Source organism: Carcharodon carcharias, chromosome 27, assembly GCF_017639515.1.
Source record: "Carcharodon carcharias isolate sCarCar2 chromosome 27, sCarCar2.pri, whole genome shotgun sequence".
Classification (NCBI taxonomy): domain Eukaryota; kingdom Metazoa; phylum Chordata; class Chondrichthyes; order Lamniformes; family Lamnidae; genus Carcharodon; species Carcharodon carcharias.
This window is the reverse complement of record NC_054493.1, coordinates 12,749,254-12,821,342: the sequence shown is the minus strand read 5'-3', so window position 1 is coordinate 12,821,342 and position 72,089 is coordinate 12,749,254. Positions and strand designations below refer to the sequence as shown.

The following is a 72,089-nucleotide window of genomic DNA, read 5'->3' as shown; positions in this document are numbered from 1 at the left end:
GACTCTGTATCAGTCATCACCGCACAAGATACTACCTCAGTTTATATTGATCTAGCCCATGTATCAGTAATCACTGCACCATACCCTAAATCAGTATATATTGATCCAGACCCTGTATCAGTAATCACTGTAATGGACACTGTCACTGCACAATGCCCTGCCTCAGCTTTTATCAATCTAGATCCTGTATCATTAATCACTGCACTAGGCCCTGTCTCAGTTTATATTAATCTTGACCCTGTGTCAGTCATCACTGCACTTTGCCCTTCCTGAGTTTACATCAACTTCGCCCATGTATCAGTAATCAAAACAGTTGGCCCTGTCTCAGTTCATATTAATCCAGACCCTTTCTTGGTAATCATTGCACTAGACACTGTCTCAGTTTATATTAGTCCAGGCCTTGTATCAGTAATGGTAGCGCTAGAGAATGCCTCAGTTAATATTAGTCCAGATCCAGTATCAGTTATCAATGCACTAGACCCTCTCTCAGTTTTTATTAATCTAGAGCCTGTATCAATGCTCTATGCTTTGTCTCAGTTTATATCAATCTAGGCCCTATTTTAGGAATCACTGCACTTGGCCCTCCTTTCGTTTATGTTAATCTAGACCCTGTATCAGTAATCACTGCACTAGGCCCCCTCTCAATTTATATTAAAATAGACCCTGTGCCAGTCAACACTGCACTCAGCCCTGTATCAGTAATCACTGCACTAGACCCAGTCCTAGCTTAAACGAAAACAGAAATACCTGGAAAAACTCAGCAGGTCTGGCAGCATTGGCAGAGAAGAGCAAAGTTGACATCTTGAGTCCTCATGACCCTTCAACAGAACTAAGTAGAAATAAGAAAGGGGTGAAATATAAGCTGGTTTAAGGCCGGGGGTTGGAGGTGGGGGTGGGGGTGGGGGGGTGGGGGGGGGGGTGGGGGGGGGGGGGGGGGTGGGGGGGGGTGCGGGAGAAGTGGGGCAGGGGGGGTGGAGTTGTTGGGACAAATAAGCAGTGATAGGAGATAGCCAAAAGATGTCACAGACAAAGGAACAAAGAGGTGTCGAAAGTGGTGATATTAATCCAGACCATTAATCAGCAATCACTACCCTAGATCCTATCTCAGTTCATATTGATATACACCCTGTATCATTAATCACTGCCCTATTACTTGTGATGGTGTATATTCATCTCGGCCCTGTATCGGTAATCACTGCACTATGCCCTGCCTCAGTTTATATCAATCTAGACCCTGTATGAGTAATCACTGCGCTAGCCCCTGTCTTCGTTTATATTAATCTAAACCCTGTGTCAATAAGCTCTGCACTAGGCCCAGTTTCAGTTTATGATAATCTAGGCCCTGCATCAGTAAGCACTGCACCAGACATTTTCTTAATTTATACCAATCTGGATAAAAGCAAAATATTGCATATGCTGGAAGCCTGAAAGCAAAGCATAAAATGATGGGAAATCTCAGCAGGTCTGACAGCACCTGTGGATACAGAAGCAGAGTTAATATTTCAAGACAATATGGCTCTTCTTCAGTGTTAAAGAACAGTCGACACGTCATGACCTTTATACTGTTTAAGCGTGGTGGAGCCGGTGAGTCTGGATAGAAGGCAAGCGATAGGTGGGGGTAGGGTGACAATGACAAACATCATAGGCGAAAAGACAAAGAGAGTGTTAATGGTACTGGTAAGGCTAAAAAAGGTGCTGATAGTGGCATAAATGTAAGAAAGCAGAATGTGTTAATAGGAGAACCAGAATAAGCACACTGCGAAGGAACAACATGGAACAATTAACAGATAGCCCTTATGGGGAAGTGGTTCATGGTGGTTGGGGTAAAACGGTATAAAAAGGAATAAAAAAAGGATAAAAAGGGGGATAAAATAATGAATAAATGAATAAGACTGTGAAGTGCCTAACTGGGAGATAAGGTGCTGTTGCTCCCATTTGTGTTGTACTTCACTGGAACATTGCAACAGGCCAAGGACAGGCATGTGGGCATGCGAGCAGGAAGTTGTGTTGAAATGGCTAGCGACAGGGAGGCCTGGGTCATGCTTGCAGACAGGCCGAAGATGTTCCACAAAGCAGTCACCCAGTCTGTGTTCGGTCTCCCCAGTCTACAGGAGATGGCATTGGGAGAAGTGAATGCAGTAGAGCAAATTGGAAGAGGTGCAATGAAGCGGTGCTTCACCTGAAAGGTGTGTTTGAGCCCTTGGACGGTGAGGAGGCAAGGTGTGGCATCTTCTTGATTGCATGGGAAGGTGCCATGGGAAGGGGCTAAGGTGTTGGGGGTGATGGAGAAGTGGGCCACGGTGTCCTGGAGGGAATAGTGTCTACGGAATGCTGACAGTAGTGGAGGGGGTGGGGTGGTGAGGGAAAGATGCATTTGGTGGTGGCATCATGCTGGAGTTAGCGGAAATGGCCGAGGATGATCCTTTGACTCCAGAGGCTGGTGGGGTGAAATCTGTGGGCAAGGGAGGCCCTATCATCATTCCGGGAGGAAGGAGAAAGTGTGAGCAGAGGCTCGGGAGATGGGTCGGACACAATTGAAGGCCCTGTCAACCACAGTGCTGGGGAAACTTCAGTTAAGGAAGAAGGAAGACATGTCAGAAGTGCTGCTTTGGAAAGTGGCATAATCAGAACAGATGTGAAGGAGGTAAAGCAACTGAGAGAATGGGATAGTGTTTTTCTGCTTTTATATTAATCTAGACCCTGTATCAGTAATCACTGCATTAGACCCTATCTCAGTTTCTAATAATCAAGACCCTGCGCCAGTAATCACTGCACTGGACCCTGTCTCAGTTGATAATAACCTAGGCCCTGCATCAGTTATAACTGCACTAAACCTTGCCTCAGTTTATGTCAATCAAGGCCCTGTCTTAGTAATTCCTAAACATCCCTGGTTCAATTTATTTCGTATCCTCATCTGCGGCTGTCAATGCTAGACTACACACTGCTTTAGTTATTGTTCTATTAGAGAACATCATTGTTAATAGTACAATGGGCCCTATCTTATTTATTAACACAGTCATCCATTTCTCTATTTTTGTTGCAATTGGTCCTTTCTCAATTATCACTTAACCTGACCTTGCCACAGTTTGTATTATTAGATCTTGTGTCAGTTATTACCACACTATGCCATGCTTCTGTGGACACTCCAGTTGAGCTTTTTTCTGTTCGTACCATAGCACTCCCATGTCTGAATTTATATTTCACTACACCTTGTGTTTCATTATTTTACACTGTACTATGCTTCAGTTATCACTGCCCTTGGCCTGATGACCTTGTCTCAGTTATGACAGTACTGGACCATACGAACATATGAACAGGGAGCAGGAGTAGGCCATTCGGACCCCCGAGGCTACTTCGCCATTTAATAAGATCATGGCTGATCTGATAGTAACCTGAAATCAGGATCCCACCTATCCCCGATAATCTATCACCCCCTTGCTTAACAAGAAACCATCCACCTCTGCCTTAAAAATATTCAAAGGCTCTGTTTCCACTGCTATTTTAGGAAGAGAGTCCCAAAGATTCACGATCCTGAGTGAAAAAAGTTCGCCTCATCTCCGTTTTACATGGGCGATCCCTTAATTTTAAAAAGTGACCCCAGTTCTAGATTCTCCCACAAGAGGAAACATCCTCTCCACATCCACCCTGTCAAGGCTCCTCAGGATCATATATGTTTCAGCCAAGTCGCCTCTTACTCTTCTAAACTCCAGCAGATAGAAGCCGAGCCTGTCCAACCTCATTAGGCAACCCACCCATTCCAGGTATTCGTCGAGTAAACCGTCTCTGAACTGCTCCTCACACATTTACACCCTTCCTTAAATAAGGTGACCAATAATGTGCACAGTTCTCCAAACGTGGTCTCACTTGTGCCTGGTATAACTGAAGCAGAACTTCCCTACTCTTGTATTCAATTCCCCTCACAAGAAATGTTATTAGCTTTCCCAATTCCTTACCATTTCCCCTTCTATCATTCTCTCGGCACTGTATCTGTGTATATAAGACTATCTGCAGTTTAATTTATTAATGCACTGGACCATGCCTCTATATACACTACAATTGACCTTTTCTCAGTTATTACTGCACTAGACTCTGTCTTTGTCTATATTGCATTATATGATGCTTCATTTATTAATGCACATAGCTGTGCCTCTATTTCCACTGCAACAATTTCTGACCTGCTGTTGCATTGAACAAAGTCTCTGTATTATATGAGGATTCATCTCACAACCAACTTGTGAGAAAAATTATTGCTCATGGAATAAAAGAGACAGTAGCAATGTGTTTACAAAATTGGCTGAAAAATAGGAAGCAGAGAGTAATGGTCAATGGATGTTTTTCGGGCTGGAGGAAGGTTTGCAGTGGAGTTTCCCAGGGGTTGGTATTGGGACCCTTGCTTTTCCTGATATATATTAATGATCTAGATCTTGGTGTGCAGGGGACAATTTCAAAGTTGGTGGATGATACGAAGCTTGGGGGTATTGTGAACTGCGAGGAGGACGGTGTGGAACTTCAAGAGGACACAGACAAGTTGGTGGAGTGGGTAGATAAGTGGCAGGTGAAGTTCAATGTGGAGAAGTGTGACGTGATGCATTTTGGTAGGAAGAATATGAACAGACAATACAAAATAAGGGGTGGAATTTTGAAGGTCTGCCGGAACAGAAAGACTTGGGTGTATAGGTGCATAGATCATTGAAGGTGGCAGGACAGATGGAGAGTGCAGTTACTAAAACATATAATATCTTGTGCTCTATTAATAGGAAATAGAGTACAGGAGCATGGAGGCTATGCTGAGTTTATATGAGACCCTCGTTAGACCTCAGCTGGAATATTGTGTACCCTCCTGGGTACCATATTATAGGAAGGATGTGAAGACATTGGAGAGAGTGGAGAAGAGGTTTACAAGAATGCTCCCAGAGATGAGAAACTTCAGCTATGAGGTTAGATTGGAGAAGTCGGGACTGTTCTCCTTGGAGAGAAGAAGGCTAAGAGGAGATTTGATAGAAGTTTTCAAAATCATGAGTGGGTTGGACAGAGCAGATAGGGAGAAACTGTTCCCACTCGTAAAAAGATCAAGAATGAGCGGGCACGGGTTTAAAGTGATTTGCTAATGAAACAACTGTGACATGAGAAAAAAAAACTTATTCACACAACGAGTGGTTTGAGTCTGGAATGCACTGCCTGGAAGTGTGGTGGAGGCAGGCTCAATCGAATCATTCAAGAGGGCATTAGATGATTATTTGAATAGAAACAAAGTGCAAGGATTTTGGGAAAAGGCAGGGCAATGGCACTAGGTCATAATGCTCATTTGGAGAGCCGGTGCCAGCTTAATGGGCCAAATGGCCTCCATCTGTGCCTTTAAGATTCTGTGATTCTGTGATATTACTGTATTAGGCTGCTTCATTCATTACTGTACTCTCCTATGTCTCACCTTATATTATAGAGGTCCAATCCCATGTATTGATACACTAGACCCAGTCTCAGTTATTACTGCACTATAAAAGGTCTCTGTTAACTAGAGATAGAGAGAGAGAGCCAGATGGATAGGTGGGTATTAATTTTTAAAACGTTATGGTATCCTGTATGTAAAAAGGGGTTGGAAGAATACGTTTAGTCTCGTTAATGACTATTAGGCGTTGGGTGCAATTTCTAACTGCTTTCGTGTTACTTGTGTAATGTTTTTATTGAAAGGTTGGGGCAAATTTTATTACATTCTCTTAGTCAATGAGATTGAGGAATAGAAATAAAGGTGAACCACGTTGCACTGCACATTGCACAACTTAGTCACAAGCTGCATTATGTTAGAGATGACTAACTCATACTTGAGTTGACCTGTGGCAATTGCTCACAGTTTTCTTTAATTTTAAGATTTTTTCCCCCACTTTACCAATCCAGCTTTCTGTTTGCTTTTGGCGTTGTCACTGATTGTGAGAGACAGAGTCTGAAACCGCATCCTCAGGTGAATGGGCGTCCGCGGGGTCCTGATGACACATTGTGTGTATGTGTCGGTGTGTGCGTCTGTGTGTAGCTGTAATGTGGTTGTGGAGGCGGGTATGTCTGGAACACGTCATTTTTCAATGCTTGCAAAAGAGGTTACAATTATTTTTCAGCACGTTGTAATAGCTTATTGAGGATATTATTACAAATCCTATGCTACTGTTAATATTTATTGGTAATGCAATGTCTTGCGTGCTCTTGAAAGTAATGTCAAGCTGGCAATTCTGTTGTCAAGGCAAATACATCTTTCAAATGACTCACTGACCTTCTTCCCTCTCCTCCTCTGTCTCATACTACACCTAAATCAGTTAACCTCTCTTCTATCTCTCAGACTTCACTTAACTCACTTACGGACTCACAAGGGCCGGACCTGGCAGCTACGAGGAACCAATGTTTAAATCTTCTGCTTAAGGAACATTATCACTGAAAAGATTAAGCATCAAAACCTCATCAGAGGAAAATTCAGTGCCAGAAAGACACCAGCTCACTCACTTAACCTCTCTCCTCTCTTTCTCTCAGACAGCACCAAACTCTCTTAACACTTTATATCTTAGAATTACCCTCTGTGAGGGAAATTATTGTTTTAATTTCCCCTTTTCTCTCAGTGATAACCTTCAGTCCATCATGCCTTCAGTTAATATGTTATAACCAAAATAATCTCATTTATTCAATTCTTTAAACTGGGAATAGAGGTGAATGTAATGCTGAGACCTGCAGCAATCTGTGTGGTTGTTCTTGATGCTGTCAGAGTGAGTTCACCCTCACAGGCAGGAAGACTGTTCACGATGATAACATGAAACTGAAGCCTGCTGTTTCATTCTCAGGTAACACAACTTCCTGTTCCTCTGTTGCCGATTCCAAACCGCACATCACACTTCTGAGCAGGAAATAAATCCAGGGGCCACAATCTGATGAGAGCATCTGTCAAGGCAGCCTATATCTGGCCACAGGATCAGGGCAGACTCACACAGATCACATTGTGGCGACATTTACAAATGAGACTGTTGTGATCTGTTTAGAGCTTCAATTGCAGGACATAACTGGATGGTCAGTGGATCAGTCACTGAGCTCCCTCGAGTCCCTGAAGTGGGGTAATGAAGCTTTTGTTACCTTTCATTTTTCTTATCATTCTCTCCACCCAACCTCCCCACCTCCCCACTCCGCCACCCCCCGACATGATCTGTTCCCAGTTCCCATTACATTAGTACCAAGGTGACATACTGCAGATGCTAGAAATCTAAAATAAAAACAGAAGGTGCTGGAAATATTCCACAGGCTTTCAGAATGTGGAGAGTCTGTTTTTTACCTTCGTGCTCTTGCAGAAAGGCGCAGAGAGGTGGAAGAATTTTAGAGGCGAATTAACAATCTGCACTGAGTTGCACGAATTCTCCTTCAATAGCCAACAAACCCTGGAGAGGAGCTTGGACCCAGGTCTTTCAGCACAGAAGCAGGAATGTTACCAAATGTCCCACTCGGGAATGTAGCAGCTTTAAAGAGAAACACAGTTAGTTTCAAATCGATGAACCTGGTTCCGATGTACAATCATCAACATAAAACATTAACCCTGTTTGGCTCCTCAGAATCTGCTTGACCTTCAGAGCAATTTCAGCATGCTCTGCTTTTATCTGCAATTACACGAGACCGTTTCAGTGTCATTACATTAACTCCATCTCATTCATACTGCAATGGTGTTTGACTCTGTTATTAGACATTAGACAAAACATTTGCCCTTATATCAATAGGCACTGACACACACAAACACACACACACACACACACACACACACATACAAACACACACACACACACACACACACACACACACAAACACACTTATCTCAGACCCAACTTGGATTTAGGTGCACTAGGTACTGACTGTGTCATCATCACAGTGGATACAGTGACTTTTTCAGTAATACACTGCAGACTGGATCTGTTATTCTTGCATCAAACATTATATTCGTCACATTTAACTTTGCTGTTCTTAATCTATTCCCTGTGTCCACTTTAATTGCCTTAGTCACTGCATCTGTAATGGTTGCACTAAGAGCCTACCCGTTATTCAAATTCTAGTGCAAACATCTATTATTATTATTATTATTGCTGAAAACCTTGTCCCTATCAGTTTCCATTAGAAATCTGTTTCTGGTATTGATATGTTAACCCTGTTACTGTTAGTGTTCCAGTGTGGCTTCTTTCACTTATTATTGTGTAAAGTATTTTTTCTATTATTATTAAACAAAGGCTTGCTTATTCAAATGTTATATCATGCCTGTCTTATTCCTGGACTAGCCCATATCTCTGTTTATCTTACTCTCAGGCCCTGTTTGTGTAATATTGCATTAGCCCATGTCTCTGACTATATTAGACTAGGCCCTGTCTCTAACTACTGAGCTGGTCAATATCTCCCTTTGTAACACCGGGTTCTTTTACTGTTATTACGTACTAGCCTATATTTCGCTTTATATTACACCAAGTCGCCTCCCTACTATTACATCACTAGCCCATACCTCTATTTAAATTACATGAATCCCTGTCTCTGTTATTACTGAACTAACCTATACCTGTGTTTATACCACACCAGGTAATGTCTCTGTTATTAATACACTAACTGATATCTCTAGTTATATTACAATAGAGTTTGCCTCTGTTATTACATCACTAGCTCATATTTCGGTTTATGTTATAACAAGTCCGGTCCCCGTTTGTGTTACACCAGGCTCTGTCTCATTATAAATAAGATAACATTGAATATGCAGCTGAGAGACAGATAAATTAGTCCAAAAAATTAGAGTGGTTGGGGTGGAATTTGTGAAGATGACAGTTAAAAACTGCAGAAACAGAGATAGTGAAAGCTCCCTGGAGAGCAGCAGATGCTTCAATCCTTTCCATCAATAGGAATAATAAGTTGGAGATTTACAAGTCTATTGTTCTCAGATCAGGTATTTGTACAGTTTAGTTTTTTCCATCACTTGCTTAAATCATCACACAATCGAGATATATGTTAGGAGCTTCTGTGAAATACTGTAGTGATAATTTGCCAATAAACTGCTCGTTATTCTGGATGTGGTTCAATCCATTTCCAACCGATCACCGGAGACAAATAAATTTAACTTGGAAATGAAATAGTCAGTCTGACACCACGTTGTCAACAAGAGCACACAACAGAATGGTTATTAACAAATTATTACAGTATTAAACAATCTACAATTGAGAGAAATGAAGGATAAATGTAAAACAAAAATTCTAAAGAGATTAATTAGAAAATAAGACCTATTTTAACATAAACAAAGAAAGGGTCCGGTGCAGTAGTACCGCGACAGGGTCAAGTGCGCTTATTAGTTATACAGAACCTATAGTAAAATAAGTGGAGGCCGGGCCCAGTTCAGTAATTGCTGAAATAGGATCTAGCAGATTAATGACAGACGTGGTCTAATGTAATATAAACAGAAACATAGTGTACGCAGTAATAACAAAGACAAGCTCTGTTTTCATATGTACAGAATCAAGGTTCAGTGTAATATGAACGGATATAGGGTCTAGTGTAATATAAACTGAGATAAGGCCTCGCAGAATATAAGCAGCGACGTGATCGAATGTAATATAACGAAACATGTGATCGAATGGAATATAAAGTGAGGCAGTGCCGAGTGCATTATTATTTGAGACAGAGTCTTGTATCATGTGAACAGGGACACGGTCTAATGCCTTAGTAAAGTAGACAGGATCAGGTGTAAGGAAACTGTCACAGGGTCTAGTGCAGTTTTAACTGATAAAGGAAGCTGTATTATAAACTCAGACAGAGACTAGTGCAGTGATTCTAAACAAAGGCCTTGGATTAATATAAACAGAGATATGGACAAGTGCAGCAAATAAGAGACATATTACAGTTCAACAATAGCAGAGACAGGGAATCGTGTGATATAAACAGAGGCATGGGCTGGTGCAGCATCAGTTAAGGCATCCTCTAGTTTGGCATAAGCTCGTCAGGGATACTGGTTTCAATAACTGATACAGAGCCTCATTAAATTTAAACAAGAATATGTTCAAATTTAGTACAAATAGAGACAAATTCTAGTGCAGTCACAATCGAGGCATGAAGTATTGTCATATTAGCTGCAACATGGTTTAATGCAGCCATAACTGAGAGAATGCCAAAGGTAATATGGTGCGGGCTTAGTATATCAACAACTGAGATTGAGCCCATTACAGAAACAACTGAGACACAACCTGCTGATACAATAAGGGACTTGACCTAGCGTAATATAAAAGGCATAAACAGAGGAAGGTTACAGCGCAGTAATGATTGAGACAGGGCATGCTTCAGCAATCACGATTTCACTGCCATCTACTGGACAAACGTGGATATTGCAAGTGTTGTGAATGCCGAAGTCAGTCACTGTTTTAGATATTAATCACAGAATCATAGAATGATTACTGCACAAAAGGAAGCCAGTCGGCCCTTCCTGTCTGTGCCGATCCTATTAAGAAGTAAGTCACCTAGTACAAGTCATTCCCCCTAGTGCAGCATGATTTTGTCTTTTTGGGATAATAATCTATTTCCTTTTTGAAGGCATCCTGCCTCCATTACACTCTCAGGCAGTTAATTCCAGATCCGAATAACTCACAGTGTGAACACCTGAGCCCCCTGATTCTCGATGTCTCCACCAATGGGAACAATCTCTCCCTGCCTAGCTTGTCAAGACCCATCTTGATTTTGATACCTCCATCAAACCTCCTTTTAACCTTCTGTTCTTGAGGGAGGTTCGTACCAAATTCTCCAATCTTTCTACGTAACTAAAGTTCCTCATCTCAGCAAGCGTTCCATGAATCGATTCTTCACCCTCTCTTAATGTCTTTCAATTCTTCCTGAAGTGTTGTTCCTGGGATTGAACGCTATTCCAGCAACTACAGACTAATCAGTTTAAATTCTATGGTAGGGAAACTTCCAGAAACAATAATTCAGGACAAAATTCATAGGTACAGGGACAACTGAGTTTAATTAAGGAAAGCCAGCATGGATCTGTTAAGGGAAAATAATGTTTAAGTAACTTGGTGAAGTTTATTGAAGAGGTAACAGGGAGGGTTGGTGAGGGCAATGCTGTTGATGTGTACATGGATCTCTAAAAGGTGTTTGATAAAATGCCGCACAACAGACCTATGAGCAAAGTTATAGTTAATGGAATAAAAGGAACAGTAGCAACATGGATAAGGGATTGGCTGATCGACAGGAAACAGAATAATGATTAATGGATGATTTCGTGCTGGAGGAGGGTTTGAAGTCGAGTTCCCAGGCATCAGTATCGGAACCCATGATTTTCCTGACATTTATTTTAATGGGTATATATTAATGACGAAGACCTTGGTGTACAGGGCCCTGAATCAAACTTCGCAGATGAAATAAAACTTGGAAACGTTTTGAACTGTGGAGAGGATAGTGTAGGCCTTCAAAGGAACATAGACATGTTGGGGGAATGGGCGGACAGGTAGGAGCTTAATATTACCACAGTAAAGTGTGAGGTGATTCAGTTTGGTCAGAAAAACATGGAGAGACAATATAACATGAAAAAGTAAAGCGGTGGTCAACTCTAAAGGTGGTGGAGGAGCAGACGGACCTGTGTGTATATGTACATAAATCATTGAAGATAGCAGGACAGATATTAAGAACAGTTAATAAAGCATATAGTAATTCTGGATTTTATTAATCGGGGAATTGAGTGCAAGAGCAGGGAGATGATGCTGAACTTATATAGGTCACTAGTTCAGCCTCAAGTGGAGTATTCCGCCAAGTTCAGGGCACCGTTCTTAGAAAGGGTGTTTATTTTTAATATTCATGCAGAGAATTTGGGCATCCCTGGTTAGGCCAGATGGTGTTCCCATCTATCTGCTGCCCTGGTCCTTCTAGATGGTAGTGGTCATGGGTTTGAAAGGTGCTGTCTAATGAGCCTTGGTGAGTTCCTGCAGTGCAGTTGTGGGTGGAACAAGCTACTGCCAGTTTGCGTCAGTGGTGGGGAGAATGAATGTTTGTTGATGTAGTGATAATTAAGCGGGCTGCTTTGTTGTGGATGGTGTCATCTTCTTTAGTGTTGTAGGAGCTGAACTCTTCCAGGCAAGTGGGGAGTATTCCATCACACCCCTGACTTGTGGTGGACAGGCTTTGGGGAGACAGGAGATGAGTTACTCGTTGCAGGACTCCTAGCCTCTGACCTGCTCTTATAGCCACAGTATTTATATGGCTAGTCCAGTTCAGTTTCTGGTCAATATTAAGCCCCAGGATGTTGATAGTGGGGGATTCAGCGATGGTAATGCCATTGACCATCAAGGGGCGATGGTTGGATTATCCTGTGCTGGAGGTGGTCTTTGCCTGGCACTTGTGTGGCGTGAATGTTACTTGCAACTTGTCAGCCCAAGATTGGATATTGTCCAGCACTTACTGCATTTGAACATTGACTGCTTGAGTATCTGAGGAGTCGCAAATGATGCTGAACATTGTGCAATCATCAGCGAACATCCCACTTCTGACCTTATGATGGAAGGGAGGTCATTGATGAAGTAGCTGAAGATGGTTGGGCCGAGGACACGACCCCGAGGAACTCCTGCAATGATGTCCTGGAGCTGAGGAGATTGACCTCCAACAACTACAACCATCTTCCTTTGTGATATGTATGACTCCAACCAGCGGAGACTTTTCCCCTGATTCCCATTGACTCCAGTTTTGCAAGGGCACCTCAATGCCACACTCGGTCAAATGCTGCTTTGATGTCAAGGGCAGTCACTCTCACCCCACCTCGGGACTCCATCTCTTTTTTCCATGTTTGGACCAAGGCTTCGCAGCATCCACTGCCTTCAATCATTTCTTGATATCACGTGGAGTAAATTGAATTGGCTGAAGACTGGCATCTGTGAGGCTGGGGACCTCTGGAGGAGGCCGAGATGGATCATCCACCCAGCACTTTTGACTGAAGATTGTACAAATGCTTCAGCTTTATCTTTTACACTGATGTGCTGGGCTCCCCCATCATTGAAGATTGGGATAGTTGTGGAGCCTCCTCCTCCAATGAACTGTTTAATTGTCCACCACCATTCACGGCTAGATGTGGCAAGACTGCAGGTCTTAGATCTAACCCGCTGGTTGCGGGGTCACTTAGTTCTGTCTATCAACTGCTGCTTATGTTGATTGGCACCCACGTAGTCCTGTTTTATAGCTTCACCAGGTTGACACCTTGTTTTCAGGTATGCCCGGTGCTGCCCCTGGCATGCTCTCCTATATTCTTCTTTGAATCAGGCTTGACCCCCTGGATTGATGGTGATGGTGGAGTTGGGGAAATGCCAAGCCATGCGGCTACAGGTTGTGGTGGAGTACCATTCTGCTGTTGCTGATGGCCCACAACGTCCCATGTCTGCTAAGCCTTGAGTTGCTAGATCTGTTCGAAATCTATCCCATTTATCACGGTGGCAGTGTCACACAACATGATGGAGGGTATCCTCAATGTGAAGGCGGGACTTCTCTCCACAACGACTGTGCAGTGGTCACACCTACTGATACCGTAATAGACAGGTGCATCTGTGGCAAGTGGGCTGGTGAGGATGGGGTCAAGTATGCTTTTCGCTCTTGTTGGTTCCCTCACCACCTGCCACAGACCGAATCTAGCAGCCATATCATTTAGGACTCGGCCAGCTTGGTCGATAGTGGTGCTACCGAGCTGCTTCTGGTGATGGACACAGTCCTTCACCCGGAGAACATCCTGTGCCCATGCCACCTTCAGTGCTTCCTCCAAGTGGTGTTCAACATGGAGGAGCACTGATTCATCAGCTGTGGGGGATGGCACGTGGTAATCAGCAGGAGATTTTCTAGCCCATGTTTGACCTGATGTCATGAGACTTCATGGGGTCCAGAGTCAATTTTGACTGCTTCCAGGGCAATTCCACCCCAACAATATAGCACGGTACCGCCATCTCTGCTGGGTCTGTCCTGCCGGTGGGACAGGACATACCCTGGGATGGTGATAGTGGTGTCTGGGATGTTACCTGTAAGATATGATTTCGTGAGGATGACTATGTGAGGCTGTTGCTTGACTAGCCTGTGAGGCAGCTCTACTAATTTTGGCCCTAGCCCCCAGATATTCATAAGGAGGACTTTGCAGGGTTGACAGGGCTGCGTTTCCTGCTGGCATTTACAGTGTCTTGGTCAATGCGGGGTGGTCCATCTGGTTCCATCCCTCTTAGACTTTTTAGTGGTTTGATACAACTTAGTGGCTTGCTGGGCCATTTGAGAGGGCAGTCAAGAGTCAACCACATTGCTGTTTGTCTGGAGTCACATGTAGGCCAGACAAGGTAAGGGTGACAAATTTCCTTCCCTAAAGGACATCAGTGAACCAGATGGGTTTTCCTGACAATCGACAATGATGCCATTGTCATCGTTAGACTTTTAATTTCAGATTTTTGAATTCCAATTCCACTATTTTGGACCCGGGTCCCCAGAGCCTTGCCCTGGGTCTCTGGATTACTAGACCAGAGACAATACGACTACGCCACCGCCCTGGCAGTCTTTGTTGGTGAGTGTACAGGGTATTTTACCCTGTAGCTATTCCCTGCTGTATCTGCCTTGGATTTGTTTTATGGGACCGTTGAGGAAGGTTTATTCAGCACTAAAACAAGCTCCCTTTCCTCCATGTTCTTGTTGAGGAACATGCCAATGGATTATTTGCTACTGCCTACCACAAGCCCAACTTCACTGGGAGGATAATGGCTACCCCGATCTGATCGTTGCTCGCTATTAATGCTGCATACTAACAAACAGAGCTAAGTCTGCCAATTCCGGACCTGAAAAGTCCCCTGTCTTACCTTGGATTACCCTGGAATGGTAAAGTGTTTCAAAAATTTGGAGAATGGCTGAAGTTAGCTGTTTCACGCTGCTACTATGCAATAACAACAGAGGTCACATTGTCCACCAACATAATGCTGCCATCAAGCCAAAACGACTCTCTGCCTACCACACAAATACGTAACGTGCTATATGAATATCAGTGTCAGTTGATTCCAGGTATGTAGGCAATATGCTCCAATGACTGGCGGACTGTATCAAATAACACATCCCTTTGATTTTTCACAGCAAGCAAAGCACTGACTGCACTCAGCTGCCTGTGCTTGAAAAACTCGGAGTGTCCAACATTCGAGGTGATTGTGTGATTCGACAACACTTACTGAACTATCCTGTTTGTGCTAAGAATTACACTAACAACTAATTTAAGTTTATCAGTCACGCTCACTGTGTGGTTCACATACATGTGCTAGGAGCCAAAAATATTCATATACGGAGCCCTGTCGTTTGCAAATAGAAAGAACATGTCCACACACTGTGCCCTGTTCAACTGAATAACAGTTTAGGGGAGCAGCCATTCTCAGGTTCATTCCTCATGGAAAGCCTTGGCCAGTCAGAGTCTACTGATCTGATCTGAATGTAGACAAAGGCTTCACAGCTAACTGTCTGTATTCTCCATGGCAATTGCTCTACCAATCAGCGTCCACTTAACAACGAATAATCACCCTTCTCTCCTGCAGCAAAAGTTATTGCTACCTCATTCAGCATTTTTCCTCATGAGAGCAAGATGAAAAGCTTCAACAGCTTCCTCCTCTTCTCTCTCATATATATAATATATATATACATATACATATATATAGTGTACATAATGTAAAATGTGTAAGCTTATATTGCATTATATACGTTTGCATTTCGAGTATATAGTGTACACGTGTGTACAAAGCACAAAATTAATCATTATTAATGTTTGCAAATTCATCTCTCTGGTTATTTTACACTAGACCGTGAATCAATTAATATTGTGAAAGGTCATGCCTCTGTATAAATTGCGCAAAATCCATTTTGAATTATTCTGGCACTTGAGTGTGTCCCTGCTTACATATTGCCACATTTTTTCATGATATTAGATCCTGTTGTGTAATTATGTCATTTTGTCTGTTTTCATATTAAGCTAGAAAAAGATTCTGTTTCTATCATACTAGACCATCCCATTTTGTTCCTTATATTGCACTAGTCCATGTCTTTATTATTCTGCATTTCAAAGCTCACATACCCATCTGCACTGCGCCAAACTATGAGCAGATGGTTACAATATAAATACATGTATTGCATTATATATGTTTGCACAGGTAGCATGTAGAGTATTTGTGTGTACAAAACACATCATTCTTAATGTTTCTGTGACTGGTTATATGAAACACGCTCTGCCTTATTTAATATTGTGCAAGGCCATGTCTTTGTTTAAATTGCACAAAGCCCAGTTTCAATTATTATTGTACTTGAGTGTGCCTCCGTTTACATAACACGAGCCTCTACCTCAATTTTCAATGAAGTAGAATATATTCACGTTGGCATTTGATTAGTTCCTGTCTCTGGAATTAATTTACGAGACCTTCTCTCTATTACATTAAACCAGGTCTCATTTCATGAGATTTGGTCCTTTTTTCTGTGATTACGTCATGACACATTTTGGCTCTGTTCATGTTACAGTAGACAATTGTTTTGTTTCCATCACACTAGGACCATTCAATGCCGCTATTTAGATTATGCCAGACCATGTCATTGTTATTCTGTGTTTCAAACCTCCCATCCACACTTTCTAACCAAACAATGAGCAGACAGATTTTCTTCAATGACTCAAATGAGACTAGGGATCTTACACTGTACACATTAGCTGCATCATTTCTCAACGAAAGACACAGAACACAGAAAGTAGAAGCAGGAGGAGGTAATTCAATACGATCATGGCTGATCCTCCATCGCAACGCCATATTCCCGTTCTCCCCTCATATCCCTTGACGCCTTTAGAGTTCATAAATCTATTCCCTTCATAAATGTATTTAGTGACATGGCCTCCACAGCCCTCTGTGATAGAGAATTCAACAGGGTCACTGCCCTCTGAGTGAGGAGGTTTCTCTTCATCTCAGTCTTAAATGGCCTCCCTGTACCCTGCGGATTGTGACCTCATGTTAAGGCCGCCAACCAGAGGAAACATTATCCTTGCATCCAGTCTGCACAACCCTGTTAGAATTTTAGACGTTTCAATGGGATCTCCTCACATTCTTCCAAACTCTAGTGAATGTAGGCCTATTCGGCTAAATCTCTCATTACACGACAATCCCGCCATTCCAGGAATCAGTCTGGTAAACCTTCACTGCACTCATTCTATGGCAAGTATATCCTTTCTTAGGTGTGTTAGGGGGAATACAGTAAGAATTTAATGAAAGGGAATTACTCAGAATCTCCAGGCAGACAGTGCCATCAAGTACATTACAGTTAAGGGTTACCAGATGAACTTTGCACACCCTGAGGGCCTGCAATCACCAGAAAGGCCCTAGAACCTGGACTGGAGATGCAGGGTGAAAACAGGATAGATTAAGTGTCCTCTTCAATAGATAAGGGAAGGACAGATGGTTCCAGCTTAGGTAGGGAGAGACGGTTGTGCCTGGTGAAGGCAAATGTATTCACCTAGAATCAGAGATATCTGTTTATCACAAAGCTATATGTTGACAAGATTGGAATCTGAGCAATGTTCTTTACGTGATCAGTGATGTATAAATAAGTTGTATACTTGTAATTTGGTCGAGTGCTACCTCAAGCTCCTTTGAGGTGGTTTTCTCCTTTCAATTGCTCGAATAAACAATTGTAACCTGTACGTGAGCCTCCTGTGGTTCATTTGTCAAAGATACCACAGCAGGTGAGGAGAGCAAAACTGCTCACAATAGCCCAGGTGCCATCTCACCAAGGCCCTGTATAGCTGCAGTGAGATATCCTTGCTCCTCTACTCAAGGCCTCTTGCAATGAAAGCCAATATACCACCTGCCTTCTTCAATGCTTGCTGCACCTGTATGCTTGCTTTCAATGACTGGCCTACAAGGACACCCAGATCCCTTTGAACATCAACATTCCTCAATCTATCACCATTTAAATAATACTCTGCCATTGTGTGTTTCCTACCAAAGTGGATAACTTCACCAGGGTTCACAGTCTGAGAATATGGGTAGACCATTTAGGATGGAGATGAGGAGGAAATTTCTTCACCCAGAGAGTGATGAACCTGTGGAATTCATTACCACAGAAAGTAGTTGAGAACAAAACATTGTATGTTTTCAAGAAGGAGTTAGATATAGCTCTTGGGGCAAAAGGGATCAAAGACTATGGGGAGAAAGCGGGAGCAGGCAATTGAGTTGGATGATCAGCCATGATCATAGTGAATGGCGGAGCAGGCTCGAAGGGCCGAATAAGACCATAAGACCATAAGAGATAGGAGCAGAAATTGGGCTATTCGGCCCAACGAGCTTGCTCCGCCCTTCAATCATGGCTGACGTTTCTCAACCCCATTCTCCCGCCATCTCCCCGTAATCTTTGATCCTCTTACCAATCAAGAACCTATCTATCTCAGTCTTAAATACACTCAATGACCTGGCCTCCACAGCCTTCTGTGGCAATGAATTCCATAGATTCATCGCTCTCTGGTTGAAGAATTTCTCCTCATCTCTGTTCTAAAAGGTCTTTCCTTTACTCTGAGGCTCTGCCCTCGGGTCCTAGTCTCTCCTACAAATGGAAACAGCTTCTCCACGTCCACTCTATCCAGGCCTTTCAGTATTCTGTCAGTTTCAATCAGATCCCCCCTCATCCTTCTAAACTCCATCGAGTATACACCCAGAGTCCTCAAACGTTCCTCAAATGTTAAGCCTTTCATTCCTGGGATCATTCTTGTGAATCTCCTCTGGACCCTCTCCAGGGCCAGCACATCCTTCCTGAGATACGGGGCCCAAAATTGCCCACAATATTCTAAATGTGGTCTGACAAGAGCCTTATAAAGCCTCAGCAGCAAATCCTTGCTTTTATATTATAGTCCTCTCGGAATAATTTGCCTTCCTAACAACCGACTCAACCTGCAAGTTAACCTTAAGAGCATCCTGGACTAGGACTCCCAAGTCCCTTCCACTCCAGATTTCTGAATTTTCTCCCCATTTAGAAAATAGTCTATACCTCTATTCTTCCTACCAAAGTGCATGACCTCACATTTCCCCACGTTGTATTCCATCTGCCACTTCTTTGCCCATTCTCCTGTCTAAATCCTTCTGCAGCCTCCCCACCTCCTCAATACAACCTGTCCCTCCACCTATCTTTGTATCATCTGCAAACTTATCAAAATGCCCTCAGTTCCTTCATCTAGATCATTAATGTATAAAGTGAAAAGTTGTGGTCCCAACACTGACCCCTGCAGAACTCCACTTGTCACTGGCCGCCAACCTGAGAAAGCCCCCCTTAATCCCACTCTCTGCACCCTGCCAGACAACCAATCATCTATCCATGCTAGTACCTTGCCTCTAACACCATGGGCTCTTATCTTACTGAGCAGCCTCCTGTGCAGCACCTTGTCAAAGGCCTTCTGGAAGTCCAAGTAGATAACATCCATTGGGTCTCCTTTGTCTAACCTGCTCGTTACCTCCTCAACGAATTCCAACAGATTTGTCAGGCATGACCTCCCGTTGATGAAACCATGCTGACTTTGCCCGATTTTACCATGCACTCCCAAGTATTCTGAAATCTCATCCTTAATAATGGAAGCTAAAATCTTACCAATGACCAAGGTCAGGCTAATCGGCCTGTAATTTCCCATCTTTTGCCTCACTCCCTTCTTAAACAGGGGGGTTACATTAGCGATTTTCCAGTCCTCTGGGACCCTCCCTGACTCCAGTGATTCCTGAAAGATCACCACTAACGTGTCCACTATCTCTTCAGCTATCTCCTTCAGAAATCTGGAGTGTAATCCATCTGGTCCAGGTGATTTATCCACCTTCAGACCTTTCAGTTTTCCTAGCACCTTCTCCTTGGTAATGGCCACCATACTCACCTCTGCCCCCAAACTCTCTTGAACATTGGGGATATTACTCGTGTCTTCCACCATGTAGACTGATGCAAAGTACCTATTCAGTTCCTCTGCCATTTCATTGTTCCCCATTATTACTTCTCCAGCGTCATTTTCCAGTGGCCCATTGTCCAATTTTGCCTCTCTCTTACCTTTTATCTATCTAAAAAAAACTCTTGCAATCTTCTTTTATATTACTGGCTAGTTTACCCTCATATTTAATCTTATCCCTCCTTATTTCTTTTTTAGTTGTCCTCTGTTGGTCTTTGTAGGCTTCCCAATCCCTTGGCTTCCCACTGCTCTTTGCCGCATTGTATGCTTTCTCTTTAGCTTTTATGCTGTTCCTGACTTCCCTTGTCAGCCAAGGTTGCCTCGCCTTCACTTTAGTATGTTTTTTCTTCCTAGGGATGAATTTTTGCTGTGTCTCCCAAATTACTCCCAGAAACTCCTGCCATTGCTGTTCCACTGTCTTTCCTGTTAGGCTCATCTCCCAGTCAATTCTGGCCAGGTCCTCTCTCATGCCTCCGTAGTTGCCTTTATCAACTGTAATACTGTTACATCTGATTCCAGCTTTTTCCTCTCAAATTGCAGGGTAAATTCTATCATATTATGGTCACTTCCTCCTGAGGGTTGTTTCATCTTAAGTTCCCTTATCAAACCTGCCTCATTACACATCACTAAATCTAGAATTTCCTGTTCCCTAGTGGGCTCCACCACAAGCTGCTCCAAAAAGCCATCTCGTAGACATTCCACAAATTCCTTTTCTTGGGATCCACTACCAACCTGATTTTTCCAGCCTTCCTGCATATTGAAATCCCCCATGATCACTGTAACCTTGCCTTTCTTACATGCTTTTTCTATCTCCTGGATAGTATCTTGTGCCCCACATTCTGACTACTGTTCAGAGGCCTGTACATAACTCCCGTTATGGTTTTTTTTTACCTTTGCAGTTCCTTAACTCTACCCACACAGATTCTACATCATCTGACACTACGTCATTTCATGCTATCGATTTAATTTTATTTCTTACTAACAAAGCAACCCCACTCCCTCTGCCAACCTGCTTATCTTTTTGATAGGATGTATACCCTTGGATATTTAGCTCCCAGTCCTGATCCCCTTGCAGCCATGTCTCCGTGATGCCCACCACATCATACCTGCCAATTTCAATCTGTGCCACAAGCTCATTTACCTTATTTCGTATACTGCGTGCCTACTCTTGCTCCTAGCTTCTATGTTTCTATGTTTCACACTTATCCACTTTGCACTGAATCTGCTATGTATTTGCCCACTCACTCAACATGTCTATGTTGCCTTGTAGCCTCTTAGCATTCTCCTCACCACTGTCATTCCCACCTAGTTTTATGTCGTCAGCAAATTTGGAAATATTACATTTGGTTCCCTCATTCAAATAATTGATATAAGGAATTCATGCACCGTGAAATACGGTGGCCCTGTTTATAAACATACATCTTAGGAAACAATCAGTTGATTATGGCCTGTATGCCAGCTCTTTGAATGAGCCATCCAGTTAGTTACATTCATCTACTCAGTGTTCAAATCCACCCTATTCAAGTATTTATCAAATTCTTGTGTGGAAGCTACTCTTCAACTTGCGCGCAGCTTCCTTTCAGGTAGCACATTTCAGATCACAAATCATTGCTTAAGAATTCCCCATGTTATCAATTATATTATTTTAAGCATTAAAGGTGAACTTCATGGACATGGAGTTTCAGTGGTGCAGAGCTGTTCATGACAAAGAATGAAAGGAAAACCAAAGGAAAGGGAAAGAAAGGTAGGAAGGAAGAAGGGAGGGAAGGCAGACAAGAAAGAAGGAGAAAAAGATAATAATTTATTCAGCGCCTTTCAACAAGACGTTCCAAAGTCCTTTAGAACCAATGAAGTATTTTACAGTTGCAATGTCGGATTTTGGCAGAAAATGTGTGCAGAGCAAGATTCCAGAGATATATGGAACACTTGAACACAAATACGATTTCAGTTGTGTCAGATAAGGGACAAATATTGCCCCAGAACCCTGAGATGAACTCTTTCTCTGTTTTTGTTTTTGTGAAACAGTGACAGTGGCTGAATTTACAATACATCGTGAACGCGTAGACACCGAACATAGATCTCATCCAGAAAGAGATCACCTCCAACCGCTCAGCATTCCTACGGTATTGGCCACAGGGGGCTGTCAGCGCTGGATTTGGGCCTTACGTCTCTGGAGTGTGGGAACTAGAACCGCCAGATTTATGATGAAGCTGACAGGTAGTTCCAAACACTGAGTCACTCTGATGGAAGGGGAGGCTTTATTATTTTTTTACCGTTTGAAACAGCTGGTGAGGGTGGCGAATGGATATATCATCACTTTCCTCAGCTCCTCTCGGAACTTGTTCTGGGCCACCGCATAGATGAAGACGTTGTTGCAGGAGCTGAGTAAGTGCAGCATGTTGGTTGTCTCTTGAAGGATGTAATCTGGGTCATTGAAATCCAGACCAGTGAAGTAGGCGTCACCCGTAATGCGCACGTAGAAGAAATGTCCGACATAGGTGACCCACAGGAGGAGGAAGCTGAGGGAGATGGCGAAGAGCAGGACAATGGATCTCTTGCGGTTGATCATCTCCTGGTCTCCGTGACTCTCGGCGCCCCGGAGCTTCCTGCGGGTTCTGCTGGCCGCTAAGATGTGCCTTACGGTCAGGGCGTTGAGCAGCAGAATGAGGAGGAACGGGAGGAAAGGAGTTAAGATGTGGTCAAGCCAGTCATAGGCCTGCCAGGCGGTGGAGGAATAATAAGCTGCTATGATGTCACAGAACCAGGGCACCCCGTCCAGATGTACAAAGGCTGGTAGGTGAAATGGAAAGGGATGTTCTTGATGCAGCTCAGGGCACTGACCAATCCTATAACTAGCAATGCAGTTTCCTTGGTGCAGTACCTTGTCTTCAGGCCATGACAGCAGATGGCCACAAAACGGTCGAAGGTGAAGGCGACCGTCAGCCAGACTGAGACATCCCAGGTGGCAAAGACCAGCATGGCGCTGAGCTTGCATGCAGGTGTAGTGGACAGGACACTGAGCCTGAAATAAATTCCACCAATCCGGTTGAGGGTGACGGCGGTGATTATGACCAGGAAGTCGGCCACCGCTATCGCCAACAGGTAGTAGGTGATGCAACGGGAGAGTGCGCACCGTCCTCGGGCTAGTATTACAATCCCCAGCAAGTTAGCTATGAGAGACACAAATAGAGCTGTTAGCAAACGGGATCCAAACACCAGCTATTGCCTCACCCAATCTGTTAGTAAAAGCCTCCTCATCCGTCACTTTTACACTCCAGACTCCCACTATTCGAACACCATTGGAATTTGTTCGACATCTAATGCTGGATTGAGCACTTGGCAATGCAGGAGTGACAACAATCAACCCCCGCCATAATCTCTGCTCTCTGGTCATTGAGTCAATCCTCGGGGCTAGCTATCCAGCTATACCTGATTCGAAACATATGCTGCTCACGTCCTTATTCATGCCAAGTCCCATCCATCCATCAGCCCGTGCTCGCTGATCTACATTGATTCATAGTTGGACAACGGCTCGGTTTTAATAATCTGATTCTTCAAAATTTCAAACACCTCCACAGTCTCATCAATCCACCCCTTGTAACACACTACGGCCATCTGAGATCTCAGCGTACTACCCATTCTGCCCTCTTGTGTATCCCTGATATTAATCGATCCATCAGTGGTGCTAAGAGTTTTGAATGAATCTTTTGTCTCCGTGTTTACAAAAGAAAGGGAGGATGTAGATATAGTAGTCCAGGAGGAACACTGCGAGATATTGGACAGGATAGTCATGAAGAGAGAGGAAATACTCGAAGGGTTGAAATCCTTCAAAGTTTATAAGTCACGAGGGCCAGATGGATTGTTTCTGAGGCTGCTGAAGGAAGTCAGGGAGGAGATAGCAGATGCTCTGAGGATGATTTTCCAATCTTCACTAGATATAGGGGAGGTACCGGAGCACTGGAAAAATGCAAACTTAGTTCCATTGTTTAAAAAGGGATCAAAGGAAATGCCAAACAATTATAGGCCAGTTAGTCTTACATCAGCCGTGAGCAAATTAATAGAATCAATCCCGAGAGATAGGATTAACTGTCGTATGGAAAGGCATGGACTAGTCAGGGATGGTCAACATGGATTTGTTAAAGGAAGGTCTTGCCTCAAAAATTTGATTGAATTCTTTGAGGAAGTGACAAGAACGGTTGATGAAGGTAGTGCAGTGGATGTTGTGTACATGGATTTTAGCAAGGCATTTGACAAGGTCCCACCTGGCAGATTGGTCAGGAAAGTAAAAGCCCATGGGATTCAGCGTAATGTGGCAAACTGGATAAAAAGCTGGCTTTGTAACAGGAAACAAAGGTCGATGGATGCCCTTGCGAATGGAAAGTTGTCTCAAGTGGTGTTCCACAGGGCTCGGTGTTGGGACCTTTGCTGCTTGTGTTATATATTAACGATTTGGATGTGAATGTGGGGGGCACAATTGGGAAATTTGCAGATGACACAAAGATTCGGCGAGTAGTGGATAGTGTAGAGGGTAGCCATAATCTCCAAACGTTATAGATGGTTTGGTGGAGTGGGTGGTAAATGGCAGATGGATTTTAACATAGAAAAGTGTGAGGTCGTATATTTAGGGAGGTCAAACAGTTACAGGGATTACACAATAAATGGGAATATACTAAGAGGCGTAGATGAAGTGAGAAATCTTGGCGTACAAGTACACAGTTCCCTGAAGGCAGCAGTTCAAGTAGACAAGGTTGTACAGAAGGCATATGGAACGCTCTCCTTCATTGGCAGAGATATAGAATATAAAAGTAAGGATATGATGTTGGAATTGTATAAAACACTGGTGAGGCCACAACTGGAATATTGTGTGCAGTTCTGGTCACCACATTACAGGAAGAACGTAATAGTTCTGGAGAGAGTGCAGAGGAGGTTTACAAGAATGTTGCCAGGATTAGAAAAGTGTAGCTACGAGGAGAGATTGGATAGGTTGGGTTTGTTTTCCTTCAAACAAAGAAGGCTGAGGGGTGACTTGATAGAGGTGTACAAAATTATGAGGGGAATAGATAGAGTTGGCAGGATAAATTGGTTCCCTTGGTGAAGAGTTCTAGAACTAGAGGAAATAGATTCAAGACAAGTAGCAGAGTGTGAAGGGGACACTAGGAAGAACTTTTTTATGCAGAGGGTAGTGGGTGTCTGGATTTCGCTGCCCAAGTTGGTGGTAGAGGCAGAAACTCTAAACTTTTTTTAAAAGTACCTGGATCTGCACCTTAAGCATGTAAGTTGCAGGGGTATGGGCCGGGTGCAGTAAGGTGGGATAAGAAAGGGCACCTGGGTGTCCTCGGGCTGGCATGGACAAGATGGGCCGAATGGCCTCCTTCTGAGCTGTAACTTTTCTATGGTTCTATGGTTCTAGTAGCATCAGCTGTCGAGGCCTTAATCTTAATAGATGGTTCCATCTCTCCTTCCTTCTTTGGAATCTTTCTTATAACCTGTCTCTTGATCAAACTTTTGATCATCGACCGCAATATCGCCTTATGTCGTTCTGTATCAGTTTTGTTTGTTAAGGTTCCTCTGAAGCTTCCCCACCATAGGTACTGCAATGGTTGATGTAAAACCACAATTCCATCTTCTCAGGAGAGATGAAAAATACACGTTAACCTCGCCAACACCAGCCACATCCCATGAATAAAAAATATTTACTTATGCAAAATGAAATTCAAATGCACCAAGCCTATCAGCGCAAGTCAAACTGCATAACAGATTACAAATCTATTTTCATCCTCACTCAGCTCTGTTAAACATTTCTATTATAAATTTCAAAGACCACATTAACAATGGGGAGTGCCCAGTGGGAACTCACTCCACTGTAACTATTGCATCCTTCCAGGGGTCGCATTGTGGATTAATGTAATCACTGAACAAATGTTTATATCACAATGCATCTAATATTTTGGTTGTGCTGTAATAAATCATCTTCCGATATTGTAATATGCTCAATGCACCAACATTTTCCATTTTACTGCACTAATGAACATTATTATTCGGCGTGACAGAGGAAACACTAGGTCGCTATTTACTACATTAAAATAAAATCTAATGTTAAACACTATAACAGATCAGTGTGCATGCAATGCTACTTATTACAATTCATATTTCAGAAATCTAACAAAAGTTGTTCTATAAGCAATAATACATTGAATACAATCTTGTAATGCTCCCATCTGTAAGTGCTCACAATGCACTATAATTGACCATAATACAGCATAATATCCTAAAATGTGCATGCATTGGAACCTGGTTGAAGTCCCTTACACTTAGAGAGCCATGAATATTAGAAAAAAAAATCAGTATTATCCTGAAAGGGAAGAGACAAGTTTCCTGAATATGTACAAAAAAAGCGATCCATGACTTACCGGGGACACCAATAGCAGCGAGGGTGGGATAGTAAATGGCAAAGAAGAGTCCTTTCACCGGTCCGTGCATTATGCTTTAGAAGCCAATGAGCTTCTCCAAGCTCCAGACCCCAGCTCTGCAACGCGTTCAAAACATCCCTCATTTATTCCAAGTGGGAGTCTCCAGAGGGGCAATTAAGTTACAACATTGCAGCTCGCTGAACAAACAGATGAACTCGCTGTTCCACGCCTACTATTTGTGACATTGGCGAGGTGGATGATTCCATTATGGTGCAGGCGAACTACTGGCTGCAAACTCTGCGGCCCCATCCCCTGAGCCATGTCTGGCCTTGTCCCTGAAATGGAGCTTCTGAGCTCCTGTTTCTAACCTAAAACAATTTCTTCCCATTCTGACATGTTCCCAATTATTTTGTGCTTTTGGGCAGAAGAGTAGTTAACGTTTTGGTTTATTAGTGACTTTATCAGAATGTTCAGATACAGTTGCAGCTGAACGATTTAAAGTAACTCAGTTAACATCCAATGAAGAGGCCAGTGCTGGAGGCGCTCACAGCCCCTTGCAATTTCAGCATCCTGGTTTGGACCAGTGTCCCCATGTCGCAGGTTGACACGGCAGCCATGCAGCGCACTCATCTCTGGTAATCCAAGGGAACCAGCACTCTCCGGGAAGCATTAAGAGGCTGACACACAGGGCCAGGAATGGTGCTCAATGCAGCCATGGTAACCACGTCTCTCTCTTTCATGCTGAAGGAGGACCACGTCAGGATCGTGGATCCTGGTGACCTGTAGAAGACAGAGGAGAGCGTGACTGAGGCACTTGGCCGGCAAAGACAGGAGCAGAAACCTCATGAAGAAGGGGCAGCAGGGGCTCCCGCACACACTGCCCAGGGAGACAGTGAGACATGGCTAGTTGGTGCCTAGCGCCGCTCAGGGCCTAGAGATGCCGCCTATCATCCCTGCAGATGACTAAGAACCAGTGTCGCTGACGACTGTGAATATCTAGGGACCTGGTGGCTCACATCTGCCACTTACTGCTGGACTTGGCGGCAAGGGGAAATGGAGGGCATCCACTGCCAGTGGCTGTGAAAGTGACAGTGGCGCTCAATTTCTATACTGGTGGCTCCTTTCAGGGCTCCACAGGTGACTTCTGTGGGATTTCACAATCCGCCACCCGCAAACACATCCATGGGTTCACAGATGCCAACTTCTACATTGCGTTTGTGCATTTCATCCGGGACCTGCACAGCCAGGATGCAAAGGATTCACCCTCATCTCGGGATTCCCACAGGTGCAGAGTGCGATTGGCTGCACTCATGGTCGCTCAGGTCTCTGTCACTACACTCAGTGGCCTTCATCAACTGCAAGGGCTTTCACTCTCTGAATGTGCAGCTGGTATGCAACCACCGGAAACACATGCTGTAGGTATCCTTATGGTTTCCAGGGAATGTGCATGATGCCTACATCCTAAGTCATTCGCAGATCCTTGCAGTTTTCCAGGGTCCACAGAGGCTGCAGGGTTGACTCCTTGGGGACAAGGGCTACCCGCAGAGGCCGTGCCTGATGACACCTGTGCGGCGGCCTCAGGCTGCAGCGGAGTGATGCGACAATGAGGCTCATGCAACAGCTCACAAATTGGTGGAGCAGACCATCGGGATGCTGAAGATGCAATTCCGGGGCCTGGCCTGGCCTGGCCTGGTGGAGCCCTGCATACAGTCCGCAGAGGGTGTCACACATCGTCACCATCCACTGCGGCCTTTACAACCTGGTGCTCCAACGGGGAGAGGAGCTGGCTAAGGAAGAGATTGAGGAGCTGCACGTCTCTTCCAATGAGGAGAACGCCAACAGGGTGAGAGTGAGGGGGTCCTTGCTGGTTATGGTCACAGGGAGGAGGCTCTCACACTGGTTAGACGAGGCAGGCACACTCAGAAGTGTTTAAGGAGGATGGTGGCAATATGCAGTGAGATGTCCCCATAGATCGTCACATCGATTTTGTAAACGTTTGACTCCAGTCTAGCTTATCATGGTGCCAATGCCCTCTGTGAGAATGTTCCTCTCATGAAGATGCCATAGACGCCATAATGGTCACTCGATCTCAGACGGATGATAACAACGTGCAGTGAGGACACTCCATAGATCTTCACATAGCCTCTGAGTACGTCTGACTCCTGTCTGGCCAAGGGCAGCTCGCTTGCGCTCTATGATCAGGGTAATTTCAGAGAGGCAGCCATGAAACTTTAGATGCATCTGATGCTGTGTCCGCCTTCAACACCCCTGCCGTTCAAGTGTTGGTGCGCAGCATCACTGGTCAAAGATGCTGGTGTGATGGCGGCCAGCCCCACCTGAAAGGTGCTGAGAACACACAGAGAGAATGAAAGAATTCTGTGGTGCCTGCCCACTACATTCTGGCAGCAATGACCAACACTGCCGAGATGCAGGCATCTGTAATATTTCCAGGGAGTGTGAGGCTGGGCCATAACTGTGGTCTGAAGTCCGCACAGAGAACAGGGAAGAGGCCCTGGACTGAAACACCTTTCTTGTGCAGAAAGGTTTCACTTTTAAGTGACAAGTACCCTGCTCATCGGAACAAGGAGCCACAGGCAGGGAGAAACTCTTGGGAGTTTATTGACAATAGTAGACATTACGTGCAAGTGATTATCACCCGTGTCCAGTCTATGCAACCAATTCTCTTTAACTGTCCTAACCCTGTCACTACGCCTTCTTGCTCCCCGGACATCCACAGCGGAGTTGGAGGCAGCCTGCTGACTGCAACACCCTGTCTGTGATGACTTTGGCAGACGCTCTCTGGAAGGCGGAGACTTGGAGGGTCCCGGACTGCTTTCAGGATCCTGCTGTGTGGCGCTGTCACCCTCCTCGGCCTGTGAAGCTGGATCTGTGGAGGGCATAGGATAAGGAGAGACAGATGGGCCAGTCACTCCCAGAGTCACCTGGATGGATGACCCCGGAGCATGTGCCTGCTGATTCTCCCCCCTTTGGGTGCCCAAAGGCTCCTGGCTGATTCCATGAGTGGAAGGGGTAGCTGGAGTGAGATCGAGTTTCCCAGTGCCCCTCTAGCATACACATTGTTGGAGGCCAACTATGTCATCGGAGGTGGAGTTAAGCCTGCGCAGCAGTGCAGGGGCGACATCCTGGACCAAGGCCTGCATGGTGGCCAGTGTTGACCTCCGTGCATTGCAATGCTGGCGCTATCACCTCAGCCTGAAGACTGACTGACTCCTCCATCATGCCTTGCAATCTGAGGAGTGCAGAGGCCTGTCATTCCTGATGTTCCTGAGCTTGCCTTTGTAACTCCAGCAACTGTTCCACAACCGAGCCCAGAGGCTCGTCATTTGATTCAGACTCAACAAAGTTCTGGCCTCCAGCAGTCCTCCAGGTTCTGGGCACCTGGGAAGTCGCTGCTTCCACCTGCTGTGGATCAGAATGTCCGATGTGCTCACAACATTGTGGCCCCCAAAGCTAGGTCCCACCGAAGTGTGTGTCTCTGCGCTGGTGGAGGATGTGGGTGAGCGTTGAGATGGGACTTCAGCAAGGGTGCCTTCAGATTCCTCTTTGGAGGATTCTTCGGATCTTGCTTGGAGGCTCTGTGACATGGGCTCCCTCTGCTGCTTCCCAGATGTGCCTGCGAAGGCAAGGGGAGATAATTAGTGCACGACAGTGGCCTGTGAAAGAGGACACATCACTCACAGCGTGGTTGCCTGATGGATGTTGCACTGCTGGATCCTCACTTGGTAGAGCAGCGCCTACCTTACAGTCAGCACAGGACCGGTCCCAGTCATCGCCGGCCACCTGGATGGCTGTTTTCAAATTCTGTGAGAACTTTGAATTCGTCACCCCTCCACCTGTCTGCAACTTTTCCCTCTTTTATGAGCAAGTTTGTCCTGCATGGATGGAGCTGGGGAGAGTATATCAGGATGCCTGCCGGGCATATTAAATCCTGCCTTAGCTGGTAATGTACTAGGCCTGCCTACATTTGCATTTCACGAGGTCCTGCATTGTGTTTTACTGGAGTACACCATGTCTCTGATGATATCACACCAGGCTCTGCCTGAGTTATTACTGACTAAGCTATGCCTCCACCAAATGGACAAATAGTCCGACAGAAGGTAGATATTAATATTGGTAGAACTTCATTTAGGAGTGTGTGAGGGTACAATCGTTTATAGCAGGAAACCCCTGTTTGGTTCTATGGACAGCCATCAGAGGCTGCCTGTAACTTAATTGATCTAGTATTCTGTTTGTAATATTAGTGTTGAGAACATGAGAACGTCGTAAAACTCTCAGAGATCATGGGAGATTAAGGCACAGGATGAAAAATGAGCAAAAGTCCGCAACACTTGATCTACTTCATGGAAAACCATGTTTTGTTGAAGTTTCCCATTCGCATTTGCCAATAATATGTAGATATTATATGCAGCATGTATAATGTAATCTACTACATATACATGCATATATGGTTATTTACGGTATGTATATGTGCCAAACAAATTAATCTTAAAGAAAAATAAAAGTGCAGGAAATACACAGCAGGTCAGGCAGTTAAAGTTTCAGGCGACTTTCATATTTATTCATTATTCTATTCATACTCATTTATGCAACTCCTTTCGAGACCTCAGGACGCTCTAAAAGCATTTTTTATAGCCAATTAAGTTATTTCCAGTTGTTGTGACTGTTGTAATATAAGAAACATGGCAGTCAATTCTCACACAAGAAGTTTCTACGAACAATTGGACCAAAGAGCAGAGAATTGGTTTCAAAGGTGCATGTGGGGATAAATATGGGCCCAGGGCACGGGGAATATTTCGTGCTGTTCTTTTACAAAGAGACTGTGAGGTAATTTACATTTCACCTCAGATTGTACACATGGATCTCGGTTTAGTGTCTCATCCAGAAAGATGACAGCTCCAACAGTGCAGCACTCCTTCAGTTCTGCCAACTGGGGACTTTTGGTCTGGGGTTATAGAGTTTCTGTGTTTGGTATGGGATCTGAACACACGACTTTTTTTATTCAGCTGAGGGACATAAAGTGCCACATACAGACCCGCTGTGATGGAAGAGAAGCATCAGGAACAAGTAATGGGAGTTGATGCTTAAAAAGGGAGAAGCAAATGTTTAATTATTGTTGCACCGTTTAAAGCAACCATTGAGAGTGGAGAATGGACACATCAGCAGGTTCTTCAACTCTTCTCGGAACCTGGCCGAAGTCACTGCGTAAATGAAGATGTTGGTGCAGGAACTGATCAGCTGGAGCATGTTGGTCATCTCTTGAAGGATGTACTGCGGATCATTGAAATCCAGGCCGGTGAAGTAGGCCTTACCCGTAATCTGTACATAGAGGAAATGTCCGACATAGATGGCCCACTGGAAGAGGAAGCTGAGCAAGATGGCGAACAGGAGGACGATGGACCGCTTGCGGTTGTCCATCTCAGAATCCCCACGAATCTCGGCGCCCCGGAGTCCCCTGCAGGCTCTGCTGGCCGCTAAGATGTGTCTCACAGTCAGGGCATTAAGTAATAGAATAAGGAAGAAGGGGAGAAATGGCATTAAGATGCGGTCCAGCCAGAGATAGGCTTGTCAGACAGTTAAGTTGTAGAAGGTGGCTTTGATGTCGCAGAGCCAGGGCATCCCGTCCAGGATGTACAAGGGCTGGCAGGTGAAGAAGAAGGGGATGTTCGTGATGCAGCTTAAGGCTCAGACCAGTCCTATAACCAGCGACGTAGTTTTCTCTGTGCAGTATCTGGTCTTCAGGCTTTGATAGCAGATGGCCACCAAACGGTCGATGGTGAAGGCCACTGTCAGCCAGACTGAGCCATCCCGGGTGGCATAGACCAGCAGGTTGCTGACTGTGCACCCCGGTGTGGTGGACAGGGTGGAAAGTAAATGCCACCAAACCGGTTGAGGATGACGGCAGTGATCATGAAAAGGAAATCTGTTACCGCTTTTGCTTACAGGTAGTAGGTGATGCACCGGGAGAGTCCGCAATGCCCTCGGGATAGGATTATGGTCGCCAGCAAATTGGCTGCAAGAGAGAGAAAAGAAGAGAAAAAAAGTTAAAGATCTCACTCTAAATACCAGCCACCTGTTATGATCTTGTTAGGGACCAATAACATTTAAGGATAACTCTGAATGCCTCGTAATTAATACTTGAACTACGCCACATGATTCACGTTTTTAAACAAAAGCAAATGTTACTGTATAAATAATTAAAACAAGCAGTGCTAATTTAAAACTGTAGTTTATAATTACTGCACACACTACAGCAACATTTACCCTAAACATTACAAGACTCTTGAAAATTCATTCACTTCTGTATGGGTCATAGAAACATAGAAAAGTTACGGTGCAGAAAGAGGCCATTCAGCCCATCGTGTCTGTGCTGACCAAAAAGAGAAAAGAAGAAACCAGCCGCTCATTTTAATCCCACATTCCAGCACCCGGCCTCTAGCCCTGCAGGTTACAGCACTTCAGATGCAGATGGTCACCTTTTAAATGAATTGAGCGTTTCAGCCTCAACCACCAACTTTGGCAGTGAATTCCAGACACCCACCACACTCTGGATGAAAAAGTATGCAACAGTCATCCAGGATGCACGTTTATTCTCCTCGGTGTTCCAGTTATTCTCTGAGGTTTCTGCAGAACTGAATTTAACGTTCCTGTAATATGTAACGGAATTCATGGGGGAGAAGTAAAACTACGGAACTGAGTTTTTCACATTAGGACTTATTAGCTATAGTTGTTTGTTTATAAATGTGGACTCTTTTAGTATTATTCTGTCAATTAATTACAGGATGATCGATATTATGGGGCTGCTTCGATCACCTTATTTGCTAAGTGACCCTACAACTTTTATTTAATACATCACTACTGTGGGTGCCTCAGTTCCTTGTTCTGATTGCCAGCAGATGCCCAACTGCCTTCTCACAGCTTGCAAACTATTTCTGCTGACTGCTTTCTGCCACAAGGCTCTGTGAGGATCACTGTTACTTTACTTCTGTAATTACAAGCAAGGCAAATCTTCCAATTGCTTTTTCCCTTGCGAAACCCAAACCAAGGTTGTACGCATTGTACTCTCATTTCGCATGGTGATAATACAAGTTGTATTTTCACTGTTTTAAGTATCGACCTAACGAACAATCATATCCTTTTGGCACTCTGAATCCAACGTGACGAAGTGTACACCAAACCAAAACCGCAACTGCCTTCTTGCTTGGGGATTTAAACATCAGGAGCACTCCTGATTCCTACTAGCCTTCTCTGCTCCCATAGCTTCTGTAAGGAGTCTGGTCCCACAGCTAATTCCCAAGAACTGCCTGCTTTCTGAGCAAACACCCATTTAACGTAAACAAAATAAAGTTCTACCCAACAGCCCACCTCCATTAAATCATGGAATGCTTTGAGATGGAACAATTTATATCTCTAATGGATATAATTGCCCTCTCTCCAGACTCCCTGGCACACTAGGAGATCCAGAGATGGATCACCTATTACTTAAGTTATTTTTTTCACTATCTACTGTGATCTTATAACATAAACACAGGATGCACTTTATGTGTGTTAAACTCAAGCTTGTTTGAGCTGCATTTACATCAGTGTTGTTTTGTCAGTTTCTTAACTAGATGCACCGTTTTTCTACAATTAAATTTTAATCCCTAAAATGAGTAGTTACATTCTAAATCATATTAATTATGAGCTAGATATTCGCAGCAAAATGTCCCATCCAATCTGTTACACAATATTTCCTCATCCATCCTTTGCCACCTCAAGAATCAGACTATACCAAAGCCTTTACTAATTGTTCTACACCCAACTTTGGATTAAATATTTGTCAATACAGAAAACATCTCCTGCAGTTACAGCCACGAACCCTGCTGTCTGATCGCTGAGTCGTTCCCTCTGGTTGCCCATCCTCTGAGGCTTGAGACCCTTTAAAATCTTGGCGTCTTGTTTGACCATGAAATGATCTTCCAAACGCCTCCCTCCCCTTATCAATCACAAGCACCAACGCTGCATATTTCCACCTTTCTGATGTAACCAGTACTATGGCCCTTCTCCAACGCTTCCTTAGCTAAGGCGCTGCTGAAAGCCTTATATATGCCCTTGTTACATCTAGACCTCAGGCAATTGGAAATGTCCCCTGGACAGTGCCTCACTTTGCATTGTCAGTAAAGGTAAGCTCAAAGAAAATATTTGCTGACCGTGCACTTACTCACACCAAGTCCAGCTCTTCCATCAGTTCTATACTCGCTGACCTACTCCCTTTGCTCCCGGTGCAGCAATGCCTCCATTGGAATATTCTCATGTTGCTCTTCAAACCACTCCATAGCCTCGCCACTCCTAATCCCTGGATCTTTATGCAGCACTACAGCCATCTGGGATTTCAGTGTACCTACAGCTCTGCCCTCTCGTACACCCTGATATTAATCGCTCCACTGACGAGTCCCTAATCTCTGAAATTCCTTTCCTCAAAGCTACAACTGTTTCCTTCTTTATGACGCTCCGTATCTCTTTGATCATAAATTTACTTGCCTGCCCTAATATATGCCTAGGTGCTTCGGTGTCAATGTGTTTGCAAAGCTTCTGTGAAGCAGCATCATACTTCAGTGTTCGAAGAAAGAATTGCACAACTCCTCTCTCTCAGGTGGAAATGGGAGACGGGCAATAAACATTGACCTTTCCAGTGACAGCGACGATCCCTGAATGAATAGAAAATATAATTAGTCAAAATACAAGGCAAACGTACACAACGCAAAATAAATAATAGATTCAAATTCTTGCATCTCCACTCACCTACGTGAAGCATTTCTGTAACTAATTCCTGTGAACACATTAACAACGGGACCTGCCCATTGGGAACTCACTGTACAGTAACTGTTAAAATCCTTCCATTGATGGCAATGTAGATTCATCCAACTGCTGAATATATTTAAGATCACAATGCATCTAATATAATTATTGCAAAGAAAGTAAAGAATTTATTTGGGATCCATAACTTACCTGGGACAACAGCGGCAAGGATGGGATAGTAAATGGCATAGAAAGGGCCATTCGCTGGTCCGTGCATCGCCTTTCAGAAAGTGAGGGAACTCTCTAAGCTGCACAACTTAGCTCTGTGACATAATCAAAGCGTTCCTCATTTCTTCCCTGTGACAGTCTCCACAGGGTCAATTACATTACAACATGCACCTTAGTTACACTTTGTTGAACAAACAAATTATCTCACGGATTCATGCAGATCATTTGTAACACTGGCAACGTGGGTGATTCTATCTTCTTTGTGAGAAAAGTGCAGGTTGGAAATTCTGTGGTCACTCCTCCCCCTGACCATGCATTGGCGGCACCATGAAGCAGAAGCCATGATGGTAGATACTGAGCTCAGGTCTTTCTCTAACGTAAAACCGTCTCTTCCCACCTCTGCCATGTTCCTAATTATTTTGTGTTTATTGGATTTCAGTTATTTCATATATATGGCTTATTGGTAAGTGTCTTAGTATTTAATTCTTTAATTTTATTTAAATATTTATATTAATTTACAGTTTAGTCATTGGAAGTAACGATTAGCTTATATGGAAGAGCATCTGAGGGGCAGACCATTGCAAGCTAATCCTGCACCATGTGGGAACTGCAGTACGTTTCATGTGTCCTGCTAAACTACATGTCCAGAAACTTTCTCCAAATGCTCAGATACAAACTCAGAGCTATTCGTAAAGGGACAAGTGGCACATGTCCTGCTGTGTTATAACCAGAGGCACGGTAATGAGAAGTAATAACTGAGACGTGGTTTAGAAGTAATAGTACCAAGTGCAGTGGCGCCAGAGACATAGTCAATGCAACGTAGAAAAAAATGTAGAAAGAAGTAATAACTGAGAGAGAGAGAGAGAGAAAGCCCAATGGAACCAGAGCAACGGCAGTGAGTAGTGCAATGTTAAAATGGTCCTGGGCTGGTGCAGCAGCAATTAAGGCACGGCCTAGTGTAATATAAACTCAGATATAGTCGAGTCCAGTAATTGATGTATAGCCTAAGCGAAATAATGAAAAATGAGTTTGGGCTATTATAATTCAGAGACATGGATATATCAAGTAATAGCTGCGCCATGCATCAGAGAAAGAGGCAGCAGTAACAGAGCCAGTGTAAATATAATGTAATGCGGTAATAACGGAGACATGGCCCTGTCCCCATACCCCCTCTCGGTTTTTTGGAGCCTTTGACTGCGCCCTGCTCACAAGGGTAATTTGGTCTGAGTGTTTTGCTGGTTCGGAGACAGTTTATACACAATGAGCAGATTCCATAAGATGGCGACTAATCTTTAAAAAAAGCAACAAGGGCAAAGTTACTCCAATGTCCATTGCCCTTTGGTGCGTCGCTTCAATCTCTGTCCCTGCAGCTATAACCTAAAGGCCTAGAAAACAATAGTTGCTCATTAAGAACATATTTTACATGTTATCTGAAGAAGGGAAGGGTGAGGACAGCATTCGGTTAAATACCGGGAGAGTTTATTCTGTGTGTACATTGTGTACTCCAGTCTGGATATTGACAATGTGACTGGGCTGTTTCGGTTTGGAGCCTGGTCCTCAATTGCTGGCCTGAGGGAAGCTGCCGGGTCTCAGGGGCCTACTTCGGGATCAGACGTTTAACCGAGATCCCGTTAGTCCTCTCACGGAGATGTTGAAGAATCCCGGGCACAATTGGACTAAGTTAAAAGCAAAACACTGAGGACGATGTAAATCTGAGATAAAAACACAACTTGCTGCAAATTCTCAGCAGGTCTGGCAGCATCTGTGAGAGAAACAGAGTTAATGTTTCTATTCCAGTGTGATTGTTTTGAAGATCTAATTTCGGCTCGGAACGCTAACTCTTTTTCTCACCAGTGTAAATAGAGCGGGGGCGGGGTGGGGGTGTATTGGTGTGGAGATGGTGCATGAAGTTCTCCCGGTATTGTCCGCCAAATTTCTGCTCTCAACAGACACCATCCATTAAAAACACGTGGACCGAGCTCCCAGCTCATTACTGTGGGGGAAAGGGAGGGTCGTTCTCCCACTTCCACCTCCGTCCTCTGTCCATCAGACTAATGTGGAAGGGGATTTCACGTCTGCTTCGCAGATCCTACGATGTGTGTGAAACTGCAGATTCTTGCCTTTTCTTTCCTGGCCGGCTGAATTGTTGTGCAGCCCTTTCTCTATCTCCACTCTCCGAATCTAGGCTCATTTGATCAAAGCTGGCACATAGTGTCTATGTGATCATAGTATTATGCTGGTTCAGGGTCGGTATATAGAAAATGAACATACTTCACGATGTAGTGATTGCGCCCTTTAAAACACAGAGTTCCCTCAATGTTCGTGGTCTCTCTTCAGTGACTGTTAAATGTTTTCTGACACTATTCACAAAGCAGTGTTTCCACCTTGCAATACCAAGTCTAGGGGAACCATTCCCGCCTCTATCCCTAACCATGTAACCATCTCCGTTATTAGGACACGCACTATAGCCCCGCTCGGGCTACAGGTTTTAAAGCTCCACTGGGTAGGCAGAGAAGTGAGGTAACATGATCCTGGGAATGACAGCCGATTCAAAAGAGTGGAGATTAGAACCAAGTTGTTCTCATCTCAGCTTCTCTTTTTTACAGAGTTGACAGCGACAATGCCGTCACCCAACATCTGGGTTGTATGGGGCGGGGGCAGGATCAATTCTGACAGATTGAAATAAACACATATCATCTCATTCCCAAATCATGGTTGCAATCGGAATTTTGAAAACAATCCGATTTGATTACTTCCTGTTTGAATATATGTTTCAGAACTGAGCCATGGAGATTCTGTCACTTAGATACTGTCCGCAAATGTTAAGACATAAGGAGAAGCAGCTGCTTTAAGTTTCACCTACGACATTATATGGAAGGGTTTTTTTTTTGTTGCACTGGCTTATCCAGATCGAGCTATATTCACAGAGGCGGTCTCGCTCCTGTCTGCCGGCAATCGGTGAGACAGACAACAGCAAGGGTACGGTTCAGGCAGTCACTCCTCTCTCTCTCTCTCTGAGGGGAGAAAGTGACTCCAAGAGCTGATCAGAAGCAGGGCTGACAGTCGGAGTTTATGAGGAAAAGGAACTCTACCCCCGTACTTTATGCTGTACCTGAGAACTCCTGACTGGTCGTGTTTGTATCGAATCTCGGGCAGTTGCAGCCACAATGTTCAGCGGCGCTGTCAGCCGCTCAAACACAAACTGAGAGGAAACCACCGTTAAGCTATAATCACTCCACATCTGATAGCTTTCTCCACCTCTATAGGCAGATCAGCATTCCAGGTAAGCTCCAAGCTATTTGCTGAGGAGACGTAGGCCGAGACATTGAGATAATTCTCAAGATTTCCCAAACCGGCTCTTTGTTAATTTGAACGAGGACAAAGGCAGAAATACAACTCTTTGATAAACAAACCTGACAATCTTTGTTCACCGTGCGCTTGGGATCAGACTAACTCCACTGTTAAAAGCACTAAAGAAGACAAAAAACTGGCGGAGGTGTTTTTTTAAGGGGTCTTGACCTTTATCTGCCTGTTGTGCCTCACTGCACAGTAATAGACCGGCACACCCTCCACACTCAGCCTACTTATATAGAGGTAGGCATTGTTCTGAGGCTGGTCAGCAGCCAGCAGATATTGTCCTGATATTTCGTCTTCTTTGAATGCTGGCACTTTGGTAATTATCCAGCTTGGAGGTTGTGCCTGTTTCTGTCGATACTATTGCATGTTGTTTATAATCTGGCCTGTATATTCGCAATCCAATTGCACCGAAGCTACTTCTGACACTGTTAACGCCACCAGTGACTGAGTTACTGGATCTGCAAATAGTCAGCCTGTAAATGTAGAGGAACAAAAGAGCAGGAAGTTAAGCAGGATCGACCTAAACCTGTGTCTATCTTTATGAGCGTTTGTAAATTCCCATTCACCAGGCTTGCATCAATCCGCGAAACTGTCTTGATGAACCTAAATCTATACCTACTGCCCAACAGCGCCGCCAGTATTATCAGAAACATGTATGACTGAATCTCTCTCAGTGAATGTGAAAGGAATGAGCCAGAGATCGAGAAGGAGACAGGGAACCCGGGCTCTGTTCAACTCATTGTTCCACCCACACACTGCAGGGGGGGCCAGGCCCATTGTGACCTCACTCAGGAAATCATTACAATTGGTTTTGGTCTTCATCCCACGTGACTTTCTAAAGAACATGCTTGGGCTTGGCGCACTCTGCTGGTGGATTCTGTTCAATCCAGTTCAGAATGGGGGCATTAAGTGAGTTTAATGTAGTCAGATATGTGAATATACTAGTTAAACTGGGGTTGTTCTTATTATATATTCCTGTTGAATTCTCGACCTGAAGGCAGGTACAATCCACTGCACCACCACGGGTAGAACAAGAAGGCAGGCCCCAAATCCACCCCAGGAATTGAACAACGTTCTGGCTTTCAAGCCTACTGAGCCAGCCATCCGACCTCCTTCTAAGGAGTCCGAGGCAGGGAAGCTACCCACTGCCCACAAGACCACCTCCACTTAGATCAAAGGGAGTAGAGGAGAGACTGAACTGAGGTGCTCAATTTCTGTGAGTTTGTTAGTGTAGTTCGCGCATAACTGTTTCCAATTGCAGGCCATTGGATAACACGGGTTATCCTATTTGGAAGGGAAAAGTAGCTGGGAAAGATTCGATTAATTTGTTACACTGCGATTTGTTAAACTCTGGAAGGTGGAGTTCAAAATGGTGGTGGGAGAAGATTCAACAGTAACTTTAAGAAGGAAATTGTTTGCAACTAGAAAGGGAAAATGCCGGGCTATATAGAAAATGTGGGCGTTGAAAGCCGAACCGGATAATTCTTTCAAAGCCTCTCCGGCATCACAGACCGAGTGACCTCATTCGGTGCTCTAAGATTCCATGTTTCTAGTGCCTCCCTATCCCCACACAATTTTTTCTCACCCATTTGAACAGTGAGCAGGTGCAGGATGGTCACAGGCTTCTGGGGATTCAATCGTCGCTACTTCCGCTTCATCAGTTCTGGGTGCAGCTGACAGTCACCGCACACTTCACTCAATGTTCAGTCTGCGATGTCCCCTCCCACAGCTCCGGCTTGCTGTTATCGCTGTGACCCGATTGTGCTCTTGGAGAGATTGCTGCCGCTGGTCAATTCCTATCATTGGTTGGGTCAGCATTGCAGTGGGGCGGGGATCTGTATTTCTGCTCCGACAGAGGGTGTCTCGCACTGCAGAGTTACAGACTCAGGAAGTATCATGGGGAACCGTCACACCCCGCTCCTCATCATTATCTCACTTATCAGTCAGTATTTCCTCCCCAGTAAAACTCCATTCTCCTCCTGACCGCTGTAACCCAGATATTATTGTTGGTAAAATAATAGTGATGGCGGTTATGGTGAGGCTGATGCTGATTGTCATTTTATTATTATTTCTGTTAGAATGGGGCCACCAAGACAAAGTGGAACAACTGATCCTGAATTAACAGTTGAGGAGGAAAGTAATGTTACGTTAGCCTACCCTTGAAAACCAGCGATTGTAACCCCTGTGTACTGGGACTGTCAGCATCCCGGGAAACCTGCAATGTACATGTTTCATTTTATTGGCGAGAATGTGCACAGGAACACCGACCTCAATGACCGGTTTCATTCTACGTCTAAAAAATATCAAGGTTACTGAGCTAACGATCACATTGATCTCCGACAGAGCCGTGTATTTCTGTGCCATGGACCCGACACTGCCGCAAAGATGTAGGAGATTCCGTAACAAAAGCTTCACTGACAGTTCCAGTAATTCAGTGTCCACGGTGAGAGTGACGGGGAGATTCTTAAAATTACATCAAAACACGGCGTCCAATAACAGGAGCTGGTCAGGTCCACTTGCACATTCATATTCGTTTGTGATTACACATTGTATTGATAATCGATTCACCAACTGATCTGTGATGTCGTAACTCCTCTTTTTCGCTTTCAACTCCTTTCCCTACCTATTTGTTCATGACCACCCTTGTCTTTACTCATTTCTGAAAATTGTGTACATTTCCTTTTCCCAGTTTCTAATTTAAAAGTTTAAAGCTTTTCTGCTACCTTGTACATTAACTCAGGTGCTCATGTACTCAGGTTTGCTTTCAATCCACACCATTTATGAAGGTTTCGCTCACTATTGGAAAATGTACTACTTCTAACACTCATGTTACGTGTCTGCTGGCCCGCAATATGGAATCAAGATGAAATTACGGCAGTTCTTACAGAGCGGCAAAGCTAAATACTTATCGAAGGTGTCATTATCATTGAGTTCAGTTCCTTGTAGATCAATCCTATGTATAACAACACTGCCCACAGCATTCCCGCCCACAGCTTCCTTTTGCTGTTTTCGTTCTGACCTGCCTTGCCTGTCGAGTTTTGTTCATGAGTTGTTACCGCTTTTCCCTGTTTGGTATTGGTTAGATCAGAAGTCCAGTGGGGAGGCGATCGCTAGTTCTACCCTGACAGATCATTTCAACGGACATCCGAGTTACAGAGTCAGGGAACATCATGTCGATTGTATGTAAGATCACTCCTCGTTATTATCTCACTTCTCAGTAAACATCCATTCTCCTCCTGGCTGCCATATGCCCAACATAATTGATAGCAAAATGCTTGCAATGATGACGTGACGATAACTTTTCCAAAGAGTCTCGGGCACCATAGGCCGAGAGCTCTAAGATTCAGTGGTTCTCGTCTCTTTCTGTCTCTCCCACTCTAATTATTCCCAGTCACTTGAACAGTGAACAGGTGCAGGATGGTCACAGAGATCTGGAGTTTGAACCGTCGCTATTTCAGCTCCACCAGTTCCAGGTGCAGCTGAGGGTCATCGCACACTTCACTCAATATTGAGTCTGCGCTATCCCCGCCCACAGCTTCCGTTTATTGCTCTCGCTCTGACCCGGTTGTGTTATTGAAGAAATTGCTGCCGCTGGTCCATTCCTGTCATTGGTTGGATTAGCAGTGCACTGGGACGGGGACCTGTGTTTCTGCTCCGACAGAGGATTTCTTGCATTGCAGAGTTACAGACTCAGGAAGGATCATGGGGAACCGTCTCGCTCCGCTCCTCATCATTATGTCACTTAAGTGTTTCCTTCCCAGTAAAACTCCATTCTCCTCCTGACTGCTGTAACCCAGGTATTATTGCTGGCAAAATAATAGTGATGGTGTTGATGATTATGTTGATCAATATGAGGTTGATACTGATTCATGTTCTTACGCTTTTTAATTTTAGAATGGAGCTACGAAGACACAATAGAACAGCCGGTTGATGAAATTAAGGTTGAGGAGGAAAGTAATGTCCACATTAACCTGCACCTTGAAAACAAGCGTTGTAAACCCTTACGTAGACTGGTACAGTCAGCGCTCCGGGAATCCTGCAATGTACATGTTTCACCTTATTGGCCAGAATATGCAAAGAAACACCAATCTCAATGATCGGTTTTCTTCTACGTTTGATAAAAATAACAAGATTACCCAGCTAACCATCAGTAACACGCTGATCCCAGACAACCTCATGTATTTCTGTGCCATGGACCCCACACTGCTGCAGCGCTATGGGGAAGTCCATACAAAAACCCTCACTGGCAGTTCCAGCTAGCGCTCACCGGAGGGCGCACACACACGGTTAATTCAGTTTCCACAATGAAAGTCACAGGGAGATTCTTAAAATTGCAACAGAAGACAGCACTCGATAACAGCAACCGGTGAGTTCCACTTGCATAGTCATATTGTTTTTTGATTGCACATCACATTTATAATTGACATGAAATTGACAAATCGATCCATGATGCCTTGACTCCCCTTATTGGTTTTCGATACCTTTCCCTTCCTATTTGTTCCTTAACACTCTTGTTTCAGTCTTTTCTGAAAACTGCACATTTCCTTTTTCCCGTCTCTAATATAAAAATTTTAATATTTTTCTTGTACATTAATTTGGAACGACTCCAACCCGGCTGCTTATGTAGCCAGGCTTGAATTTAATCCACATCACTGGTGAAGATTTCGCTTACTAGTGAATAATTTCCTAACTCAGACACTGTTGGCGCTGGACCGCAATACTGCATGAAGTTTGAACTACAGTTCTTGCAGAGAGGCAAATTTGGATAATTTTCGAAGGTGTGATTAGTATTGAGTTCAGTTCCTTTTTAGATAAGTGCCAAGTGTGACAACACTGCCTGCGGTAGCCCCGCCCACAGCTTCCATTTGCTGCTCTCATTCTGACCCGACTTGCCTGCCCAGCATTATTGGAAAGATTGTTGCCGCTTTTTAATGAACATCATATGGAACTATCTCAGACCACTCATTATTATAACACCCTCAATAAGTATACACTTCACTCTGGCTGCCGAAGCCAATCATTATTGATGATGAAATGATAAATATTGTCGTTGTCTTTCTCGGAATGGGGCCATCAAAATTCATCGGAGCAGTCGGTACCTGAAATGACTGTTGAAGAGGAAAGGAATATCACCATAAACTGCACTTTGGAAATAAGTGTGTCCCGGTACAGTCAGCAGCCCGGGCAGCCTCCATATTACGTGTTTTATATCAATGAAGGATAGGAAAACGGAACCCCGATTTTAAAGAGCGATTCTCTTCTACGTATGTTAAAGCTGACAAAATTACTGAGTTAACGATTAGGAAATCCTGACATTCGATACTTCAGTATATTTCTGTGCCACGAAGGCCGTATTGCTGCAGAGATATAGCGGATCCCATGCAAATACCTACACCTGTAAGTGTCACTAGAGGGCACTTAGACACTAATGAAACATAAGCAATAATTCCGTCTCCACTGTGAGAGTCACAGGGACCTTTCAAAACTGCAATAAAACACAACAGTCAGCAAGAACAGGTGAGGTCTTGCAGCATCACACTAGCAAGTCGCATGTATAATACAAAATAAACTTCAGAGATGCACCATGTCGAATCTTAAGTGACCTTCTACACTTTTATATATTTCCCTGCCTGTTACCTATCATCGCCTGATTCCATTTCCTAATCGGCATTCTTTAATCTTCCGCCTTCCAGTCTTTTATTTTAATGATATAAAACATTTGTTTCTGTTCAGCGTGTTAATTCAGAACTGCTCAAACTGAACTTCCTATAAACAAGAACTATTAAATCAGGTAAGTGACAAAACACGGAATCACTCAGACTGCCCAGCGGCAACTGGACTCTCTCAGAATACCCACCAGAGGGCGCCAGATCACGACATTTCTAACTATCGATGGTGAAAGGAGCAAAAGACAAATTGAAAACGCTTGCATTTTATTTTTGTACTCTACTGCTTTTCTTCAGTTTAGCTAAAGTTGTAAAAACAGTTTTTCATGTCCTGATGTTGAGTCCTTGCTAATGAAAACCCGCCATATGCCTCACTCTGGAGGCTTTGAACCCGCTGTTCCTGGTCAATTTAAACCGTTGAGTAGTCAATTGTTATTAAAAAAGCAATAATGTACCTTATTCCAAATGTTACCTCATCGCAAACTCAAACCCTGTAGGTTATGGATGTTTAAATTATTCATTACAAACGCAAAAAGAAAATGACAGAATTCAGCAGAAACATTAAACCACTGCTTTAAATGCAATCTGCTGAAGAGGACAGTGCTGGTAACACGGTATAAGTTGTGAGAGGGAGCGGAAGTGACTGAGGGGCCAAGAGGCCGATGCCCATCTACATATAAGTCGTCAGGCTGATCGTCTCTATAAAAAAAGTTAATCTAATCTATCTGCATGTGCACATACACATTATATATTAATATCAGAAAGATACAGATGTCCTAAAGTAAACAGCACAAGGCTAATATGAAAGCATTGTTTGTCAGGCGACGCTCCGGCATTAGCCCTATCGCCTCTAAATCTGAACTTCAGGGTTCCAGTCCTTTTCAGAGGCTTGAGTCCCAGGATCAATGCTGATACCCCAATGCAGTCTTCAGGGAATGGTGCACCGTCAGAAACACCGGCTTTCGGGTGAGACGGCAAATTGAGAGAACCTTCTGCCCTCTCAGGTGGACGTGAAAGATCACATGACTTTGGGTTATCACAAAAGGCGATATATAAATACTCAATTTTTTTCCTAAAATATCTGCATTAATATATTTAATCATATGTGTATGATGAATGAAAGTATAGGCTAGAATTAAAACTACGAGATATCGAAAATTCAAGAATCAGTTCAAACTCAGCCCCAATCAAAATGTTATAATGTTTGCCTGACACACGGTTATGATGGGTGTCGCTCTGACAGTTTTTGCACAGGTTCAACCCCGTTCTGTGTCTCTGTGGGTCTCAGTGCGCAGTAATACACCGCGGAGTCTCTCAGTTCTGTTTTAGACAGTATCAGCGGGACGGTGCGATTCACATAATCAAGCTCCGCTGAAAAACGGTTTCCCGCAACTCTTTCTGTGTTCCCACTGTATCTGCTTCTCCACAGCAGATACTCCATGGATCCGCTGGGATACTGATGGTACCAGAACAGAGAGGGATCGCTGGTGCTTGTAGCTGTATAATTACAGAATAATTGAACATCGTCTCCTTCACTGGCTGTGACTGCAAACGGTGTCTGTGAAACGGAGTCTCCTCTACAATGTCCTGTAAGAGCCCAGAGACTTGAATTACATAATGTCACTTCACTGTCAATCCCCCAGAAACGGTCTAACACCCCCAGCAGTTACCCAAGAAATAAGTCAGGACAGTTAATCATAACTATAATTCCTGCAGCTCAGGGGCTGTATCGGGAAGATCGACTGAGTAAAACATCCTTTAGTGCACATTCAGCACCTTCTAAGATCAACTTCTCCCCTTCATTTGCTGTGTTCTGAAATGAAAACTGAAAACGGTCTGTGGATTTGGAAGTCTCGGGTTTGTCAAAGTCCCTCGCTAGCTCCAGTGGGGACTGGAGTCCCAGTCCAACTCTTCTGCTCTCATTCCCTCGGAGAAGTTCGCCTACCTCCGTATTCGACAAGGTGGATCCGGATGCTTTTTCTCATTCAGGATCAGTTCATTTCTCCCCAAGTGTTGAGCGAATTGTCCTATCAAATGCAGTGCCTGACAAAGATGCGAAACACAGAGTTGGGCAACTTGTGATCTTGGAAAAACTCAGCACGTCTGGCAGCATCGGCGGAGAAGAAAAGAGTTGACGTTTCGAGTCCTCATGACCCTTCAACAGAACTCAACTGAGTTTGGGACTTTGACAAACTCAGTTGAGTTCTGTTGAAGGGTCATGAGGACTCGAAACGTCAACTCTTTTCTTCTCCGCCGATGCTGCCAGACCTGCTGAGTTTTTCCAGGTAATTCTGTTTTTGTTTTGGATTTCCAGCATCCGCAGTTTTTTTGTTTTTAACTTGTGATCTTACCGGTTAACAGAGCTGCAGCTGTGAGGAATAAATACAAAGTAACAGGAGACATGTTTGCAGAGAGCTCGAGGCAGATTTGAGCATAACGGGTTGAAGCTGAATTTGTTTTAGTCAAGAATTGGGAAGAGACCTCTGTCTCTGCTGATTGGTTCATTGCTGACCGCGTCATCAGGTGACAGCCAATCAGGTTAAAAGTCCTTTATCCGTCAATTCAACCAATCAGTTCACATCTCCTTTGATCTCCAATTCATGTTATCGGCGCGAGGAACATGGGGACATCGGAGCAGGAGCAGACCATTTAGGCCATCGAGCCTGCTCTGCCATTCAATATGATCAAAGCTGATCATCTACTTCAATGCTTTTTGCCCACACTATCCCCACATCCATTTATGTCATCAGTAATTATAAATCTGCCAATCTCTAAAAGTGAATTTGCTCACCTCGTCACAGATAATTTGCAGGGATTAAGCAGAATGTTGACCCTTTAACAGGTTCAATCTGTAAGGCAGAAATAGAGAAGAAAAACTGCTAATGTTGTTCTAGTATCAGAGCTGGAACACCCAATTAAAGGAGCTGCTCTCTGAGTATGAGAACTCTCCGCAGCCGATACGGGCGGCCAGTGGAATTTGAATAACAACAATGCGGTAAATAGATACGCCACATTTCACATGAATTATATAGTGGAAGGTAGGGAATTGCTGTTCAATGGATTTGAGTAGAATGAGAGTGTGCTGACAACTCACGGCTCAGTGATCTTGGGGTGAGTTGATCAGTAGAAATATTTACAGCATTTTTATTTTAAAAATAACCCTGTTCACAGTAACTTAACATTTAACCATTAGAACCATTGGTTTCCACTGGAAATTTATGTCTGCATTTAAAATTATGTGATGAAAGGAACTCGTCAAGCTTCCTTCGACAGCACCTTCCAAATCGTGAATCGCTTCCGCCTAGGACAGCAGGCGCATGAGAACACCACAAACTGCAAGTTCCCCTGCACATATTCCTGATTTTGCCGTTCCTTTAGTGTCGCTGTGGCAAAATCCTGGAACCCATTTTACGAATTTTCTCTTGAGGGTGTCATCAAAGGAACAGAAAATTAGACTGGTACGGAAGGGGGAGTTAAAGAACGTGAGAAATGACGAGTGCCAAATGCAAAGCGAGAAAGACAGAAAGAAAGAGATTCCGAAATAAGCCAAAATTCATTTTCTTTTTAACTCATTCGTATTTCCATTGAGCCTATTTATGTAGGTGAATTATTTGAAACACATCTTTCAATAAAAGGCCGCTGGAAACAGCCCAATTGATGAACTAAAAACAAAAAAACTGCGGATGCTGGAAATCCAAAACAAAAGCAGAATTACCTGGAAAAACAGAACTGTCGAAGGGTCATGAGGACTCGAAACGTCAACTCTTTTCTTCTCCACCGATGCTGCCAGACCTGCTGAGTTTTTCCAGGGAATTCCAATTGATGAACTTATGCTTTACTGATGATCCGGACAGTGTAAAGTTCCCTGTGTCACCGCCAGTGGGCGCCGTTGCCACATGTTCCTCGCTGTTCCGAACTGGGAATGATGGAAACAAGCCTTGTGGCACCAACGCCCGGAGGCTCAGTTCACTGATCTCGCTCTGATCCGCCTTACCTGCCCGACATTACTGCAGGAATTTCTCCCGATGTTGCCTGTTCGGAATTGGTTGCAGCAGCAGTGCAGTCGGGTGGGGATCTTTATATCCGCTCTAGTAGAAGATTCCCAGAACTGAAGAGTTACAGGTTGGCAGAGAATGAAGCGGAACCATAGGACATCGATCCTCATCATTATACTATTCTCAATTGGCATTTCCTTCCCAATTAAAAAAAAAGCTGTTTTCCTGATCTTATGTTGGTGAATTAATAACATTTTAAAATTCGTTATTGGGCATTCGTGGCAAGGCCAGCATTTGTTGCCCATCCTAATTGCCCTTGATCTGAGTGGCTTGCTAGATCATTGCAGACCAAAGTTAGGGGGGTTGCCGTGGGTCTGCCAGACCAGATTTCTTTCCAGAGAGTAAATCTGTGAACCAGATAAATCCTGCAAAGGCAGTTTTGCACAACCATTGCTGAGGCTAGATTTCAGTTCTTGATTATAAATAATTGAAATTTAACCAGCTACCATGGTTTGAACTGATTTGAACCAATTTCCCCGGAGAATTAACCTTGGTCTCCGAACAATTGCCCAGTGACAGTATCACTAGGCTACCATCTCCCTATACTGACGATGTTGAAGAAGGGGATATTCTTGATGTTGACTCTTATTTTATTTTAGAATGGAGCCACAAGCACAATGTGCAACTGGCTGTTCCCGAATAGACTTTTGAAGAAGAAAGCAATGTCATACTTTTCTGCACCGTGAATATAAGATATCCTAACCTTACTGTGTTCTTAAATGGTCAGTATTCAGGGCACCATCCATGAAACATGGCTTAAATTATCGTAGGGACAATGAACAGGAAACTGGACTTCACTGGCCGATTTCCCTCTACCTTTAAGAAAACAACCAAGATTGCAAAGCTTTTGGACAGCATTGTCCTAATCCCCAACAGCACCATATATTTCTGTGCCTTGTGCCCCACGCGGCTGCAGTTATAAAGTGGATCCTGGATAAAAGCCTACACTGTCAGTTCCGGCCAGCTCCCACCAGAGGCCTTTTTCACTCCCATAAACAGAGCAACAATTCATTCTCAATACTGAATTTCAGGACAGATTCTTTAACCGGTAAACTGAATTTATAAACTCTTCAAGAACATGCGAATTCCCACTGCAGAATTGTATTAATTTGATGTTTCTACTTGTATTTATATGAAAAATGTCTCAAATTCAGCTGTGCAACCTTAATGGACCTTTCGTCCTTCAATGTTATTTCCATGTCTGTCCCGTCTCATCGACTACCTCCATTTTTCTTTGACAATTTACTTACTTCAGTCGGTAGTTTAATGATGCAAACTTTTGTTTCTGCGATGCATACTAATTCAGCTGCACCAGCAGAGATTCACAGAAACAGGAGCTGCCAGGTCAATTGAATGAATAACAGCGAAATGTTTCAAATCCTGCACTGAAATATCAGAAGGCAGGAACAGAAGAGGTAACGGCAACAGTAGGGCATTCGGATCTGGAGCCTACTCCGCAATGCAATCAGGTCATGGCTGATCTGATCTCTGTCTTAATTCCACGTCCCCGCCCGCTCCTCATGTCCCTTGACACAACATTGGTTCAAAAGTCTGTCTAACTCAGCCTTAAAAATATTCAATAACTGAGCTTCCATTTTCTGTGGGAAGAGAATTCCAAACACTAATGACCTTCCAAGAAAATGAATCCCTCCCATTTCCACCTTAAATGGGAGATCTCTTATTTTGAAACTGTCCCTGCCTAGTTGTAAGATTCCTTCACGATGGGAAATGCTCTCGGCATCCACCCAGTCAAAGCCCTACAGAATCTGCTTTGTTTCACTAAGATCACTTCTCATTCGCCTAAACACCAATGAGTACAGGCTTAGCCTGCTCAACCTTTTGTCATAAGACAACCCCTTCATCTCAGGAATCAGCCTGGGAACCATCCCTGAATTGTCATTTCTCTACATATTCTCCATGTCTCATTGTTTTCCAGCAAATGTGCGGGGCAGGGCCCATATTCCAACCCATTCACCGACCCCTCTCTTCTCTCCACCCATCTAACTGGGTGTAACCCACACGGAAGTAATCACAATGCTTTCTATTGACAGCGGGCGCTTGGCTTATGGGTGGTCAACTGAACGCGTGGGAAATGTCCCTGGAAACATGATGACTAGTGTCCGGGTGGTAAAGGTGAGAGCACTGTCGACAACAAATTGACTAGAAATAAACCAAATCCATTAACAATCCTTGCTTGCCAGGTACAAAAACCAGAAAAAAGGTTTCATTCCCATCCCGTTCCTGAAGCCGACTAATTCGCTCTTTAAGGGCTCTGACTGGGCCAGGTTGGTGACTGTCCATTCAGTGACAGCCAGATCAGCATCCACCCATGCCACAGTGTCACTGGGGAGACAAGGAAGTGACGTCAGAGCACCCTGAGACACGTCATCAGGTTATTAAGTGTGGGATTAGAACGGGTGTCTTCAAATATCAAATCCCCCTTTCCTCTACAGGGTGACAATGAGTTTGCTCAACATCTGGTTTCTGTGGGGAACATTCCTGACAGGAAATTGTGGACATGCCATCTTTTCTCTCATCTCCAAAAAAATGGGTTGAATCTGAATTTTGAATATATCCGTGCATCTTTTTCTGTTTGAACATGTTTTTCAGTTCTGAGTCACGGAGATTCTGTCACTCAGCCGCTGTCCCCAGGTGTTAAGACAGAGGGAGAAGCGGTGAACTTAAGCTGTACCTATGATACGACAAAGAACAACTATTATTTATACTGGTGCCGACAATAAACAGACTCCGAGCCCAATTATATGCTGGGGAAATACTCAGGGGGTAATGAATATAAAGCAAATTTTGTCAGACACCGTTTCTCTAATGAGCTTCAGATCGCGAAGAAATTAATCAGTTTGACCATCTCGGGTCTGCAGCTGACTGATTCTGCCGTCTATTACTGCACTTTCAGACTCACAGTGATGGAAGCAGTCTCACCCCTGTACAAAGACTGCCTTTGCACTGTAAGTGTGAGTTCCTGACTGTTGAGGTTTGTACAGAATCTCGGGCAGATGCAACCACAATGTGCAGAGGCGCTGTCAGACTCTCAAACACACACCGAGAGGAAACCAATTTCGCCTCGGATCAAACTGTCACCCAACTGTTTCCAGGAGCAGCCAAGATAACAAACTGTGGGATGTAATTGGACCTACAGATCATAACAGAAACAATGTACCAGTTAAACCTCCCTCCCTATTACTGATCAGCTGTGTACGCCTTTATAGTCAGGGTGGGATTTCATGATCATCTCCGAGAAAGAGGCTATTCACCCTTAAATATTCCTGAAACATGGCCGGCAACTGTCACAGAAGGAACAGAAGGGCTTCCGCCATGTTTGTGTGACGCACAGTCGGCCATGTTTTTTTGACGTGCAGACAGTCATGTTTGTGTGACACCCAGTCGGTCATGTTTGTTTGACGTGCACTCGATCATGTTTGTGTGACATTCTCTAGTCCTGAAGTCCCCCTTTGCCCTTTGCCGCCCTTTCCGTGCCTGCCTGTAATATTGAGCAACCTTGCTCCCATCTTCTCTTTCACTTTCCCGGAGCCTGTGACAGCGGCCTGTTCACAAGGTTTATTTGAGTGTGTTGCTTGGTCACAGGCAGTTTACACACCCTGAACAGATTTCACAAGGTAGTGACTGTGATTTCTCAAATTAATCCCAAGCACAGAGCAGCTCCTTCCCCTTCTCCCCTGACTACTTTCACCTCGTACTAGAATAACCTTAAAGTTGACAACTTATCTGCCTTGTTCACATGTTTCCAGCTGCCACGCCGGGACTCGTTCCATGGTCTTCCTTGTTTTTATAAACGCGATGGCTATTTCAGACCAGCTCCTGTGTTCTTGGAGTCTAGCAAATCCCCCATTGCCGCCCTCCCCACGCTTCCCCTCCCCACCCGCCGACTCCGCTTACTCTTCAGAAATGCCTCCTCTTACGTTTTTCTGCTGTTCATAAACACAATCGCTCTCCACCAGATTGGTGATATCGTTGCTGGTAATGAAAATGTTAAAGGAAATAAGACTGTGTGTTCGTTGTTTCAAAAGCCACCATGTAAAGGAAAAAGAAAGTCTCAAAAATGAAAATCTGGAAAGGGCGACAAGGCTGGAACCCGAGTAAGAAATTTCCTCTCTGTTAGTGAGCCTATTCATCCCATTCCTGATTCACTTCAGCCGGGCAAAATGTCTCACTTTGTTAGTTTCAGTCAGATATTCACCAGGATGTTGCCTGGGATGAAACATTTAAGCTATGAAGAGAGGTTGGATAGACTTGGGTTGTTTTCGTTGGAGCAGAGAAGACTGAGGGACGACCTGATCGAGGTGTACAAGATTATGAGGGGCATGGACAGAATGCATGGGGAGCAGCTGTTCCCTTTAGTTGAAGGGTCAGTCACGAGGGGACATAAGTTGAAGATGAGGGGCAGGAGGTTTAGGGGGAATGTGAGGAAGAACCTTTTTACCCAGAGGGTGGTGACGGTCTGGAATGCGCTGCCTGGGAGGGTTGTGGAAGCGGGTTGTCTCGCATCCTTTAAAAAGTACCGGATGAGCATTTGGCACGTCATAGCATTCAGGACTATGGGCCAAGTGCTGGTAAATGGGATTAGGTTGGTAGGTCAGGTGTTTCTCACGTGTCGGTGCAGACTCCATGGACCAAATGGCCTCTTCTGCACTGTGTGATTCTGTGATTCTGTGATTATGTGACATTAATCGAAATGTTTGATTTGATATTTGGATAAGGGGCTCATATTTCCCCCCGAAAAATCATCAACAAAGCACTCTGATGGCGGTAAGAGATAATTTCAAACTGACGAAGTGTGCAGTCTGAATGTAAATGGAGATGTGCAGCTAATTACCGTCACTGCCAGTAATCAGACAGAGGTAGTAGACAGGAGGTGGGTTTGTGAATCTTCTGCAAGGAACATACTTAGGGGAGATTTCCTTTCGTCACTTTAGAAATCTCTGAGCTCCCACAATCCTCTGCAGTAGAGAATGCCAAAGATTCACGATCCTTTGAGTGAAGAAATTTCCCTTCGTATCAGCCCTAAATATAGGCTGCTTATTCTGATTATGAGTCCTCTTCTCAATTTGCCAACCAGCTGGAAGATTGACTCAGCATTTACCATTTGGATTCGCTTCAGCATTTTTCATGCTTCAATTAGATCACCTCCCTTTCTTCTGAACTCTAGGGAATAGAGGTCTAACCCATTCAATCTCTCGTCATAGAAAAGCCTGTTAATCTCAGAAACAGTCGAGTGAATCATTGTTGCACTAATTCTGGGGCAAAGCTGCCCTGCCTTTGGTAAGGAGGCAAAAACTGCAAACCCACAACTCCAGGTGTCATCTCAGCGACCCTCTGTAACTTGAGTTAAACTTCGTAACCTTGTTCGTTAATGCCTTTGTGATTAAAACTAATATACCATTTGAATTCCCAATTGATTGCTGGAAAGTGATTCACATACATGGATGCCCAAGTCAATCTGAATGCAAATATTTCCCAGTCTCACACCCTTCCAAAAATATTGTTTGCTTTAGTTTTCGTACCAGGATGGATGAAGTCACACTATGATAGACTGGATCCCATCTGCCAGGTTCTTGCTCACTTATCCCTACAAATATTGTCCCACTTCCCATGAGTTCATATCCTCCTCCACCCAAATGTTTCCAAAGCGGCTGAAAAAAGAAACTGCAGAATTCAATCGGATGACAGGTCGACCATCGAATGAATGGGCTGGTTTAATGTCCTGCTTCTGTTCAGCAGTTTATCCCTCAATTTTTGGACAGATATTTAGATTATTGCAGAGAAAGATGTTCTTGTAATGCAGACGTCAGTCTTCCAGGGTCTTTTGACATTATCGCTACGCCACCGTCTCGCATACCTACAAAAATAAAACGGCAATTACGTACTTGCATCGCCTTGAACCTGGCTCGCCGTGCCCATGATCCAACAATAATAATGAAAGGAACAGAAAAACATTGAATAAAGCAGCAGATCAGTTAGGGAATCGTAAGAACTCTTAGTCGCTTAGATCACTTAGGAAAGCATTGAATTGTGGGTGTCGGTCACTTTCAGCTGTTGACTGTCTTGTATTACACTGTGATTACTTTATGATGTGTTGCAATATTTCCAGGACTGTTGACCTCCTTCTTTTATTCTGTTCTGCACGCTTAACAAAACTTCTCCAATTCTCAGACGGAGCTAGCACAAACATGGTTTGAAAAATGATAATAACTGTGAAAATATTGAGATTAATGCTGTCATGTTCCCCATTTCCTAAGAGGCACTTGGTAGAAACATTTGCTCAAGTTTACAAAGCGCCTGAGGAATTCGCTTGAACTCACATATTTCCTCGGAGATTTTTTTTCTGACTTGTATAACTGCCACCCTGCGATTTTCGTTTTCCCGCTCAAAAAAAACTAGTCATCAAAACCCTGTTGTCTCAGACGTGGGTAAAGGGAAGATGGAGGAGAGCAGATTAATGAGTCAAATTATCAGAAAAGGGAAGGCGAGCTTTGGATCCAGTCCAATGTTGTACACTCGGAACTAAAGAGCCTCTTGAGGGGCTGCGCACAGACATGTGCACAGAATTTGCTTACTTGGAATACGCAGCGCCGCAAGGGCCGGTCCTGACGCCAAGTCGAGTAACTGACATCATTTGGACCGGTGTTAGGTGAAAAACAGAAAAAGGTGTGGACAGGCCCACAAGTTGCCATAATTAATGAACTATTTCCATCAACAATTACAGAAAGCAAAGTACGGCCCAGTCCATCAAGACTGTCTCGCAGTAGGAATGAAGTAAATTGGAATTACAGTCACTATTGTAATGTAGGAACTCGTCAAATTATGCACAGCAAGCTCCCACAAAGAGCAATGTGATCATTTGTTTCAGTGATGCCGTTTGAGGTTTAAATGCACGGGAGAGCTGCCCTGCGCTTTTACACAATAGGCGGCGAGCTGTGTAAGGTCCTCCTCGGGGAGGGGGTGGGTATGGTGTTGCAGACGGAGCCTCTAATTAATAGCTCATCCGAAAAATGGCACCACAGACATTGCAGCCTCCCTTCATACTGGCAGTAGAAGTGTCAGCCTGGGTTATGTGCTCACGTCTCTAGAGTGGGGCCTGAACACACATTTCTGACAGAGAAATAGAATGGTGAGATGGAACAGTTACACTGAGCTGCGGATACCACTTCCCCACAGGGGCGGGTTTCCTTGAACTGGCAGTTCTACGTCACTGGAGTTTTTGTACAGCGAAGGATGAATTTTAAACCAGTGTGTTGCTCAGCACGCAGAAGTATATGGCGATGTCCTGGATTTCTGCTTGAGTGATCGTTAAAGGAAACTCCTTTCCTTCGTCAGGCTGGCCGGCCTCGAATTTCCCTTTGGCAAAATCTGCATCGCTTTTATTAGTTATATGTCGATACAAAATGAAAGGAGGATCCTGGTTCGTGTGATGTCTGTACCAATACAGATCGGGATTACGGTGACTTGTTGTGTAGCTACAGTCTATTTTCATACGATCTCCTTCAGTAATATCCAGTGTGCTCTGAGGCTGGGATACAGAATCTGCCTGAATCACACCTGAAATAAAACATAACGAAATGTTGAATGCAAAACTGAGATGAAAAGTCTATTAACATTACATTACTGCAAACGGATAAAATGATATGGCTGGACCTACCGAACATCAGCCACAATATAACCAGATGACGATGCGGCATGAGCCTCATTATATCCTCAGTAACAATCTCTTCGAATAGCAGCTATATTTACTGTTGCAATCTGTTAAATTAAGAAACTGCTGTACAGAAAGCTATGACGTAAGGGGAGTAGGGTGGCGGGGGCTGGAGTAAGTACATCGTGTAATTCTTTTCCAATAAGAAGTTGCGAATGAGTTAACTGGATATTCGCATTTTGACTCGAGTGCTGACTGGCCAGATATAGTTTCTCTACTTCCTCCTACAACGCCTAATCGCATCATTCAGAATGCCACTCAGTAGGTGGAAGGAGGAGGGGACAACGTTTGGCGGCTGGGGGGAACTATTCTGGATGGGGTTTGTGTTTGGCAATTCGCCCCTCCCTCCCCTCCTCAGACTTCTTGGTCAGAAGAGAAAATAATGAGGTCATTTAAAGAACAATTGTACATTCTTCATGTTGCAGGAGGGAAATAGCGAACCAGAGAAACTAGGAGAGGGAATAACAGGACTGAAAAAGACGGAAGAGACACAAATAATGAAGGGAAGGGTGAATAAGAGACACTGAGGAAGAAATCACACGATGATTGTCATAAGGGAAGCAGCTGCTTTTCCCAGTGTTGTTCTAGCCATTGCCCAGTTATGGGCGATGGTGGCAAGATCGGCATTTATTGCCCATCCCACGCTTCACATAAGAATGTTATGATGAGCCTTCTCCTCCAACCGCCAGAGTGTGTATGGTGAAAGTGCTCCACAGTACAGCTTACACCGGAGTGAGAATTGACTGTGGTTTGTAGGATTAATTGATAACACAGTACATAAAGAGGTCATTTGATTAAGCTTGAAGCCTGCAGGAGTTATCCAATAAACCCCAGGCTATTTTCTTTTTTCGTAGACCTGCATGTTTCATTTTGAAACATTTATCCAATTGCTTAATATTGTACCTGCTACCATCATTCTTTCAGGAAGGCTTTCAAGATCACAATAACTCGCCTTGAAACAACTCATCAATCCTCACACACACCCTTTATCCCCGCCCTCCCCGGAATGATTAACTTAAATCGATACCATCTGATTATCGACAGTCCTGCCAGAAGAAATGATTTCCTCTCATGTACTTTATAAGAAAATTTTCATAGCTTTGGTCACGTCAATTAAAATTCCCTTAGTTTCTCTGTTCCATGGGAAAAAAAGGTTTCTCGATTCACTCGAGCTAAATGATATCCGTACTCCTTGACAGCATCGTGTTAGAACATGAAAAATGTGTTTTTCATCATTTTCTCAATGAGAAATTTTATTTTTGAAGAGTCGCTCCGTGGCAGATGCCTTTGCTTATCTCTCCAGCTTTTCTCTGGTAAAACGATGTTTTTGTACGGAGTAGAGCGGCTTTGTCACACTGTGACCCTCAATCCGCAGAAATAGATGGCGCTGTCTTTAGGCTCTGCTATAGAAATTGACAAACGAAAAACTTGATAATGACGGAAATGACGAGCATCGAATTTTCCGTTCGCAAACTCGACATCCCTGCACCTGGTTTTATCACGGTACAACAGAAAAAGGGATGCCTGGTTCGGCTGCAGCCGGTACCAGTAGCAACCTGGATCATTAGAACTGGAGTTGTACTCACAGTTCAATTGCAGATTACCTTCCTCATGTACCTTCAACTCATGTTATCTCTGCACTACCGAACTCCCTTGGGTTTTACCTGTAAAATAATATAGAAAACAGTAGTTAACACACTTAGTGATTACGAGCATTCCAGTCCACAATTACAGTATAACTATTATAAGGGGCGTTTGGATAATTTACACTAGAGAAAGGAAATCATTTTAATACTTACAGATTGGAAGGGGAAGAATGATAAGTCACATCAAAACAGGGTTCACATGTCCCTGTATACCTATTACAAAGGAGATCTGGAACAGCTCAACAGGCGTCAGCTCTAAAGTCCTGGCAAAATATTCCTGACTCTAATGTTAAAGTCTTGCCGAGCACGTGCTTAATCAAGGTTTGCTTCCTTGGCACACGATCAACTTAATGACATCCGGAAAGTTGCTCAGTTACAAACAGCAGAAATTACCAGGTGATAGACGTAAGCAAGAAACAAAAGCAGTTAGCGTCAGTCCGGTTGGGACAGCAAAGGTCACTAGTGTGCATGCTTACGTCATTCTAGTGGAACACTAGGTGCCACAAAACCCACTGTAATATAAATAGACACATAATCAGGAGTATTATAAATAAATGTTTAGTGTCGTACTGCAATAACTGAGGCAGACATTGTGTAATATAAATGAAAGCAATGTTTCAAATATTTTAAACAGAGACATATTCTAAGTAAGTGCTAACTCAGTGCATTGTGAGATAAGCATGGTATACCGGAGTGAAAACTGAAAAAGCATCTAGTGTAAATTAAACGAAGACACGATTTAGTGCTGATATAACTGCACAACCAGTGGTGAAGTTCAACACTGACCGACCCTGGTCTAACATAAAGAAACAATGTCTTCAATGCACTACTCACTAATACAAGGTCTAGTGTAAAATAAAGATAGAAATGGTCTACCGCCGTAAACAATGTTAAAGGATACACGTCTATTTTAATGTAAACAATGGCATTGGCTTGTGCTGTGAAAACTGAGATAGGGTCTTGCGCAATATAAGCAACCACATGGTTTGAAGCAGAGCATAGAAAAAGCGCTACGCATAAGAGAACGACTCACATAGTTCAGTGCTAACAAAGAAATGTCATCTAATGCAATAATTGCTTAGGCACAGTCCAGCATAATACAAATAGCGACATGCTCTACTGTCGTAAAAACAGGCAAGGCCGAATCTTTTATAAGTTGAAACACACATTCTAGTGCATTAATATCTATGGCACAGTTTTGTGTAATACGAACAGAGATCATATTCTTACACCAATAACTGAGATAGGATTAGTGTAACTTAAACAGTTCAACAATGTAATGTAATATGTAGAACAGCATCTACTGCAATATAAACGTGGCTGGAAGCTTGTGTAATATGAACAAGGACAGAGTCTAGAGGCAGGCCCTCAATTATTGTAAACAGTGACTTTATCCAATCCAATAGTGACGAATACCCAGAGCAACATACGAAGTGTCATGCTATTGCTTAATATAAACAGGAACAGGGTCTACTGGCATTTTAACCGAGACATGGCCGACTGCACGATTAACTGAATCATCCCCCAGTGTAATATATCTGAAGCATAATTTAATTCATTAATGTCTAAGACCTGGCCGACTGTAATGTCAGAAGGGATGTGTTGGATGGCAATAATAAACTGACGCCGGTTCCGCCCGAAAGCAAACAGACACATGGTCGAGTGGAGTAACAATTAAGAGATGGCCTGACACATGTTAAAGAGTAGAAGGAGCTGAGATAGACACGGGTGCAAAGACGCAAGAGACAAGTCCAACATAGAATAACATGTGATCTCGTGCAGCAACAACGGAACTGCACTGAGACCGAGTCTGTAGGAGATAGAACAATGGCATGGTGTTCTGGGATATTATGTCAGAAACATGATATAGTTTGATATGAAATCAGATAAATGTCCGGGGTAATATGGACAGAGAGAGAATCTAGTATAATGAAAACTGAAATAAGGCCTGGAATAATATGCAAATGGACACTTCGCAGTTTACAACAAAGACAGGATGCAAGTTAACAGAACTATAGCCTAGTGCAGTATTAAATAAAGCAGGACCTAGTGTGATACGAGCAGGGGACGATTCTCATGCTGTAGTAAAATACCACTTAGTCTAATATAAACAGAAATATGATGTGTTTTAAAATGATCAGAGGCATGGTCTAGTGAATTAAAAACTGAGAGAGGACACCCTTTAAAAACAGTGGCATCGTCTAATACATTTTTAACATAGCCTGCTGAAATACAAAGGAAGGTATGGTCCTACTGCCATCGGGTGGATGCTGAATGCAATGACCCTAGTTCGCCGATGCCACAACGTTAATGGAAATGATAGCTCTCAGGAGGACTCTAAGATTCTGTAAAGGAATACAAACCGGTAAAGTGTGGAAGCAGCACAGAAGACGGACTAAGCGTGAAATTCTGCACTTGGTAGTGGTGCTGAGGGGACGGGGGGACAGGGCATTACTTATAGATCACGGAAAGTTAAAATTCTGGCACAGTATGCGGTTAGGAAATCAAATGGTATGTTAGCCATTTTAGAAAGGGATTAGAGTATAAGAGTTTAGAAGTCTTACAGCAATTGTATAAGGCCTTGGTGAGATTACCTCGGGTACAGTGTACAGTTTTGGTCTTCAAACCTAAGGAAGTATGTATTTGCCTTAGAGAGGATGTGACAAAGGTTGACCACATTAATTCCTGGGATGAGGTGCTTGTCTCATGATGAGAGGTTAAGTCGGCTTTGCACACATTTCACTGAACTTTTAAAACTTTTTTTTAAAGGATGCGGGCTTCGTTGACTGGGCCAGCATTTTTTGCCCATCCCTAACTGCCCTTGACAAGGGGTTCGTGAGCTGCCTTGCGGAATCGCTGAAGTCCCTGTGGTGCAGGTACACCCAGAGTACAATAACAGATGGGTTTCCAGGATTTTGACCCAGCGACAGTGAAAGACCGGTGATATTCTCCCAAGTTAGGATGCTGGGTGTCTTGGATGGGATGATTCCTAATGGTGGCAATCCTATGTATCTGCTGTCTTGCCCTTCTTGCTAGTCGTGGTCCTGAGTTTGGAAGTTGCTGTCTAAGGAGCCTTGGTGAATTCCTGCAGTGCAGCTTGTTGATGTGCGTCGGTGGTGGAGGGAGTGAATGTTTGTTGATGGGGTGTCAAACAAGTGGGTTGTTTGATCAGGGGCCGTATCAAGCTCCTTGATTGCGGTGCTCATCCAGACAAATGGAAATTATTCCAACACACCCGTGACTTGTGCCTTGTGGATAGTGGACAGGCTTTAGTGAGTCAGGAGGTGAATTACTTGACATACGACTCCTAGCTTCTGGCCTGCTCTTGCAGGCATAGTATTCCTGCGGCTAGTCCAGTTCAGTTTCTGGTCAATGATAACACCCAGGATGTTGATATGTGGGGATTCTGAGATGGCAATGCCTTTGCACGTCAAGAGGCAATGGTCAGATTCTTTCTTGTTGGAGATGGTCATTGCCTGGTACCTGTGTGGTGTGAATGTTACTTACCACTTATCAGCCCAAGTCTGGACATTGGCTAGGTCTTGCTGCATTTGGACATGGACTGCCTCAGTGCCTGAGGAGTCGTGAATGGTGCTGAACATTGTGTAATCATCAGTGGACCTCATCACTTCTAACCTTCTCATCTAAGTAAGGTCATTGATGAAGCAGCTGAAGATGGTGGGGCTGAGGGTACGACCCTGAGGAACTCCTGCAGTGATGTCCCAGAACTGAGATGATTGGCTTTTAACAGCCACAACGATCTTCTTTTGTGCTGTGTATGACTCCAACCAGCGGAGAGCTTTCCCCCAAATACCCGTTGATTCCAGTTTTGCCAGGGCCTCTTGACGCCACACTCAGTCAAATGCTGCCTTGATGTCAAGGGCAGTCTCTTTCAACTCTTCTCTGATAATAATGAGAGGGGATCTCACATATAATTCTTAAGGGGCTGCGAGGATTTCGGCTTCACCGGGGAATCTAGTACCAAGGCTCACAGTCTCAGCATACAGGGTTGACAATTTGGGACTGAGGTTTCTGTACCCATTGAACCGTGGGGTTTCTGGTGACAAAAAGAATTAAGGAATATGGGGATATTCCTGTAACTTGGAACTGAGGCAGAACATGAACCATAAATTTACTGCTTGGTGGTGAGGACTCGAATGGTTGATTGCCTAATATATTCCTATATCGTATATTTTTATGTAGAACTGTCTCATTATTTTTTACATAAATAGAGAAACGTGGCTGAGTGCAATCATTCGTGTTCCAGTGTCTAGTGTAATATAAACAAAAATATGATTTGGTACAGTGCAACTGAGATAAGTTCGAGCGGACTAAGGACAATGACATGCTCTTGTACAGTAATGACAGAGATAGGTCCTTGTGCACTATGATCAGAAGCTCCGTTCGGCTGCCAGTACGTGTCTACAGATTTCAAATGCGCCACTACAGCACTGCCTCATTATTTCTACAGCACATTTTTATTTTCAGCACTAGTTGAAAATTTGACATTGTAATTAATGTACAAATGCTGTGCAAGTCATTGATTATCGTATTAGCAAGTCAACAGACACTGACCGACCACCCCATCACGTTCCACAGGAGGTAAAATAGGTTCTAAGTGCACTACTTGAAGATGAGCTTCATGCACAGAAACATCAACGACAGAGGAAAGTGTCTCAGACCCCAGCAATGTATCTTTGGTTACTTAAGGTCAAGAGGGGGATATTGACCAATATATTGTGTAGGACCATGCGAGCTTTAAGTCCTACCAGAACAGCCAAGGTTCATGATCTCTCCGAAAAGATAGCACCTTTTCAATAACCCGATTAGAATTCTGGTAGTTATGCTCAGGTTCTGAATTTGAGGTGGAATCCACAATGATATGACTCTCAAATCAGCACAATCAGAAAGGAATAATTGGCAATCTACTTGTGCGAGGCTCCTTGGGGATGAGCGACCATAATATGATAGAATTCTTCATCAAGATGGAGAGTGACGTAGATGATTCTGAGACCAGGGCCCTGAATCTTAATAAAGGAAACTACAATGGTTTGAGGCGCGAGTTGGCTATGATGGATTGAGAAACAATACTTAAAGGGACAAAGGTGGATAGGCATTGGCAAACGTTCAAACAGCGCATGGGTGAACTGAAACAATTGTCTATTCCTGTCTGGCGCATAAGTAAAATATGAAAGGTGGCCAAACCATGGCTTACAAGGGAAATTAGAGTTTGTATTAGATCCAAGGAAGAGTCATACATATTGGCCAGAAAAAAAACAACAGGCTTGAGGTTTGGAAGCACTCTAGAATTCAGCAAAGGAGGACCAAGCGATTGATTAAGAAGGGGAAAATAGAGTCGGAAAGTAAGCTTGCGGGGAACATAAAAACTGACTGTAAAAGTTGCTCTAGGTATGTGAAGAGAAAAAGATTGGTGACGACAAATGTAGGCCCCTTATAGTCAGAAACAGGGGAATTTATAATGGGGAACAAAGAAATGGCCGACCAACTAAATACATACTTTGCCTTCAAAATGGAGGACACAAATAACATACTGGAAATGTTGGGACACACAGGGTTTAGTGAGATCGAGGAACTGAAAGAAATCAGTATTAGTCCGGAAATGGTGTTGGAGACATTGATGGGATTGATGGCCGATAAATCCCCAGGGCCTGATAATCTACCTCCCAGAGGACTTAAGGAAATGGCCCGAGAAATAGTGGATGCATTGGTGGTCATCTTCCGAGATTCTATAGACTCTGGAACAATTCCTGCAGATTGGAGGGTAACTAATGTAACCCCACTATTTAAAAAGGGAGGTAGAGAGAAAAAAGGGAGTTATAGACCAGTCAGCGAAAATTCTAAACGCCCATTATAAAAATTTAATAGTTGAGCACCTGGAAAACAATGACAGAATTGGACAGAGTCAGCATGGATTTACAAAAGGGAAATCATGCTTGACAAATCTACTAGAATTTTTCGGGAATGTAACTAGTAGAGTTGATGAAGGGGAGCTAGTGCATATGGTTTATCTGGACTTTCAGAAGGCTTCGACAAAGTCCCACATAAGGGATTAGCGTGTAAAATTAAAGCACATGGGATTGGGAGTAGTGTTTTGAGATGGATAGAAAACTGTTTGGCAGACAGGAAACAAAGAGGTGGAATAAATGGGCCTTCTTCTGAATGGCAGCAGTGATTTGTGGGGTACCGCAGCGATCGGTATATATTAATAATTTAGATGAAGGAGCTAAATGTAATTTCTCCAAATTTGTCGATGACACAAAGTTGGGTGGGAGGGTGAGCTTTGCGGAGGATGCAGAGATGCTTCAGTAAGATTTGGAAAAGTTGAGTGAATAGGCAAATGCATGGCAGATGCAATATGATGTGCAAAAATGTGACGTTATCCACTTTGGTAGCAAAAACAATAAGGCAGGTTATTATCTGAATGGCTATACATTGGAAGGGGAATGTGTAACGAGACCTGGATGTCCTCGTGCATCAGTCGTTGAAGGTAAGCATGCAGGTACACCAGGTGGTAAAGAAGGCAAATGGTAAGTTGGCCTTCATAGCGACAGGATTCGAGTACAGGAGCAGGGTGTCTTGCTGCAATTATACAGGGCCTTGGTGAGACCACCTTTGGAATATTGTCTGCAGTTTTGGTCTCCTTTCTGACGAAGGGTATTCTTGCTATAGAGGGAGTACAGCGATGTTTACTCAGACTGATTCCTGGGATTTTGGGACTGACATATGAGGAGAGATTGAGTCGGTTAGGATTACATTCGCTGAAGTTCAGAAGAATGGGGGGGGGGGGTGTGATCTCATAGAAACGTATAGAATTCTAACAGGACTAGACAGGGTAGATGCAGGAAGGATGTTCCCGATGGTGGAGGAGTCTAGAACCAGGGGTCACAGTCTGTGGATACGGGGTAGACCATTTAGGACTGAGATGAGGAGAAATTTCTTCACCCAGAGAGTAGTTAGCCTGTGAAATTTGCTACCAAAGACAGTAGTTGAGGCCAACACATTGTATGTTCTCAATAAGGAGTTAGATATAGCTTTTGGGGCGAAAGGGATCAAATGATATGGGGAGAAAGCTGGAGCAGGCTATTGAGTTCGATGATCAGCCATGATCATATTGAATGATGGAGCAGGCTCGAAGGGCCGAATGGCCTACTCCTGCTCCTAGTTTCTATGTTTCAATGTAAGCCATTTTCGCTACTAAAGAGCTGAAAGGCTTGAGGTCATATCCTTATATTTACAAATATACCATTTCATTCGCTGACACAGTTTCTGTTAAGCATCCCTATGCTAATATCACATAAAGCAGCCTGAAGAATACAATTACTAACCTTAATTCATCCAATTTCAATTTATGGGCTCATCAAGCCGAAAGGAAAGATGGAGCCCACCCACCCCATCAAAACTGTGCCCGTTCCCTGGAAAAAAGTGCCTATAATTAGATGTACTCTCCTTCTCTTTCTCCAACCCCCTGCACCTCTTCCACTTGCAAGCATCTGTACAGTTTCCTTTTTAAAGTCCCAACTGAATATAGTTCCATCCCCCTAAAGGAAATAAAGCCCAGCTCACAACAATTCACTGCATAAAAAAATGTAACTTTTCCCCTTTATTCCTGTACGAATTGTCTGAACATTGGCTACCGATCCTCCTGCCAGTGGAATTAGCGTCTCACTAACAATTCTATGAAACAACCTTTCAGAAATTTAGAAACCTCTGGTATAATCCCCCTCTAAGATTCCCTGCCCTAAGGAAGAAATCCCTGTTTCTCTAATCTCTTTAGATACCCGAGGTATCTCATCTCTGGTTCAATTTGAATAAATATCTTCTGGGCCCGCTCCAAAACTATTGTATGCTTCCGAAAGTGTGGTTTCGAATAAATTTAATACCTGTTTTCCCTTCCGATAAGTTCTAGCGATATATGCTCGTTTACAATTAGTCTAAACAATAATTTGTGTAATTCCAATCTCTGTACCAATACTATTACTTTCGCCGACAGCGCACAGAATGACCTGTGCTCAACCAAATTGGCTTCTGTTTTCAATGTCAGTAAGATCACTCTCACCACCTGCTGACGAACACCTCTACTACAGGCCCTGGAGTTTATCTAAAACGATTCAGAATTCGACACGTAACATGTCCATTTGCCAGTGAATTTCACTCAGTGAGGTTTTTCAGCGCAAACCACGAGAGACAAGAGATGAAAAGGAATTAAGTACGGAAGTGCCAATATTACTGTTATGAATTCCTGAGAAGTTTTCCGTGAGAAGGTGTGCAGTTACTTAGGAAGAGACTGGCAGCGAAGAAACGGAACAAAACCATCTCTGCCGGTGGAGTGGGATGAACAGCTGCAGCTCAGTTTCTTGTGGCGGAGGCTCACTTGCGCCCCTCTTATGGCGCATTGTAAACGTCTGGAACGAACAAAGAGCGCATCGAAACTTTGCAGATATTTTCAGTGCACAGGTTGCAACACAGAGACTTTTGCGTCAAGCGATCGACAGTCCCCGTTTACAGGTGTTTTCATTACACTAGACAGACGTTCTGGTGATAGAATCAGAGGCATGGCGTAATGAAATATAAACGGAGCCAGGGCCCAATATAGTAAAAACCCGAGACAACGTCTGATGTAACATAAACAAAGGTATGCATTTATGCAGCAACATCTGGCACATGGCCAAATGTAATATAAATTATTATATTATATAATGCATCGTATTATGAAATACTATATTATAATAGCATTACAAAATCAAGTGTAGCTGCATCGGACAATCGGTTGTGACTCTATTCTATGCATGGGTAAGGCATTCAAGGCTTGTGGGCTTGAATTCCACCATGGTCAAATTTCGAGGGGGCAAATTGAGACAAACTCAGCTCTGATTCTGCAGCAGTAATAACTGCGGCGGGGTTCTGGTGCAATATCACGTGAAATAGATGCAATGCTGGAATAAACTAGATCAGGCTCTTCTGTAATTTAAACAGGTGTTTCATCAGTGCAGCAATAACAGAAACCGTGTCTCATATTATATAATGGAGAAAGAGCTACATAAACAGTGATAGAGAGTATAGATATAGTTCCGAGCTAAGATATCCATTTGCTTGACGAATCGAATGACCCCAACTATCAATAATCTATGAAAATACAGTCACCTAAGCTTACGTTGATTAGACGCACAGCCACCTCCATTTGACCTTCCATGGCATGACCTACAGTCAGTTCCCCAACAACATCCTGAACACCCGTGACTACAGCAGCACATCAGAGGTTGAATCCTGATTCCCAATCGCAGCTGTGGGGTGTGAAGCCCATAGGATGCCACTGCAGCAGCACACAAAGCCTTTATTTTATTAATTTATGGGCTTCGCTGGCTGGGGAAGCAATCATTGCCCATCCCAAGTTGCCTTTTTAGAAGGTGAGGGTTAGCTGCCTTCTTTAACTGCTGCAGTGCATGTGGTGTAGGTGCACGCCACAGTGCTGTTAGGAAAGGAGTGCCAGGATTTTGACCCAGCAATTGAAGGAATAGCGGATATATTTCCAAGTCAGGATGGTGAGTGACTTGGAGGGGAACTTCCAGGTGGTGGTGTTCCGGTCTATCTGTCTGCCCTTGTCCTTCTAGGTGGTAGCGATCGTGGATTTGGAAGGTAATGTCGAGTACCCTCGGTGAGTTTCTGCAGTGCACCTTGTAGATGGTACAGACTGCTGCTACTGTGCATCGGTGGTAAGTACCCCCCAAACCCATGATCTCAATCACTTGGAAGGGCAACGGGAACATGGTAAGAACCATCACATCCACTTTCCCCTCTAAGTCAAACATCATTCCAGCTTATTTATATCGCCGGTCCTTCATCGTTCCTGGCTCTTAATTTTGTAAATCCTAGCTGACAGCATTGTGTGTACAACTTCAGCAGAGGAGCTGCTGTGGTTCATGAAGGTTGTTCACTGGTGGGAAGTAGAAAAGTGTATTAAATACCGGCCTTGATAGCGCTTTCACATCATCAGAAAAGATGCAAAGCAATGCGAGAAACAGCGGGTACAGAATCACAAATACCAGGCGTTATCTTTCTTGCTTTTGTCAGTTTTTTCGTTCAGTTTTATTGTGTATTTGAAATCTTTCGTTTTTGTTCTTTCTCTATTCCAGTTTTTCTCTCCTCTCCTCCACTTTCCCTCGTGCACTCTCATTCATCAATTCTCTTCCTGCTTTTGGAATATGATGAGTTGCCTTACATCACAAAAATATTACTTTTTTGAGCATGACGACGAGGCAGTGATGGCGGGGCGAATTATCAAACACAAAGCCCGCCCAGCGCGGTGCTCTACACAACCCGGGTCTCTCCTCCTCCCTATATGAATTATATTCTGAGTGATAGCCGTCAGATGCGGCAGGAGGACGAGACAGTTCTCCTGTTCAAACCCAGATAATTGATTTGTTACATTTTGATAACAGCAGAATTGCTTCCTCATCTCCTGCTCTACATATATGCCAACCCGTTTTTCCACGGTTATTTAACAGATTACAACAGCAAATAAAACTGCTCTTCCAAGGTGCTGTTGTTGCATCATAATAGATCCCATGTCGTACCGTCATCCCGTTATATTCTGATTGGTGTTCGGTACGTACGGCCATGCCTGGTATCTGTTTACACTTATGTGGTGTTATTAGACATTCTAACACAGTTAAAGTTATAGTTAGCCCTCGGTTCATTTTTATTTCAGAGGAGATTCGGGCAGATGCGGGATCACAAGCTCAGACAGCACTCTACGTGTCTGAAGGAGATGGTGTGATTATAGACTGTAGATTATAGACACAACAAACCTCGGTGACCCCGATCTGTGTTAGTACAGACAGCACACAAAGGCTCCCAGTTTTATTTTGCATCGGGAAAACGACAGAAAAATGGACGCCGATATTGTCAACGGAAGATTCGAGGCCAAGCAGACTAATTCAGAAAAGAAGTTTCCTTCATCGACCGCTCGAGCGGAAATAGAGGGCACCGCCGTATCTTTCTGTTGGTTGGGGGTCAGAATTGTTTCAAACTCATCTGTCGCTGTACAAAAACCACAGTGATATAGCACTGGCACAGGCGTTCTCTCCCGGTCAAAGGAACATGCCCTGCTCTGTCAGTGCCATCCGCTGCTCAGTCAGTGCTATCCGCTGCTCAGTGGGCCTGACTGCTGCATCTGAATTATAAGGGTATGAATTCAATTTTTACTCCAGACGGTTCAGTCCATCATCCAGGCTGATTCTCAGGTTAAACCGAGGGTCCGCGACTTCCTTAGATAAAAAAAATCCCAGACCTGTCTTTTGGAAAATGATAGCGGATTTCTCCCAAGTTTCCTGGGCCTATTCTAATGTTTCAACCGACATTACAAAAACAGCTTATCACATTGCTTTTTTGTGGGAGCTTGTTGTGTATATATTAGCTACCGCGTTTCTACATTTCAACAACGACTGCCCTGCAAATTAATCCATTAACTCTTTAAGGTGCGTCGGGCAGGCTGGATTTTCTCGCTGCCATTGTTCGTATATGTAACATATTGAAAATTGTAATAGGGAGCAACTGTTCCCCTTAGTTGATGGGTCAGTCACGAGGGGACATAAATTCAAGGTGAGGGGCAGGAGGTTTAGGGGGGATGTGAGGAAAAACTCTTTTACTCACAGGGTGGTGACGGTCTGGAATGCGCTGCCTGGGAAGGTGGTGCATGCAAGTTGCATCATATCTTTTAAAAAGTACCTGGGTGAGCACTTGGCACGTCATAACCTTCAAGGCTATGGGCCGAGTGCTGGTAAATGGGATTAGGTGGGTAATTCAGGAGTTTCTCACGTGTCGGTGCAGACTCGATGGGCCGAAGGGCCTCTTCTGTACTCTGTGATTCTGTGATTCTCTGAGTCTGTGTGTGAATTCCTGGAACTGTCTCAACTTCTAGAATCACTTCGATGATGTTAGTTATTTGACAGGGTCTCACGCCTGGACAATGGCGCGCTGCACTTGCAAAGCAGCCGATAGGATTTGCAACAATCCGCAAAAGGCATTCGAGCAGAGACCCAAAATAACTTTTTTTCCCTGAGCGAGCAACGGAATTGTGAGCACAGAGCAGCTTGCCCCTAATTTCAACGAAGTTCATTGACTTTCACCCGGCTTTGTCCTCCATGTTTTGTTTACACATATCCTCCAAATTAAGACATTTGACAACCCAGTGTTCTCTGAGAAAATAAAATGGAAAACTCAGAATGGCAGCTATTTTCAGTAAAAAGAAAAAAAAATAATCCACTATGTTAGTCGAAATTTTATTCTCTTGCTCTTTGTGACCCAAAACACTGGTTTACTTCCAATGTTTGTTAAGTCAAGGGGGATATGATCGTGTTAGCTTCTGCTATCTGGCTGGCTAGTGGACAGCAGAGAGTGTGTATAAATGGCTCTTTTTCGGATTGGCAGGATGTGACGAGAGGAGTCCCACGGGGGTCTGTATGGGGCCTCATTTTTATACGATTTACATCAATGACTTAGATCGATGTGCTTGAAGACATGCTAGCTAAATTTGCAGGTGACACAAAGATAGGTAGGAAAGTATGTTGCGATGAGGACATGAGGAGGTTGCAGATGGATATAGATAGGTTGAGTGAGTGGGAAAAGACCTGGCAAATGGAGTTTAATGTGAGAAAACGTGAAGTTGTTTACTTTGGCAGGGAGAACAAAAAAGCAGAGTATTACTTAAATGGAGAATGACTGCATAATCCTGATGGGCGGAGGGATCTAGGTGTTCGAGTACATGAGTCACAAAAAGTTAGTTTGCAGGTAGAGCAAGTACTTAAGAAGGCTAATGGAATGTTATTCTTTATTACGAGAGGGATTCAACATAAAAGTAAGGAAGTTATGTTTCAGTTATACAGGGCATTGGTGAGGCCGCACCTCGAATACTGTGTGCTTTTAGTCTCCTTATTTAAGGGAGGATGTAAATGCATGAGAGGCAGTTGAAAGGAGATTTACTAGATTGATACCTGGAATGAGTGGGTTGGCTTATGAGGAAAGGTTGGACAGACTGGACTTATTGCCACAGGAGTTTAGAAGAGTGAGGGGTGATTTGATTAAAGTATTCAAGATCCTGAACAGCCTTGACAAGGTAGACATCGAAAAAATGTTTCCTCTTGTGGGTGAGTCCAGAACTAGCGGGCACTGCTTCAAAATTAGTGTTCGCCCTTTTAGGACAGACGATGAGGAGAATTTTCTTCTCTCAGAGTGTTGTACGACCTTGGAACTCTGCATTGGAAGGCAGTGGAGGCGGGGCAGTCGAATATTTTTAAAGCAGAGGTAGATAGATTTTTGTTAGGCAAGGGGATCAATGGTTATCAGGGGTTAGATGGGAATGTGGAAATCAAAACACAAGAAGATCAGCCATGATCTTATTGAATAGCGGAGCAGGTTCGAGGGGCCGAATGGTCTACTCCTGTTCCTATTTCTTATTTAATCAATTCTTATTTCCTTTGAAATCCTATTTTGTGATGGCTGTGTGTGAGAGTGGGAGAAGAGGTGTTGTTAAACGTTAACAGTGATTTCGACCAGTTCAGCTGTATATCTCTTAAAATATTTAGGGAACGTTAAAGCATTTAAAAACGTAAAAAATACACGGACTAACCTGACACAGAAAAGCACGATATAATGGGGCACGTGGCAACGATTGGAAGAAACCGTGAGTCAATCTGTTTGTTCACTGATCTGTAACTGAGGTGTAGATTGTTCTTAACTGTCCCTCTGGAGACTCTCATTTAGAATAAAGGAGGGATGCTTTTTTGCACAGCTGCGGTAATTCCTTGAGTTTCTGAGAGACGATGCATGGCCCAGCGAAAGGCCTCTTCTTCGCTATTTTCTATCCGATTCTCGCTCTTATTGGTGCTCCTGGTAAGCGATGGATCCCGAATAAATGTTTGTGTCGATGTAAATCTCCAGAAGTTTGGTCTCTTCACTTTCAGGGTCTGAATGATAGGATCTGAAACCGAGCTCCAACGTATATAGGTGCTCTGGATGATATTATACTGTGTTATGGTCGATTATGCTGCTCTATTTGTGCTAGCATTATGGGGCATTACAAAATATTATTCAATTTATTATGCTGCACATTTAGAGAAATGCCTTTTATTAGAATGCTGAGATATGAGTTGCAGTGTTTGGCTTTGCCTGGACATTAACCTGTTATATAGTTGAACATTGCGTTATATTCTAATCCAGTCAA

At 43.8% G+C, this 72,089-nt stretch overlaps 1 protein-coding gene and 1 gene segment (V, D, J or C); both read right to left on the bottom strand.

The window, feature by feature from the left end:
• Nucleotides 1–22,232: 22,232 nt before the first annotated feature.
• LOC121270266 (probable G-protein coupled receptor 139) lies at nucleotides 22,233–26,443 on the bottom strand. The gene is made up of 3 exons (XM_041175585.1): nucleotides 26,374–26,443; nucleotides 22,805–23,133; nucleotides 22,233–22,679 (listed from the first exon to the last, which is right to left on the bottom strand). Exons 1-3 carry the CDS (start codon nucleotides 26,441–26,443, stop codon nucleotides 22,233–22,235), a joined length of 846 nt encoding a protein of 281 aa, XP_041031519.1.
• Nucleotides 26,444–45,639: 19,196 nt separating this feature from the next.
• LOC121270265 lies at nucleotides 45,640–46,823 on the bottom strand. The segment is given in 2 exon segments: nucleotides 45,640–46,007; nucleotides 46,772–46,823. Coding segments are annotated over 2 exon segments (420 nt in total).
• Between the last annotated feature and the right edge of the window lie 25,266 nt (nucleotides 46,824–72,089).

Bases quoted from the DNA above. Each gene is read 5' to 3' on its own strand.
- LOC121270266 (XM_041175585.1), bottom strand. From the start codon at position 26,443: ATGCACGGACCGGTGAAAGGACTCTTCTTTGCCATTTACTATCCCACC. The intron at 23,134-26,373 runs GTAAGTCATGGA...TGTCTCTCATAG, and splicing joins CGCTGCTATTGGTGTCCCCG to CTAACTTGCTGGGGATTGTA. The intron at 22,680-22,804 runs GTCAGTGCCCTG...ACCGCCTGGCAG, and splicing joins CATTGCTAGTTATAGGATTG to GCCTATGACTGGCTTGACCA.